At 42.2% G+C, this 53,253-nt stretch overlaps 2 protein-coding genes across 3 annotated transcripts; both read left to right on the top strand.

The window, feature by feature from the left end:
- The first annotated feature begins 6,325 nt into the window (after positions 1–6,325).
- LOC114041212 (zinc finger protein 184-like) lies at positions 6,326–21,839 on the top strand. Its single transcript, XM_027859565.1, has 5 exons — positions 6,326–6,413; positions 9,971–10,093; positions 13,589–13,715; positions 14,265–14,360; positions 19,116–21,839. Exons 2-5 carry the CDS (start codon positions 10,025–10,027, stop codon positions 21,359–21,361), a joined length of 2,538 nt encoding a protein of 845 aa, XP_027715366.1. The 5' UTR covers positions 6,326–6,413; positions 9,971–10,024; the 3' UTR covers positions 21,362–21,839.
- An 11,251-nt stretch (positions 21,840–33,090) lies between these two features.
- LOC114041210 (zinc finger protein 420-like) lies at positions 33,091–51,528 on the top strand. Of its 2 annotated transcripts, none has more exons than XM_027859555.1 (5): positions 33,091–33,197; positions 39,494–39,564; positions 44,162–44,288; positions 44,888–44,983; positions 47,571–51,528. In XM_027859555.1, the coding sequence occupies exons 2-5, from the start codon at positions 39,532–39,534 to the stop codon at positions 49,946–49,948; spliced, it is 2,634 nt and encodes an 877-aa protein (XP_027715356.1). In that variant the 5' UTR covers positions 33,091–33,197; positions 39,494–39,531; the 3' UTR covers positions 49,949–51,528. The 2 variants fall into 2 exon arrangements, with proteins under 2 accessions (XP_027715356.1, XP_027715357.1); XM_027859556.1 differs by having other exon boundaries at positions 33,114–33,156.
- The last annotated feature ends 1,725 nt before the right edge of the window (positions 51,529–53,253 follow it).

Genomic DNA, 53,253 nt, shown 5'->3' with positions numbered 1-53,253 from the left:
TCAATGACATTGGGAAGGGGATGTCTTGAGTTGCAAATGAATTGGATTTTAAGCGAGGCAGGGCTGTGCAAAGTGAGGCACCAGCCTCAGTCTCTCCTTCACAACTATTTGGGTCCAATGGCAAGACATAGATCAGGACGACTGGAGACAGGGATAGGGAGGGGAATCTGAAAAGACTGACACACCTTTTCCAGTAACAATAGCAGTTTTTATTTGATTGTGGTTTCAGAGCTGGAAAGAGAAAAAGAGGGTGTTTGAGGGTGCTTCTAGAGGCTAGCAGATGGTGAGAAGATGATGGGAGCTAGCTGTAGCGGCGTGCTACGCTGAAGTTTTCATAAAGATGGGGGCTATTGCACATCGTAGGCTCCTTTGATGATTGATGTGCAGGCTACTTTTGTTGAACCAATCTCTCTCTCTCTCTCTCTTTCTCTCCACCCTCCCCTACGAGGAATGATTCTCTGGGGAAGAATCTGTCAGGAAAGAAAGGTTATATAAATTTAAAAGATATTAATAAATATGAGGGGGAAAAAAAGAAAGATCAGCAGGGTTAGTTTATTTTGTTTTGTGTGCTCCTATACCTCTCAGTCAATCCCAATGCCTGGACTGTTTTTGCCCACAGTCATAGCATGGCATTCATTTTGTGCTCTTTTGGTGACCCTTGCCTGTAGCCTCTGTAGGGCTTTATTAGAACCAGAGGGCTGATCACTGTTCACCTCCAGAAAGAAACATCAAAAGAAAAAAAAATCCCCAAAATATCATGTCCAAAATCCAGAGTTCCCACATCAAATAAAAAATTCTGATAATAAGGTAGCTCTTCTTGCAAAAATCAACTCCCCTTTATGTGACCCTCTCTTCCAGTGTTCTACAGCAGGACTGTCCACCTCTAATCTTGAATCTCTCCTTATCTAATGGCTTCTTTCTTGCTGGCTTCAAATATGCCCAATGCTCTCCCATTCTTAACAATAAAAACAAAAACAAAAACTTTCCCTTTCACAGAAAAATTCTTGGGGAAAAAACTTTATATACTTTGCCTCCATTTCCTCTCTGCAGACCTTCAGAATCTGACTTCCAACTTCATCACTCAACTTAAAAAGCTCTCTCCAAAGTTACCAATAATATCTTAATCATGTGATAGTCTTTTCTTAATCAGCCTTCTTGACCTCTCTGCAGCATGTGACACTGTTGACCACCCTCTTTTTCTGGGAGAAACTAAATAATCAATGCCTTGAGAATTGCTAGAATTGGTTGGTCATTCAAAATTTCTTGATAGAGTGGAGGTAGAGGATAGTGTCTGAAAACTGATCTCTTAACAACCCTCTGAGAAGGAGGAGTTAATTTTTAAAATGAGTAAATTTTATGAGATAAGAAAATTTGTCAGTAGAAAAGCTTAGAGCCATGCTTAAATCAGAGAGAGATACTTCACACATAGGTATCATAGATGTCTTATACCACAAAAATATCATAGACCAACTTCAAGAATCTTCTCCATGCAAGAGCCTTCTCTTCTTGGGGAAGAATCAGTAGAGGTTTGGACTGGGTGTTCTATAGAATGACTAAAATGCTGGCAACCATCTGAGTTAAGCTACACAAAAGGTGTAATTTAGTAGAAGGTTTCAGAGGCCATGCTTTTGAACTTGTGAAATGTCTGAGCGGGGTGGGGTTGGGGAACAAAAAAAAGCAAAACAAAACAAAACAAAACAAAGAAACCCACCAACCAACCAAACCAGCAAAAAAATGAACCCCCCCCCATACACACTATAAACCATATATCAAGAATGCTTGAAAAAGCTAAAGTGGAGCTATGGATCTCTCCTCAGTGCTGAAAAAGTATTTCTGTGTTCAACAGTGCTATTACAAGTGGATAGTCTGCTAATAACTTTGGTAGAAAAAGGAAAGGTACAACCCAAAAAAGGAAACATAGTCAGAATGACCCAAATGGGTCAGGATGACAAGAATGGTCTGAGTTAAAGATGCATTTTGCAAATACTACATTACAGAATAAACATTTGACTTGTATACAGTTTACTGGAATACGTATACGTTGTTCTTTTTTTTTTGTTTTTTTTTTGTTGTTTTTTGAGCTGTTGGCTGAATTTACCAGCTAGCTCCATCCAGGAAAACTCAATTTTGATTAACTCTTTTTTTCCATGTCAGTTTTCTTTTTTAAAAGAAATTTATTTTTAGTTGTGAATTCTCTCCCTCTGACCTCCCTCTCTTCCACATTGATAAAGGAAGAAAAAACAAAACCCATTACAAACTGCCACACAAAACAAATGACCACATTCTATTTCTCTCTCTCTCTCTTTTTATAATATATAATATATATAATATACATATATACATATAGTGTGTATGTACACACATATATATACATGCATACACATACACACTATATGTGTATATATATATACATATACACACGTTTTGAATAAATCGAAAAGATCTTACTTAGAACCTCCATTTTAAAGGAGGGCACCCAGATCAATCATGTCTTCATTCTTCTCCAGGGTGCTCTTCTGAGTCTCCAGATTTTCTCTACCATGCCAGAGAAACCTCTTTACTCTGAAAGTTCAATTCACCTCTGGACTTCTCACACTGAAAGTACCCTCCATCCTTCCACCCCTGCAGTCTATGATTGTTTGGTTATTCCTAGAACCTCCATTTTTCCCAGGCTAGAGATGTCTTCATTCCTCTCCAGACTGCATTTCTGACTCTCTGGACTCTCTCTTCCATCCCTTCCCTCTCCCACATGGAAACCCTCCTCTCCTGCTACAACTTTGTAAAAGGAAATAGAGCAGAAAATTACCATTTAGTTCCAAGATTGCAGATGCCCAGTATTGCAAAACAAAAACACCATAAGACCTACATTTGTTATCAAGAGTTGAAGCAATAACAATTTTACCGAAAACTTTGGTGTTCAGAACATTTTGGAGGTACGTGAAACAGAAACTAAATAAAAACTTGATAATTAGAAAAATGTGAATTTGAGATATTTCAGTGGAAGAAGTCAGAAAGTGAGAGCAGCAGTTCTCAAACTTTTTGGCTTCAGGGCTCTTTACACTTAAAAATTGTGGGTCTCAAAGAGCTTTTGTGTATGTGGATTATATCCAGCAATGTTTGCTGTATTAGAAATTAAAACTGATCAATTTTAAAAGCAATCATCAATTCATTAAAAATGACAATAAACATATTACATGTTGACACAAAGAGTATTTTGATGGAAAAATTACTATATTTTCCGAAACAAAAATTTACTGAGAATAGTGATATTGTTTTACTTTTTTTTTTTTGCAAATCTCTTTAATGTATTACTTAATGAATGGAAAGAAGGAAACAAGCATTTATTAAGTGACTACTATGTCCCAAGCATTGTGTTAACCACATTACAAATATTATCTCATTGATCCTCACAACAGCTGTGGGAGGTAGATGCTGTTGTGATCTTCATTATCTTCATTTTATAATTGAGGCAGCTAAGGCAGATAGAGGTTAAGTGATTTGCTTAGGGTCACATAGATAGTAAGTGTCTTGAGGCCAAATTTGAACTCAAGACTTTCTGATGCCAGGCTTAGCTCTTTATCTACTGTGCCATGTAGATTCTCATGTCAGCTTTTGTATTTAATTTGTTGTTACGTGTTGTTTCGGTTGAAGTACGTGAAGAAAATCTGGCCTCACACAGATATGTAGTTGGAAAAGGGGGCAGTATTTTAATAGACAAATGATGTCTTAGTATTATTATGAAAATAGTTTTGATTTTGTGGACCTGCTGAAAGGGTCTCAGGGATTCCATTAATATTGTCTTTCCATGAGTCACATTTTAGTCAAGTGAAGTTAATATTAACAAGAGACAGGCTTAAGTCAGCCAAATGCTCCCAGAGGAGAACTGAGCCTAAAGGAAGTACTTTCCTGCCTAGACACTCATTTGTGGAATTCTCTAGAGGAAAGCTATAGAGTTTAAAAATACTGGTAATAAGCCTATAGCATCAACCAACCTAGATACAGACTTGGAAAATCCAAAAAGAAATAGTCCAATCTATAATTAGGCTAAATTATGATGTCACAGGAAAAGAGGTTATTTATGCTGCCAGTTGAAGCTCACTGTAGAATTATATATGTTGCTTTGTACTTTATTATTATTATTAGTGTTATGTTGGTTTTTTCTTTTTACTCAAAGCAGTCTGTCAGGTGATGCTTTGCATTGATATGTGTATTGTATATCATATTTGTTTGTTTTTGACATACCACAAATGGTTTTTCAGGGGACTGAAAGTTTTTTTGCCAACAGGGAGAGATGCATCATCAGATTCAATGCTTCTTCCACAGAGATTATGGATACTGTTTATTGAATCTTTAAGAAGAGAAGGGGAAGGTAGGTAGATATGTAACAAACATTTACTAAGCGAGTACTATGTGACAGGCTAAGTGCTTTACAAACATGATCTCATTTAATTCTCACAACAGTCTTATGAAGTGTGTTATTATTACCCCCACTTTCAAAGTTGAGAAAACTGAGGCAGACAGAGGTTAAGTGATTTGCCCAGGATCACACAGCTGAGAAGTTTCTGAGCCCTCAGGTTTTCCTAACTCTAGACTGGGCACTCTAACCACTGCATCACTTAGCTCAAAGTCTAGACAATAGACTCTTAAGAGACTGGTACTGTTAACTGTGATAGCTGGAGAGAGATTGAATGAAGTACAGAAAGGAAGGACTGAGAGAACTTTCCTGCAAGACTGAATTTAACTCTTATATAGTGAAGAAACATGAAGGGAATTCTTGAGAAACTTCATTGGCTATTTTGAAAGAGCTGAATAGTTGAATTGTTTACAGAATTGAGTCAGCAGGAGTAGTGATGGTTGGAAGTTATTGGATATGATCTTTCTCATAACTGATACATTGTAAATAATTACTCATGCCTTTATTTTATTGTTATATTGTTAATAAATTATATATCCATTAACCTTGGTTTTAAGACTAGGAGATTAGAGGTTTCAATACAGTTAAGCTTGGGGCAGCTAGGTGGTACAGCGGATAGAGCACCGGCCCTGAAGTCAGGAAGACCTGAGTTCAAATCCAGCCTCAGACAAAACACTTGACACTTATTAGCTGTGTGACCCTGGGCAAGTCACTTACCCCCAATTACCTAAAAATAAAAACATAATAAAAAAACACAGCTAAGCTTATGGGGAAAAGTTTTTCCAGTTTAATTAACACTAAATAAATAAATAGATACTAAACTGCAGTTGGAGCTCAGAGTTAATTGATAAATGAGCAAGATATTGCAGTTTTAGTCATTAATGAAGCATTATCAGAACATATCCCATGAGAACCTAGGATAAGAAATAAGGTAATGAGTCAAGTAGCAGGTAGGGAGAGATGAGGTTTGGTGTAATTGACTAAGGATGGTCAGAAGGAATTGCTGACAAACCGGATGGTTTTGAAAGCTTGCATTAATCACATTGGATTGTGAGCTGCTTGTGAGCAGGAACTGACTTTTTTTTTTGTTTATTTGTTTGTTTTGTTTTGTTTGTGTGTGTGTGTTTGGTTTGCATTTCTTTGCATCTCCAGTACTTACTTCACAACTAAGTGGCACATAGTTGTCACTTAAATGCTTCTTGACAGAAAGTTACTAGTTGAATTGAAAAGGAAACAGTAGACATGTGCAGTTTCTCCACAAGCACCAACCCTCTTCTGTTTCACAGTGCATGCACTATGTATGGAAATGCTCATTTAATTTGATGTTTGTCAAATTCAGAATAAAAGAAACTCTTAAAAATAAATGGCCTGGAGTCAGGAAGACTCATCTTCCTCAGTTCCAATCTGGCCTCAGACAACCTATTAGCTGTGTGATCCTGGGTAAGTCGCTTAACCCTATTTACCTCAGTTTCCTCATCTGTAAAATGAGCTGGAGAAGGAAATGGCAAACCACTCCGGTATCTCTGCCAAAAAAACCCCAAATGGGGTCACAGAGAGTCAGACTGAAAAACGACTCAACATTAAAAATAAGTAACAGCATGTTGATGGATTGAGTCCAAATTAATGGTGCCAGACTAACCCAGGGATTTACAGACTGCGGGTTTACAGGCTTCGGGGGGTTTGGGGTCTGGATTCTGAGCTTGGACAGATGGACCGTGAACGCTCCCGGCCTAAAGCCAATAAACCACGCCCGGAGGCAGCAGTAAACCTCTGGACACTTCCAGGAATCTCCCCTAGGGTAATCAGACTCCATTTCCCAGAGGCCCTCGCGAGGCTCCCAGCCTTTAGGCGTCCCCGGGCCCTGTTCAATCTGACTACAGGGATTCTGGGAGTTGTAGTTCTGCGCATCGATGTAGCCCGGCGGGGCTCCATGTGGGACCGGACGTTGAGGCCTTTTGTCCGCTAAGCGGCCGGGTCGGGTCGGGTCGGGCCGGGTCGGGTGAGTGCGAGCATGCGGCTCCGGCCCGGGCGCAAAGCAGGGAGCTGAGCTGGGGTGAAGTGAGGGGCTGGACAAGGCATTGGGGTTCCTGCCCCCGCCCGCGTCCGCGGGGAGCCGTAGGTCCGTTCCTTGCATGTCCTGAACCCCATAGGAGTCGTTGTCAGAGGTCTGGGGGCGCAGCCCCCAACCCTCCTCCCCGAAGAGCTTCCGAGGGGGCCCCGCGCCCCGCCCCGGCCTTGCTGAGGTGTGGGGAGGGGAGAGGACGGGGCCGCTCACCCCGGGAGCCCCGGGAGCCCCGGGGAGGTGCCCTTCTCTCCCTTCGGGACCCCTGGTCAGCTCCCAGGGTCTGGAGTCCCGTGCCTGAGTTCTGGCCAGACTCCGCTACTTGCTTATGAATCTGTGTGCCCCTGGGTAAGTGGTCTTACGCTCTGGGCCTCAGTTTCCTCATTGATGAATAAAGGGCCTTCCCAGCTCTCCGGAGCTTGGGTCCTTTCTGTCCGAGCTCTACTTTCCGCCATCTGTGCCAGCTCTTTTTTCTGTTTTGTTTCTTGGTTGTGTCTGGTGTGTGTATTTATTGTATGTGCACACATACATATACATGCATACATATGGATATATATATATACATATACATACATGCACGCACAGCTAGGCATGTTGTCCCCAAAGCCTTTAACATCTTAAAACTGGACTAAGACTTTTGGAACACCCTGTATATATGTTCCAGACCTGTGATTGATCAATGCAGGAAACTCCGGAGGAGGAGACCCTCACAGATACATGTGTACAACTTACTGGGCTCAGACACTTTCCAGTAGTCAGTCCCACAGCTCTTTTGTATTGGAGGTAGGACTCAAACCAGGTCTTTGTGATTCCAAGGCCAGCCCTCTGTCTTTCACACCACCTCTCATGTAGCCATGTAATGTCGACACCACCCCAGCGCTCTCCTCTGATGCGCCATCTTTGCATACGGCTGACTGGGCTCTTTCAAGTGCAGTCTTTAGCTAGTCCTACCAAGCTGGAAAGGTTTTTAGGAAAGGCCTGGTGGCTAGATGGTGTGAAGGCACTTCTGGGACCAACCTAGCTAAACTCAGTGAAGTTGGCTACCAGGAGAATGGGTAATGACTATTTCTGGCCACAGCATCTCTTGAAGACCCAAGTCATAGAAGGGTTGTGATCTATGTCCTTGGAAGGAGAAGCCACACTCAAAGTCACAGATCCTCAAAGTAGTAAGGGGTATATACATACACATGTATCTACCTAGGCAGCCAAGTGTAGTGGAAGGAGCACCATACTTTGAATCTGGAGACCTGGACTTGAGTCTTGTTGTTAACACTTAGAAGCTGTGATGTCAGTGATGGAGGGGACCCTCTCTACCAATGCACTTCAGCAATAGTTCTTCATAGAAGAATCTGAGAGGGTTGCCTGGGACACAGAGGGGTCAGGCAGCCATGTTGTATCAAAGGCAGGTCTTGAACTCAGGGCTTTTTGCTTCTGAGTTCTGTTCATTATTCTATGCTGCATATTATTGGTCACAAGACAGATGGTCCTCTTCCCCTTCTAAAGCCCTCTCCAGTGTCTCATTGGGGTGGAGGTGACCTTCTCATCTCTAGTTGGAAAGGCCTCCACAAAAGGCCTGGTATATCTGTTGTCTGAGAATTAGCCTACCCAGAAAGTGTGGACAAATTCATGAGCAGAAGCTTGGGCAGCAGGTGCATGAGATAACAATATATAACACACTTTTGCTAACCCTAAGGCACTGCTGTTATTAGCTATAATTATTTACTTTTCTGCCAAACCAAGCCACAACTCTCATCTCCTGATAGACTGTGAGGAGGTCTTTTTTGCTTCTCTGTATTCTTAGTGTTTAAGACAGTGCGTGGCACATAGTAGGTGCTTAATACATGCATGTTGACTGTACAGTCTCATCCGTGTGTATGCAGGTATCTCTTGATGTCACCTTGATGCATCTGGAGCCGCTGACACTTGTATTAGATCCTAATGTGTCTATACCCAGAGAGTTTCATTAAGTAGTACTTGGTGGATTGATGAAACATCAGGTGCCCATTAGTGTGGGCAGGGCTCCTTGACCTGTTCTCCCCATCATTTAGATGTAGCCTTGGGTTGAAATGTTGATGGAGGCCATTACCTTTCTACCCTCCCTACCCTCCGTGCTCCCTGCCCCAGCTCTGATCTTAGCTGCCCTGGAGGTAGAGATTACAAGAACCTGGCCTTTGGCACTCAATGCACCATTGATGTCAACCTTTGCATGGAGGGCCCATCATGGAGGACCTTGCTTTTAGACTCCAGAGTACCTGGAAAGGATCTAGCAAGGTGATCTTCCTGCCCTCCTGCCTTTCCTTGGGATGTCAGGCCCAAGCTGAAGGGAAGGAGCAGATCTGGGAGCTGGTGGTGCCAGAGCAGTTTCTGACTCTAGCCTCATGGGTAAACATGAGAACATTAGAACACTGAGGGAACAGTAGAAAACCAAGTGGCTTGTAGCTTCTTAATAGCTGAGCCTAGACTAGACTCTAAAGGTTGTTACCCCTAATTGTTCAGAAGATTGATTCCTCACACGCCCGTGAGATTGAGCAAGGAGAGGATGTGTGTATGTGTGTGTGTGTGTGTGTGTGTGTGTGTGTGTGTTCATTCACCTTGATCACTTTATTATGTGAAAATAGTATCATTCAGTCACATATCTAGAGATGAAAGGGACCTCAGAGGTAGAATAGTCCTACTCCTCTGTGTGTGTGTGTGTGTGTGTGTGTGTGTGTTTCTACCTCTGCTTGTGTTTTTCTCTCTGACCCTCTCTCTTTCTCTTCTCTGCCTTTCTGCCACCTCCTCTCCCTATTCTTCCCCCTCTTTATCTCTGTCTGTTTCTATCAGTCTTCTTCTCTTTCTCCTTCTCTCCCCATTCTCTGTGTCTCTTTCCCTTCTCCCTCTTTATCTCTCTGTCTTATTCTCTCCTCTCTCCCTCCTCCTCTCCCCATTCTCTCCCTCTGTTTCTTTCTCTCTCATCTCTCTCCGTCTCTGTCTTTCTGTCTCTGTCTCTCTTTCTCTTTCATTAATATCAGTTTCTCTGACTCCTGGTGGTGATGAGGACGTTTCTGATTATCAAATGAAATAATATGCACAGAACCATATACATAGTAGGCACTTAATAAATGCTTGTTCCCTCCCCATCCCCCTATCCCCTTTAACCTCTTGTTCTATGCCAGAGATTCTTAACTTGGGGTCCACAGAACTCCAAGGGGTCCATGGATAGATTTCAGAGGGGTCTGTGAACTTTCATGGGGGAAAAATGTCTTTATTTTCCTTTGCCTTTAACAGAAATTTAACATCTCCTTCAATTACTGTATGAATTTTTAAAAAATACACATTATTTTAAGAAGGGCTCCATAGGCTTCCTCAGACTTTGTGATACCAAAAAGGTTAAGACTCTCTGTTCCATAGGGAGCATGGGGCTCAGCACCTCACTGCCAGGAGAGGAACTGTACCCTGGCGAGCGAGTGCTGCAAAGCACGGTTGCTCTTGGTGACTTCTTCCTTGTCCTACAGCTCTGCTTTCCCAAGACTCTACCCTTTTCAAGAAGCCAAGAGGAGAAAGAGGCCATGGTTCCTGTGCTCCTGGCGGCCAGCTCCCAGGTCAGTTGGGATGCCAGCTCCTCTCTCAGAGAGCAGGTTTGTTTCTTTTCTTGATTTTTGATCTTCGATCATCACACGTGTCTTAACCCGAGATTTGAGTCTTAGCTGTCCTCTCTGAGAAAACTCTGCCTGTACTGATGGAACATTTTGAGGTCAGAGAGTATGTAAATGATTCAAGACAGGAGAGAGCTTAAGGGGTCATGGAGCCTAACCCTCTTATGTAGAATATAAAGAAAAAGAGGTCTGGACAGGTAGATCATAATTCCAGAATACCATAGTACTCTATGGAGAACAGATCCTCTCCTTGCCTTGTACCTTCCCAGCATCAGAATTTCAGAAATAAAGGGGATAGCAGAGGCTGTGAAGTTCAACCCACACCTCATTTGCTTGAATCTTAGTAGTGATGACAACCTTACCACCTACTACCTTTCCTCTCCAATCCAATTCCTGCCCCTGTACTAAGACCTCATTGCAATCCCCCAACTCCTTATTGTCCTGAGCCTCCATGGCTTCCTTCCCTGCTCTGCTTGAGCTACACGCAGGGATGATCACACCCTTGGTTATGCCCACCCCCAGGTGATATTCCTTCATGATCAAGAGCTCTAAAGTTCCTTTGTCCCATTATAACCTTGAGGAATCACATGTCTTTCTATCCTTTACTCCTCTTAAACATATCCTTTGACCCCATCATGACCTCCAGTCCCTCCTCCCTTCAGTACTTTACTGGACCTCACCCCTGCTCTAGCCTCATTTTCTTGCCTTCTCATTCTCAACCCAGTTGAACAGTTCAACATTGTATTGTAATTTATTCTCAAACCACTCTCCCCCTTGTTCTCTTCATAGTCGAACCTTGCTGAACCTCAGCTCTGCCTTACCCCACCATCCATGTCCGCTCCTCATACTCTCCTGAGAGAACAGAGGCCATTCCCTGTGGGCTCCCTCTTCTCCCTTCTCTGTATCTCGCTTCCCTCCGACATCACCTCCCATTCTCTTTTCCATTACTCCAGTCTCTTCTCATCACCAGGGCCAACCTCTCTGCCTGCACCATGGACTCTATTTTTTCCCATTTCCTCCAGAAGATTGCCCCCACAGTCATGTCCTGTCTCTCTAATCTTGACTCCCTATCTGCTGGCTCTTTCCTGATGCTTATAAACACACCCAAATTTCCTCCATTCTGAAAAAAAAACTCACTGGACCCTGCCATCCCCTCAAGTGTCATCCCATATTTCTCCTGCTTTTCTCAGCCTAGAATCCTAGAAAAGGCTGTATACGCTCCCTGCTTCCTCTTCCTTTCCTTTCACGGACTTCTCAGTCCCTTTAATATCACCCCTGTGTGCCTTTTCTTAGAACAGTGCTTTTCAGTGCATAAATTCAAATATATAGGATTACAAAGGACCAATTATTTTGAAAAACTATTCCAGAAATATTTTTAAAATTAAGTTCATGCGCCCTTACTTAAGAATCCCTGGTTTAGCCCATACATCTCCATTTTTTCTGCTAGGATAGTGTGTGAGACTTTGCCAGATGCTTTTTATAATATCTAGGCAAACTATGTGTTACTCCCTTGATTTATTAATATAATTATAATTAAATGTTTTGTTAAAAATTATGGAAGTCATCCTTCTTTTATTTAGCATTTTAGAATTATGATTATTAAAACTTATTCTTCTTTAATGATTTCCTCGAAAGTAAATATGGAAAGTAAGAAAAATGCTAATTTTCTTATTGAATTGAACTTTTTAAAACACTGTAAACAAGGTTCTTATACTTAATGATCAAATGAGCTAATATTTATAAAGTACTCTAGCATAGTATCTGGCACATAGTAGGTGCTCTATAAATACTTATTACCTTCCTTTTCCCCCTTTCCTTCCCTTACTGTCATTAATTATGTTGATTTCTTTAACTCTGGACTCCCATTAGGGCTGATGGTTTACAGGTGAAAAGAATGATTTACGTGATTGGAAATAAGCATAGGGACACAGAACAGGTTCAGGGGATGATGATGAACAGGAAAGGTGAACATGGAAAGAGGTTATGGTTGGAAGTTGCTTCCACCACATTTGAGATGTGGGCAGTGAAGAAACATCACAGGAAGATGTGGTCCAAGCTGTAGCCATGCTGGAAGATGGCTGTCTGTGGAACAAGGGAGAAGGTCAGGAAAGATAACGGCTTCCTGAGTCACATGGGCTCTAGCATAGGGATATTGTTGTCAACAAGGATGCAAGATGCTTAACCTCTTTGTGCCTCAGTTTCTTCATCTGTAAAATTAGAGGGCTGGATTCATTGGCGTCCAAAGTCTCCTCATGTTGTAGATCTGTGATCCCATGATGTACTGGTCTGGTTGCATTCCTCTAGAGCAGAGGTGGGGAACCTAAGGCCTCGAGGCCATATGTGGCCCTCTAGGTCCTCAAGTGCGGCCCTTTAACTCAGTCATAATTTATTGAGCCCTTCTCCAGTTGATGACCATTGTCTTACTTTCCAGTTCTTTGCCTCTATAAAGAGTTGCTATAAGTATTTTCATGCAGTTCCTTTTGAAATATGCCACGACCCAGCCAAACTAGGGTACCCAAAGACGTCCTAACTCTCCTGCCTATTTGTGCTCTGTCTCCAGCTTTCCTGCATTTCCATCCCCATTTCTGCCTCCTTGGAGTGAGGCACTGTGGTGTTGGGATAAAGAGAGTTGACCCTAGAGTAAGGAAGCCCTGGGGTCAGCTCCTGCCTCTGACCCAGCCTGGCTGGGTGACCTTGGGCAAGTCACTAAAACCTCTCACTGCTCTCTTCTCCCGTGGCCTGCGTCTATAGAGGGCATTTCCTGAGCTAGTAAAGTCCCCAGGACTTCGTTTCCTCTCTCTGTCACCTCTCATGCCTCTGTGGCCCAGCACAGGTCCTGGTTCCTCCATGCAGCCTCTCCTGACTTTCTTTACCTTCGATGGCAATGCTTCTGGCTGGAGGGATGAGCGCTCTCCCTCTTTGCCTTTTCCGAAGGTTTTGTTACTTTACTGCTCATGGGGTTAGAATGATATTGAAGTCAGCTACTCCCTTCCTTCTGATGAGATGGAAGACCATCAGAGTTTACCATCTGCCCCAGACTGCCTCCTAAAGTCCTCCAGGCCTTACCATATGTCCTGCCTCTATGGCCTGGAGTCTCTCAGCACCACTATCTTAACTACTTGTGTGACCTGAGGGCCTCTGGATCTTGGGACCCTCCCCACTGCTACTCCCCCAGCACTTCCAGGCCTTCCAGTTGTTGTCTCCCCCCATTACTGTGTAAGCTTCTTGAGAGCGGGGCCCATCTAGCCTTTTCTGTTTATATCCCCTTTACTTAGCATGGTGCTTGGCACATGGCAAGCACTTAATAAATCCTTGTTCATTCATTCATTCATACCAATAACTATTTGATATAGACTTTTTCAAAACCTTCAAAATCTTGAAGAGGAGTCATTTTTGATCCTACCCAACTGTACTTCTCCCCCATAATGAATGGGAGAGATATCCGCTAAGTAAGTAGGCCCATATTTACTCTTTCAGGAATCGGTGACATTCAAAGATGTTGCAGTAGATTTCACCCAAGATGAGTGGAGGCAGTTGAACCAGGCTCAGAGGGACCTGTATCGGGACGTGATGCTGGAGAACTATCAGAACCTGGTCTCTCTGGGTAAGGACAACTTTCCCCTATAACTTATGGCCTGCTCTTTGGAATTATTTGTACATTCTCCCTTGCCAGAGGCAGCTGGGTCTCTGATTGACTCATCTGAGGTTTGGCTGAACATGTACAATAGAGACAGATTCCTAACTCATATAAGATGAAGAGATTTGATGTTTCTACTCTCTTTTCCCAAGTGAAATCTCTGCTTCTCAGCCTGGAAAGTTGTAGCTTTACTGGGTTGTCCCTGAATCCCCACCTTCCCCAATCTCCATTTCTCCCTGGTCAAAGCTTTTCCCCAAAAGCCCCAGTACAGATACCTGAAGATATGAAAGTTTCTTGTCTTCTTAGCAGAGTGGGTCAAGTGAACTGATTTTTTTTCAGAGCCCAAATCAGCTCCAACCTGTGTCCCCCTTCCTTTTGGGAATACAATTGAGAACATGCCTCAGATGTTCTTTGTACCCTATGCTTTCCTGGGATAATCTCTTCTCTCTGAAGAGCAAATGTCCTAGGATTGAATTACAAGATGTTTCTCTTTGCCCTTTCTTTCTCTTTGAGCAGGACTGCTGGTTTTTCAACCAGATGTGTTCTCCCAGTTGCAGAGGGGTAAAGTCCTTTGGATACCAGAGGGAGACATTCCAAGAGGCCCTTGCGCAGGTGAGTGAGTAACACCCAGGCAGATAAGGATCATTGTAACCCTGTAGTGCATCTGTCCAGTGAAGGCCTGGTACCTTTGACGTTGGCCATGGAACTGTCTTGCCAAGGTCTCCCAGGCCTGTGGAAAAGGGTTGAGATTGTTTCCATGATTTGCCCTCACCTTTCACTTCAATGAATCACTTTCCTTCTATTTCTCTTTTTATTTTTCACTTTTGTCTTAATGAAATATGCCCGGGGTGGGGAACCTGCAGCCTCAAGGCCACATGTGGCCCTCTGGGTCCTCAGTGAATCCAGACTTCACAGAACAAATCCCCTTGATAAAAGAATTTGATCTGTAAAACTTGAACTCAGTTAAAAGGCTGAACCCAAGGACCTAGAAGGCTACATGTGGCCTCAAGGCCGCAGGTTCCCCACTGCTGGAATATACCTTTATGAGGAATCCTGAGCTCATGCTTTACTAGGATTTATTGACAGAAGTAGGCATATTTTGCCAGAAGAAGGCTCAGGGAACATAATTGTCTTCAGTTATTTGAAAAGATGGGCAGCTAGGTGGTGCAGTAGATAAAGCACCAGCCCTGAAGTCAGGAGAACCTGAGTTCAAATCCGGCCTCAGACCAAACACTTGACACTTACTAGCTGTGTGACCCTCAGCAAGTCACTTAACCCCAATTGCCTACAAAAAAAAAAAGAAAGAAAAGAAAAGATGCCATGTTCAAGGGGCAGTGATGGATCTTTTTTCTTGGAATTGGTGGCAGTGTGAGTGAAAGGTGAAAAGAGGCAAGTTTAGGCTTGCTGTCAAGGACAATTTCCTGACAATTAGAGCTGGCCAGGACAATTTCCTGACAATTAGAGCTGGCCAGGAGCTACATGTTCTGCCTCAGGAGAATCTTCAGACAAAGGCCAGACAACCACTTCTAGAGCAAGAGGGAAAGGGATCTGGAATTTGGGGATTCTGGGGTTAGCCCTTAGCTTGTATTCTAAATCCCATCCTTTTGTGCCCCCGGCATGATGACGTGCCTCTTGTCTTGAATCCTTAATGCAGCAGCTGTTTGTTAAGGGAAGTATTCATCTCTTCCTCTTCATGTTACCTTCCTTCTGCTTTCAAATACACGAGTCCAACCTATATTTTTAAGACAACAAAGAAAAGTCTTTGCCCGACTCTGCTGTTTCTTGGCCCATTAGTGGCAGAAATGAAAGTCAAACACATGTTTCCTTGTTCCGTGTCCTGGGACTTTCCCACCTCACCGTATTTTCTCTTTTCTTCAATTCAGGGGTTTGTTTTTTTTCTCAGATCTTTACATTCATCAATATTTGCCAAAGGTTCGGTAGATTTGAGCAACCCTTCGTGAAACCAGCCCCTCCCTTGACTGAGATTGATCTATCAAACTTTCTTCAGTTATTTTAGTTGACTCCTCTGGGTCGAGAATCCTTATCCACCAACCCATGATTGTCCTTTCTGATGATTCTAAATCTTTCTGTATCTCTTTTAGACATGTTTCCCATACTCAAGCCTTCAATTATGTCTTCAGTGTGGATGCCTCTTCCTTACACATCCCACATTTACACGTGCCTGTAATTCATGTCTGCGTGGTAAATCGTTTCCCGCCCAAACTCAGTATTTCCCAAACTTAAGTTGCCATTTTCCTGAAACCCCCACAAATTTCCCTTTCCAACTTCTTCATTTCTGGCAGTGGTGCTTATATCTGTTCAACTCATGAATGTCTTTTATCCCCTTTATTCCAGTAGTTACTGAATCCTTTTGATTCTGCGATAATTTATCTTGGGTTCATTTAGTCTCCATTTCTGATGCGTCATTCCAGTCCTGCTCTTATTTTTTCGTGCTCAGGTGACTTGAAAGGCCTCTTAGCGTCTCTAGTCCACCACTTCTTTACCTAATATTGCGTTTCATTCCGGCCCCTGAAGATGTGCTGGAGCCAGCTTGTAGTGGCTTATAAGAGCTGATTATTACATTTTCATTGTGAACATTTTCACCCTGGAGATCACCAAATGCTGCAAATCAGGCCTTGGTGATATTGTTTTATTAATTGAAACCTACAGCAACTCTTTAATCCCTTCCCTGAACACTAGTCTAAACTACTTTGCTTTGCTTAATGTTTTTTTTTTTACTTCCTCTCCAAAAATTCTTCTCAATGTTGCTTTTGTTCTTAACATCCACCCATAACACTACATTCTTTCCTTTCCATTCTGTGCCTCCTGCCTGCCCGTCCCCACCCTCCACATATACCCCTTGAGTACATTTTGCTCATTCCCTGGGCTTACATTTTCTGTTCTCTCCTTAGATAGTAAAACTTTGCTCATTTGCTCTCAAAATCCTCCAGCTCTGCTCTCAAAGCAGCAATGTCGGCTTTTTCTCCTCCTAGAAGTCAGGGAGAACCCCAGGATCACAGAATTCCAGAATTAGAAGAGACCTCAGAGGCAATCTAATCCAGCAACCTGCCCAGCCAGTGGTAACTTGGTCTTTGCTTGAAGACTACCACCGAGGGGCAGCCCATCGCCTGCTGAGGCGCTTGTACGTCACTCTGATGGTTTAACATGTTTTCACTACATCAAGCCTAAATTTGTCTCTGCAACCTTCGCCAGCTGTTCCCGGTTCTACTCAGCCTTGTCTTTACCACCAAACAGAAGAAGTGATGTGTTGTATCTGGAAGTTCTAAAGGGCCGGAGAGAGGAGAACCTTCTTCCCGTTTGGGAAGGAAAGATGAAGGTCCTTGATGTTGCCCCCAGTACCATCTCGATACTCAAGTGATTCTGCAACCTCATCAGTGAGGTCCAGTGAAGAAAACCGTAATCCGACCACGGATGCCCATGTTGTTACTATTGTTATTATTGTCGTTAATGATAATGATAATAATAACAACATTATTTAAAATTTGCAAGACATTTTCCTGACAACAAGTCTGTGAAGACTGTAATACAAGTTTCATTATCCTTATTTTTAAGCGGAAAGAAACCCAGTCTGATTCAAAGGCTGTCATGGTTGCGTGTCTGTTCACAGAGCTCCCAAGTGTCAGAGTTGAGGCTTAAGTCCAGAAACTTGACATCAAATCCATTTCCTTCTCCAGCTCATTTTATGGGTGAGGAAGCTGATGCAAACAGCCGTAGGTGACTTTCCCAGGGTCACATAGCTAGTGAGTGTCAAAGGCCAGATTTGAACTCCAGTGCCCATGCTCTGTATGCCAGCTATCTGCCCTGTGTCCTCTGGAGTCAGTAAACGTCTAGTGTCCATGACAACTTTCGCTGAGGACGGCTACCAAGCTAAGCACTCTCAGTTATTTTAACCTTTGTCCACATGATGTCACTTCTAGGCCTTTTAACTATTCTGAACACACTAGGGTTGGGAAATTCCTTTCTTAATTTGTGCCGTTAGGATATAAGCTCTTTAAGGGCAGGGACTGTTTTTCCTTTTCTTTGGATCCTAGCTCTTAGCAGAGTACCTGGCATTTCAAAAGTGCTTAGTGAATATTTATTTGTTGACTGACTGGTGTCATTCTTCTTTGTAGAGGTGAGAGACTATGGATATGGAATGCTGCAGATAATACCAGTCTCTTTTAATGTGGTTTTTTTTTTTTTAATTCTGAGGAACTAGAATTTTTTTCCAGTTTTTATTCTTAATAGAGGTGGTTATTAGCATGGGCAGGGGAGAATGTAAAGAGATACATTGGGAAATGTAGGTGATAAATGTAAAATATATCAATAACCTTTATTTTTTAAAAAATACTAAAATAAAATGTACTTGTAACTGAACACAATCCTTCAAGTACGGTCTGACTGGCACCAAATGGAGTGAAATTACTTTCTATGACCCTAGATGATGTAGTCTTCAATTGTTTCAGTTGGGTCTGATTCTTTGTGACCCCATTTAGGATTTTTCTTGGCAAAGATACTGTAATGGTTTGCCATTTCCTTCTCTAGCTCATTTTATAGATGAGGAAACTGAGGCAAATAGGATTGAGTGACTTGTCCAGAATCACACAGCTAGTAAGTGTCTGAGGCTGGATTTGAACTCAGGTCTTCCTGACTCCACAACTAACACTCTATCCACTACAACACCTAGTTGAACTAGATAGTTTTCATCATTTACTGTGGCTTAAGATAGTTAAGATGCCTTGTCCTATAACAGACATTTCTACATCTTGTCCATGAAGACATGTTGAGAGGTTTCAACAAATATATTGCTAAAAATCTAAATTTTAGATATGCAATATTTCTTACCTATTCTCATCAACAAATCAAGAAAATTTACCTATAAAGAGATATAAGGTTGAGTTTGCACTGACCCCGTACCAGGTCTTAGCATTACTTTTTTTTTTCTCAGTGCTTCCAGGTCATCTGTTAGGTAATAGATTCTAGAAGTTTGTCAGGAATTGGCATCAGGCATCAGTCTTTATTTTGAAAAATTGTCCTGTTTCCCCTTCCTGAAAATTTAAATAATTTGTCAGTTACCAATAATAAGTCTACAGTGGCAGAAGACAGGGAATGTGGTTTCAGAGATAGAAAGATAACCAAGAAGAAAAGTCTAGGTCTAGGCAAGTAACAATCAGCTATTTTGTCCTGAAGACTTAATTTCATTTAAATCAGGGACATTTTATGTTAGTATCTTCTCAATTAACTTGAGCTTCTGCTCCCTTTTAATAATGTTTGTTATAAACTCTCCTAATCAATGTTCCTTCTTCATGGAGAAGAGTTTCCTTAATTTTGGAGACCAGCAAATATTGACACTTTTATTTCTTCCAGATTTCCTTACTCAAGAAACAAGTCAGGATACCACGGAGCCAGTTGCAAAGCAAGGCATTTTTATGGGAAAGTCATCTAAGGAAATACACATGATGAATGGTCCTTGGAGTTACAAATTGAGAGAAGACTGGGAATATGATGTCAGGCTACAGAGGCAAAAGAACAACAAAGATAGAAAATCCAAACAAATGACAATCACTAATAAATATAATACGTTTGAGAAGAATTTCAGTCTGGGTTTAATCCATGTTCCACAGCAGAAAACAGCAGAGGGGGAAAGTCTCTACAAATGTGGTATATGGGGAAAGAGCTCCCAGCAGTATTCAAACATTCTTAAATGTGATCAAATTTCTGGTAAGCAGCTGTGGAAATCCACTATATCTAGGAAGTCCTTTAGTTATCATACAGACCTTATTCAGTATCACAAAAAACTTAGTGAAGAAAAACCATATGAATGTAACAAATGTGGGAAGAACTTCAGCAACAGGTCATCCCTCAGAGGACATCAGAGAATTCATACTGGGAAGGAACCCTTTATATGCTATGAATGTGGAAAAGCCTTTGTAGAGAGAGGAAAACTTACCACACATGAAAGAATTCATTCTGGAGAGAAACCTTTTAAATGTAACAAGTGTGGAAAAGCCTTTAGCTACCTAGGACGTCTTACTAAACATAAGAGAATTCATACTGAAGATAAATCTTTCGTGTGCAATGAGTGTGGGAAATCCTTTTTGGAGAGAGGAAAACTTACTGAACACAAGAGAATTCATTCTGGAGAGAAACCCTTTGAATGTGATCAATGTGGGAAGGCCTTCAGCAATAGCTCATCCCTCAGGGTTCACTGGAAACTTCATACAGGAGAGAAATATAAGTGTAATGAATGTGGGAAGGCTTTCAGTAGAAGCTCATCATTTAGGAAACATCGGAGAATTCATACTGGAGAGAAACCCTTTGTGTGCAATGAGTGTGGAAAAGCCTTCCTAGACAAGTGGAATCTTACTGCGCATCAGAGAATCCATACTGGCGAAAAGCCCTTTGAATGTAATGAATGTGGAAAGGCATTTAGCTATACTGCAAGCCTTCTTGAACATATGAGAATTCATACTGGAGAGAAACCATTTGATTGTGATGAATGTGGGAAAACCTTTCGCCACAGAAAAAGTCTTACTGCTCATAAGAGAGCCCATACAAAAGAAAAACCTTTTGCATGTGATAAATGTGGGAAAACCTTCAGTAACAGATCAAACCTTACATTGCATTGGAGACATCATACAGGAGAAAAACCTTTTGAATGTAATGAATGTGGAAAAGCCTTTTTAGAGAGAGGAAAGCTTACCACACATGAAAGAATTCATTCTGGAGAGAAACCCTTTGAATGCAATGAGTGTGGAAAAGCATTTAGGACCCCAGTAAGTCTTACTAAACATAAAAGAATTCATACTGGAGAGAAACCTTTTAAATGTAATGAGTGTGAAAAAGCCTTTAGCTACCTAGGAAGACTTACTGAACATAAGAGAATTCATACTGGAGAGAAACCCTTTGTGTGCAATGAGTGTGGGAAATCCTTTTTGGAGAGAGGGAAACTTACCGAACACAAGAGAATTCATTCTGGAGAGAAACCCTTTGAATGTGATCAATGTGGGAAGGCCTTCAGCAATAGCTCATCCCTCAGGGTTCACTGGAAACTTCATACAGGAGAGAAATATAAGTGTAATGAATGTGGGAAGGCTTTCAGTAGAAGCTCATCATTTAGGAAACATCGGAGAATTCATACTGGAGAGAAACCTTTTGTGTGCAATGAGTGTGGAAAAGCCTTCCTAGACAGGTGGAATCTTACTGCACATCAGAGAATCCATACTGGTGAAAAACCCTTTGATTGTAATGAATGTGGAAAGGCATTTAGCTATACTGCAAGCCTTCTTGAACATATGAGAATTCATACTGGAGAGAAACCATTTGATTGTGATGAATGTGGGAAAACCTTTCGCCACAGAAAAAGTCTTACTGCTCATAAGAGAGCTCATACAAAAGAAAAACCTTTTGCATGTGATAAATGTGGGAAAACCTTCAGTAACAGATCAAACCTTACATTGCATTGGAGACATCATACAGGAGAAAAACCTTTTGAATGTAATGAATGTGGAAAGGCCTTCAGCAATAGCTCAAACCTTAGGAAACATGGAAGACTTCATGCTGTTGAAAAACCCTTTGCAATGACTGTGGGAAAGTCTTCAGAGAGAAGATAAAGATTGCATAAGAAAACTCATACTGGTGAGAAAACTTTTCAGTTAAATGAGTATGGAAGAGCCTTTGCCTATCCAATAGGTCTTGACTGAACATAAGATAATTCGTATTGGATTAAAGCCCATACCAGGTAATAAACATGGAAAACCTTTGATCACAACTCATCCCTCAGGAATCATAAGAAGCACACTGCATAAAAACAATATCAGTAAAATGATTATGGGAAAGCCTTTAACAATTCCTGCCTTATGAATCAATAGCAAATTCAGGTTGGAGAAATACCACGTGTGTAATGAATATGGGAATGTCTTCAGAAACATCTCATCCTTTAGAGAATTTTATAGAATTTCAGAACTGAAGGCCCCTCAAGGGCCCTCTGGACCAACCCAAACCCATATAAGACTTGTGCCGGCCGTGCCATGCACTCTCCTCCTATGAGGATCAGGCTGCTAGGGTCATACTTACCAGTCTTTGGTGCCCACCCGGATAAACACAGAGAAGAGCTGATCAGGAGGTGCAAACACTCGAGCTTTATTCAGAGGCCATCACAGCAAGGCCAAGCAGGAAAGCCAGAGCAAGAAAGCAGGAGCAAGAGAGAGCGAGCTCCGACCCCTACAGCTCCTATATACCTTCCTAGCCCCTCCTCCTCAGCCCGCCTACTAGTCATTGATTGTAGGATCAGATACCGGAAGGGGATGTCTGGGTTTAGCGCTGCACCAAGGGAGAGGACGTGACACAGGAGGCTAGGCCCGGATACAGGAAGGAGACGTCTGGGGTTAGCGCTGCACCTAGGGAGAGGACGTGATAAAGGAAGCTCTTTCTCTGCCGTCCCACTCCCACGTGGCACAGCCCCCTGCCTCAGGAGCACATGCTCCGGCTACTTCCCCGTATCCTGTTCCTACCCCAGTTCACCACAACCCCCACGTGGCATGTAGCCAACATCAGACAATCCCTCACAAGACTGCCCCTACATTATACCTGAAAAATGGCCATTCAGTCTTATTTTGAAAATCTCATGTGAGTGACTTATGATTTAGGAAGAAGAATCCTGATGGAGAGTTAGGGGCAAGAGACTGGAAAATTATGGCATTTTATGCAACAAAATCATGTATTTACATGTAAATAGTTGCAAAGTAAATCTCGCTGGTTTTTATTTATTTTAATATTGAATTTATAATAAAGTAATGATTTTTTTCAATCAAGAAGCAAATTTATTAAGGACATTAGGCCAAACAGTGAGATACGTAGCCTCCACAGATTTACCCACCAAAATAGTTCATAGGCTACGTGCAACAAATCTTCACCTATTAGTAGCCACCCCCTTTACAGAGATAAATGTAGATATACAAGATAGTTATTACCCACATTTTGAAAAACCGTGTAGAGAAATGGAAACAAGGACAGATTATGAAGGATGAAAATCACATGCATGGTCCTATTAAAGAGAGTTTCATAAATGCTGCTAATGGTCAGGATGATCTGAACTTGATGTTTTGAAAGCATTTTTGTGGGAATTTAAAGCCTGTATTTTCATCCACTAGGGATTTACCAGTGTGGCTATTTTTTCCTCCAATATATATCATCAGCTTGTCTATAATTTAGAGCCAATAACAGATGATCAAAGAAGAGAAAGGACTATTATTCAAGACAAATGGATGGTCATAATTGATGGGGAAAAAGCAAATTTGCTTACTTCTTTATTTTGCATTTTTTCTCTGCCAAGGAAAATAATGTTGCAATTAGAAAGAACCGAACAAAATGACAGTGAATTGAAACCCAAAGTTCGTTTGGAACATTTTGCTGCCCTTGAGGAATTCAAGACCTCATGCTGAGACAAACTATTCCAGGATGCTGAAAGAACTCATATATATTGCAGAATCATACAGGCTCAGAGTTATTCCTGTTTAGGTTTGTTTATATTTTTGTTTCTGTGACATTTGCAATGGTCCAGTCCTGTGGCAACTTTTCTATTTTCCACCCTCTCAGAGCTCACTGATGGTGACTCAGCAGTCACATCTGACAGGCCCTTTATTACTCTGAGGTATATTTCATTTGGGACTGGTGACTTGAACTCACCAAGGTCTTGGTGCTTTCTGACTAGTTCTTTTCTTATTTACCTTGAGCTTTAATTTCATATTAAGCAGTATTATTTCTCTCTTTTTGACTTGGAAAGAATTGAGCAGCATTTCTAGATCCTTAGGAATTTGGGTAGCTGTTTCCCTTGACTTTTTTTTATTGCTCCACTGTCTAACAAAAAGTGTCCCATATTAGTCTCTTCTCGACAACCTTTCCCTTGTCATCATTATCAGTATTAGTCTCATGTCTTTAGAATTTCATTCTTGGGTGCTTCCTGGCTCCTGAGCTGACTTCCTCTTTAGAATTTTAGTCTTTGGGATTCTACCTGTCCTTTCTCTGAACCATTTGAAATTCACTCTTTGAAAATCTAAGCTACATGGCAGACTATGTCTTGCTTTCCTATCCTCTCTCAGGATTCTAAGATGGAGGGATTGTTTCCCCTTATTGATTTCTCCATTTTTTTGAAAGATGAAATCATAAAGACAAATAAAAGATTATATTTTTGTTGTATTTTTGGTGGAGGGCTCCTTCAGATGTGCAGATGATAGAAATCTCCTGTCAGTACAGTATCATGTCTTCCGGGTTTGCAATCTATTTTCCAAACTATTCATCTATTTCCTTGGGGGGAGCAGGGGAGTGAGATGAAAAAAAAAAGCACAAAGGTGCCAGAGACAAAATCTGGGTAATTTCAAAATTTCTGGAGAGCCAACTATAGGCATTCCCTTCTTCCCAGAGCTGGAAAACCCAATGTAAGAGGTAGAGGAGGATCATTGTCCTATCCATCCTATCTCTCTGGCCCATAGATAGAATATTGAAGGGCACAAATATTGAAGAACTGACTCTACACTTTGCATTTTTGTTTTAAACAAAGCAGTTTTTATCACTTATGGACACAAGAGAAGAGTCAGACAATGGGCACACAAACAGGTGTCATGGTCATATTTTTTTCCCAAGTTGAGTATAGTTAACTAGTTTGCCAAATTACAACTGGAGGGGCAGCTAGGTGGTACAGTGGATAGAGCACTGGCCCTGAAGTCAGAAGGACCTGAGTTCAGATCCAGCCTCAGACCAAACACTTGCCACTTACTAGCTGTGTGACCCTGGGCAAGTTATTTAACCCCAATTGCCTTAAAAAAAAATTACAACTGATTTAGGAAAACAAATGGTGGATTGAGGATGGCAAAGATGAAAGACAAAAGGGTGATAGTGTTGGGCAATGTGCAAAGTTAGGGGATTTATGAAGTTATTGTTATTGGGCCATAATGACAATGTTGTGATTAGAACATTCTGGGAATGTTTGGCAAGGTGAACATTGTTTTTCCTAGAAAGAACATACTTTCTCATGGGAACATATACATTTTCCCTGCCTATAGTTTCTTTATCTTAGCAAAGCTTCATCTACCAACTGACGTAGCAGTAATGTGAGATTTCTGGAAGCACAACAAAACAAGATAGGCCTACAATACTGATTCTCCATAAGCAAGTCTCTTGTTCTGATCATGTGAGCTCAACTTCAAGACAGAGAAATGACATCAAACCTCTCCTCCTTGGCCCCAGATCTTGCTGACTCCTCTTGAAAGGCTTCCTCTTTCCTTTTTTCTGTCCTTCACCTCCATGACTATGTGGGGAACTACTAAGTAGCCTGGGAAGCCTAGGGAAGGAATGTGATACAGGGAAAGGGGTATATAGTGCAAGTTTGGGTTGTGAGGTCACACATGCAAGTCCTTAAACCAGCACATTCAACTGACCATTTGCTGCCAGAGTTTTGAATGAGCAATATTTGTATTCATTTCCAAGAACTCCCATAATCACCCTAAAACAATATGTTAATGTATGGCAAAAATAATTCTATTCATTGTAACACTTATATATTGGCCATTTCTAACTTGACAAAGAGTTGTCTGAGCTGACACAGTCCCCTGTACTCTCTGAAATGACCGCCCCAAGACGATTTGGGGTTAACACTTGTAGGAATCTTGAGCAAGGAAAAGATCATAGAAGGTTAAAAATACAGTAAGAAAAGATAATAAAAGGCAGAAGGTCACTTAGCTCCTTCTTGGACTGCTGACTGCCCTTAATGACTGAAGAATATCTTCCTGTGATTATTATTTTAACCTGGAATGCAAAAGATGCCATTGCTTTTAGTTGCCAATGGTGGATATGGAGGCAATGAACTTACTAAGGCAAAAATCGTTTGGTTATCTTCTTTACCCCATTTCCCTAAAGCGAAGAATCTACAAAGGGTTTTAGGCTGGATTAATAATGTTTCTTAATATTTCTGGAGAAATCAAAAAGGAAGTTTCTAGATTTTTTTCTTAAATTTGCTTGCACATAAGCATTCTTCAGGGAGTCGGAGCTGAATCAGTGCTACCGTAAAAGTTGTCCAAGAATTTGTGGAGAAGTACTTCTGCCAATCATGCTTATCAACAGACACATGTTAATAACCGTTTCATTATGTGCTTTGCGCAGAGACGCACAGCGTGCAAAAACCAGTAGGTCCCAAGCTGCAGTTTCAACAACCTTTTGTCGGTTTTAGTTCAAAGGCAAGACAGATAAAATTTTATTGTGGGTAGGAGAAGGTAAAGATTTACCTATTGAAGAACAGATAGAAGGGGGAGATCTACAGTAGGTAAAATAATAAACTAGTCAGTAAACATAGGAATAAAGTTGGAATTTGCAGACTATTAACACAGGAGCTATACCTACCTACTTCACCTGTTCAACTTAAGTTAAGTTAAGAGGTAATAAAACTGAGCCAGAAATTCTCTTATCACTGCAGCTAAAATCAGCTGAATTCTGCCATCTCCAGCTGGTTGTGTGACTAGCTGTCTTGAGGAAATGGTGGTCTGAAGTTCAATACAGAAAAGTTCTCTTATTCAAAAGGTGACATTTCTGTAATCCTCCTTCACACTTCATAGCATGAGTTTATTACTGAATTTCTTTAAATAAATGTTGCCAGTCCGAGATAACTCATAATAAAATATTCAGATCAAGAATTATTTTATATTGTGTTTTGATAAAAGCTGAAGAGAAGTCAGTTACTCATTCAGAGGAAAACATGAATTGCCTTGTGGCACAGCACTGTGCTGCTTGCTAGAAGATGCCACAAAAACACTTACATCTTCTACCTTTATAAGCTTTACTATCTAGTAACATGTTCTGATATACAAATAATTGTATTGCAGTATATACTTCAAAATTTTCATAATAAAGTTTAATTTTAAAACATCTAAAAAAAGAGAAAAGTTCTCTTATTACAATGCTTATTAAATTGGATTAAATTGCAAGGGACTCAGGGAGGAGATGGTTAAAAACCCAATAGTGATTATTTTCTTCACAATAAATTTTGCCTTGCAACTCTGAGGAAAAGATGAATATTTTACTTTGTCCTGAAACTTCAGATTGATTATATTAAAATCATTGTGGCTTCTTTTTGCTTTTCTTGAAGCAAGCAAGCTTTATTGACAGGAGGTATAAAACAAAGGAGTGATCAGTGAGGATGGATACACGGTGGTCCGCTGGGGTTCTGCATGAAGTTAGGGGACAAATATGTGTGAAGTGGGTGCGGTGGCGAATTTAGTCTTAAAGTGAGGAAAAGCTGAACAGTTAGCACTGTCCAAAACCAGAATGGGTTGACTCAGAAGGTGATGCTTCACCTCATTGGAGGTTTTTAAGCAAAGGCCAGATGACCACTTGGTGAGTATGTTACAGTGGGAATTCCTTTCAGGAATGGGTTGGACCAGATGACTGCTGAGATTCTTTCCAGCAAGCTCCCTTCCACACCCACCACACCAAGTGATTTAGCTCTGAGATTCTACAAAAAAAAAGACCCTGGGATTCTTGTAGCTAGAAGCTTAATGTTGGGGGACAGCCCCTAAGCTGTGTGGGGATAAAAATGATTGAAACTGTAATAAGAGAAACTGAGGCAGAGCTCTGAGCCAATGGCACTTTATTAAAGGGTCCAAAGTCCATTTTAATGAAGTGGCCCTCAGATCTTCCTCATGATCTGAGATGCCCCCTCCTTCCAGGGCCCTATTTTTATAGGGTTAGATATGTAAACGTCTAAGAAGAGTTATACCAGATACAGAATAATTTCATTGGTTGACATGATGCGTAGACTAAAATAGGCACAACAATATATCAATATATCAGTAGAATCATGAGATGAGCAAGCAAGGAATATTTCCACTGATGAGATGGTCATAAGGCGGGCATCTCCTCATGTCAGGCAAGAGGGAATGGTCTGGAGGTACAAAAATAATTTGGGGGGACTTTCCACCTCTGCCACACTGGGCTTGGTCACCATAACAAGGAAAAACGAGGGTGGAGGGCCTCTGGCCAGTTTCCAATGATTACGTAAGTGAGCTTACCATCTGCAGTTCCCAGCTCTGGGGCCAAATACATAGAACTTGCAATCATATCTAATTGATTGATACTGGCTAGAATAGAGTAGGGGGTCTTCGATGAATCAACTTCCTCAGCTGTCCCCATCCATTTCTATGTTTTCAGGCATCAGAGTTCCCATTTGGGATGAGTGGAGTGGGCTAGGTACAAAGGGTAGATGTAATGCCACTCCCATAGCTACACTCACCTGCCCTGTGCCATTTTCTGCAGTCTACAGACAGTAACAGGCTGTTCTGGAACGACTTAACCAGCCAGGAGGTACGTTGCAGTGTTTTATACACTTGATCACCCTCTAATTTTGAATGTTCATGACGTTACTCTCTCTTGGTTCTCGCCCTACCTTTTGGACTGCTCCTTTTCACTCTCCTTTGCTAGGTCAGCCTCCATGTCCTACCCCCTAACTGGGTGTCCCCAAAGCTGTGACCGAGGCCCTCTTCTCTTCTCTCTCCTTTCTCATTTGGTCATCATCTCCCAGGGGTTTAATTAGCATCTCTGTGTGTATTGACTCCCACATCTACAGATCCAGCCCCAAGCTTCTGAGCTCTAGTCCCTTTTGGACATTTTGAACTGGATGACCTGGAGGTCTTTCAAACTCAACACGTCCATAATAGAACTCATTATCTTTCTCCCTAAGCCCACTCCTTTTCCCAACTTCCTATTTCTGTTGAGGGTACCACCATCCTGCCAGTCATCCAGATTTGCAACCTTGGGGTCATCCTTCTTCGCCTCACATTCCCATCGCTTCCCCCGTCTACTCATTTCTATCGCCACATCTCCTTTATCTGTCCCCTACTCTTTCCTCACACAGCCACCATGCTTGGTCAGGCCCTCATCACTTCTTCAGTTATTTCAAGAGTTTCTTTGTTGGTCTCGCTGCTTCAAGGTTTAGCCCTTTCCACCCCATCTTCCACATTGCTGCCAAAGTACTTTTGTAAAGCATAGGTCTGACCATGTCACACCCCCATTCGGTAAATTCCAGTGACTTCCTATTGCCTTTAGTATCAAATGCCAACTCCTCTGGCATTTACAACTTGACTTCAAATAGATTGATGAATTGAAGTGAGGAAGACTTGAGGCAGGGATGCAATTAGAAGACTATGTATTGCAGGCCTGCATGACATACTGCCCACCAAAAGATTTTGGGCAGCCTGGACTGCACATTCTCTCCTGTTTGTCACGTGACCTACAGCAAACAACCATTATCAGTCTGTCTTTACTTGGAAAGTGAGCTGTAAAAAACCTATCCGCCGAAGAAGTTTAGCCTATTTTAATTTTGGTCCCTACCTACTGCCAAGTTGTGCAGGTCTGATGTATTGTATAGCCCAGGCAAGAGGTGATAAGGAATTGAACATACAATTTACTTATTAATCGCCCTGTGATTTATTTAAACAGTAAGGTGACTTAAAAAGTGATAGCTTAGCAAAGCAAAAACAAAAATCAAAAACAACAGAACTATAAAGATTCGTTGGAATTGGAAGTTAGTAATAATAATAATTGAGGCAGCTAGGTGGCATAATGGCTAGAGTGCCAGGCATGTAGTCAGGAAGACTCAGCTTCCTGAGTTCAAATCTGGCCTCAGACACGTACTAGTTGTGTGACCCCAGGGAGGTCACTTCACCCTGTTTGCCTCAGTTTCCTCATCTGTAAAATGAGGTGGAGAAGGAAACAGCAAACCACTGCAGTATCTTTGCCAAGAAAACCCCAAATGGGGTCATGAAGAGTCAGACATGACTTAACAACAATAATAATAATGAATAATAACTAACATTTACATAGCACTGACTATGTGCCAGGCACTGTGCTAAGCACTTTTACAATTATCTTATTTAATCCTCATAATAAATTTACACTGAATCTACTGGGCAGGATCAATTCCCTTGGCCCCCTATTTCCACCCAGCCAACAAAATGGGGGAAAGACGACATTTTCTGAATGGGACTGTCTTGCTTTTCTTATTTGCATCCCCAACCTTTAGCACTTAATCTGCTTAATAAATGCTTTTTCACTGATTTATTCATTCAACCATTCCCCTAAAAATGGGCACTCATTTTGTTTCTAGTTCTTTGCTATGACAAAAGTGCTACGATGTAGAGAGCTTTCCTGTCTGAGTTCTTTGGGTTCTGGGGCTCTTAGTGGCAGCTTGGGGACAAAGGATCATCCCATCTGAGGGACGTATATAGTCCAAATTGCTTTCCAGGATGGCAAGACCAATTCACAGCTCACCAGCAATTCACTATTGCGCCTTTCCCACCCAACCTTTCCAATTATCCTCTCCTTCCTTTTGGATTATCATTGTTACTATGGCAGGTGTGAGGCAGAATCTTAGAGCTGCCTTATTTCTATTTCTTTTCTGTTAGTGATTTGAACCATTTTTTCAGATGATGATAGATAGGTTGGATTCCTTCCTTTGAGAACTGCTTGTTTACCATTTCTATATTGGGGATCCTTAGGTTATTTTTAAACATTTTTTGTTTACCTGTGGTTTATCAGTTCAGTGCTGCATTTTACTAAGGGTAAGTCCTTCATGTTTACTGCTAGGTGGCAGTTTGGGGGCTAAAGGGCAACATAGATAATTAGTGATGTGTTACAGTGGAAAAGAGCACTCGGAGGACGTTGGTTCAAATCTTACCACTGATAGTCAAATTACTTCACCTCCTTAGGTCTCAGTTCCCTTATCTGTAAAATGAAGGGGTTAAAACTACATGACCTTTGAGGTCTCTTTCAGCTCTAGAGCTGTGATCTATGAAAAAATATTCTCTTTCCTTCCATTTGACAGTTGAATTCCAACCCTTCTTTTGTGATGGAAATCTTTCATTTTCCTTTTATTACATTTTATTATACCATTTCTCATAGATATTCAGTTGTTTCCTGTTAATGTTAACCTCACTTAGCTAAAACCTGAATCATGGGATGATAGAATTAAGGGAAGACTTTTTGACATGCTTCAAATAAGGAGAGTTTGAGCTTACCCAAAGTGATTTAGCTATTTGTGGAAGAATTCTGACTCTGAAGGCATGGAAAGGGCATTAGGGCAACTAGGTGGTGCAGTGGATAGAGGGCTGGGCATCTTCTTGAGTTCAAATATGGTCTCAGACACAAGCTGTGTGACCCTGGGCAAGTCACTTAAATCTGTTTGCCTCAGTTTCCTCATCTGTAAAATGAGCTGGAAGGGAAATGGCAAATCATTCCAGCATCTTTGCCAAGAAAACCCCAAATGGGTTCATAAAGAGTCAGACATGACCGAACAACAACTCATTATGTCCGTATCTGCCCTGTCAATCAGCCCACTGTGAACCCTCTAGGTGTAGTTTAATCTGTAACCTGACTTAGTTTACCTATAGAATTTGTTTAACTAGGTTTGTTTCCTTAGGGAATGTATGCAATTATGATTCTGCTTAATTAAGTTTGTTCAGTTTTTATGACATTGAAGGAAGCTTGGGATAATGACTGTCTTTTTAATTTTTATAGTCTAAAAAGAATGTATCAGATTATAATATGTAAAATAATTTATTTCTCTGATTTTCTCTATGAAAACTTGTTGGAAATTCCACTTTGGGTTCAGGGTTATTTTTCTGAATCCTGAACATGTGCTTAAGCATAATTAAACCTCTGTTTCTATCGCTATAATTTCTGCTGTCAGCAGAGAATAAAATGCAGAACTGAAAAAATAGACAAAGAAGTTTATTAAGTTGTCTGGCAGTGGGAAGAGCTGAAAAGGGCGCCGACTCTCCCCACTCTCTGTTGAGTTATACAAACAAAGGAATGAAGAAACAAAAGCCGATTTGCCAGCAGAGTGGAAGTTTTTAGACAGGACAGATGGGTTGCTTGAGATGTGCATAAGGAGAAAACTCATTACATCAGTCTTTGGATCTGGTTCCCCTGGGAGGTTTCTGGGGTCAGTATCATCTGGAGTCCTGAGTTCAGTAAGCATTAAACAAATCTGATCCCTAAGCAACAGGTCTGGTCTCTCAATCATGCCAGGCTAGGCTCAAACAGTACAGTAAAATGTTCCCACGTTGCGTTGTGGTGGTAGATTTATTTGGCAGTCTTGCCTTAGCACGTGAACTAGATGTTTCTCCTGCAGTACTTTTAAGGGCCAACCCAGGCGCCATTTCCTTCAGGAGGCCTTGAAGGTTGCCTCCGTCAGGAATAGCTGTACGCCTCATGTGTGCGTCTATGGACACGCCTCTTTCCCTGTTAGTCTATAGACTTCTGTAAAATATGCAGTCAAAAGAGTACAGACATTTTAAATATTGGGGTCTCCTAACCCATTGGGGAATGTAAGCCCCATGAAGATGGGCCACTTTCTTATCTAGATCTCTTGTCTTTCCTAGTGCCTAGTGTAGTGATCTGCACACAGAAGTCACTTAATAAATGCTTATCAAATTTAACTGAACCTTTTGGGGGCTGCCCTCCTCTCCTGGGGAGCTTCCCTGGGCTCTGGGCTTGGGGAGGGAGGGGATGACCTTTGTCCCCCACAAAAGACACATCTTTCAAGCTGAAATGTTTACCCTTGGGCTCATCTTTGACACATCCAAAGAGAGCCAATATCAGAAGGATTCCCCCTCAGAGACGGGCCCTAGGTCCCTGTAGAGTCCCCAGCAGGAGTCCCCCAATAACCACGGGGTGGGCCCAGGGCAATCCTGTGGTTAACATGGACACTAGGGCCAAGGGACCCAAGGTTAAGAAGTCCAGGGGGCTGTGCCCAAGCAATCCTGTGCACGCCTGCACATCAGATCCTCGGCTTTGCCTCAGATACCCACGGAGCCTTATTCCAGCTTATTCCAGTACAGGGCCTGGTGTATAGTAGGCGCTTAATAAATGCTTGTTGCTTCCCTGGATTGACTGGCTTATTTGCACAGATTCACAGAATGCCCGGTCACACTCTGGGTGAGGACCTTCACCCTGAGACCATGAGGGGCCAGGAAAAGTGACTCATTGACAGGTCGGTTTGCACCAGGGTTGCAAACTGCCCAGGTGGGTTTTCTTTTGTTTTTTTGGTTGGGGCTTGGGTTGGTTTTGGAAAGGAGGACCGCCGAGACCTCTGGGAAATGAAGACTGGCAATCCCACACCAGGGCAAGATCGATGATAGGGAACTCGGGCTCCCCTGTCCTTGGTCTGCGCCTGCGCGGAGGTAGGCTGAGGACTACATTTCCCAGAATCCGCCGCAGTCACCAGACTCCGTTTCCCAGAATCCCTCGGAACGTGCCGGCGCTGCTCACCGCCCCTCGGCGCCAACCAGCCCAGTGCGGACCGAGCGTTTCGGAGCCCGGAGGCGTTGGAGGCTCAGTGAAATCGAGGCTAGGTCGGGCCTTGGTGCGTGGGGCGGCTCGGAGGGACGAGCGAGGAGCGAGGGGGTCAGTGCGCAGGCGCGGACACGCAGGCTCCGCTCGGGCTGGGACGGGGTGTTTTGCGTGTGCGTAGACGTGTGAATTGGGGGCCGAGGGGGCTCCGTGGGGCCCAGGCCAGTGTCCCAGGGGGAGCAGGAGGGGGTAACCCCCAGACGCGGCCGCGCCTGAGCCCGGAGCCGTACATCATAGCTCCAGCCCCGCCGCCACTGCCGTGGAACGCCGGCTCTACGTGCGCGCTCCCACCCCACCCCGCCTCCTGCGTGCGCGCCCCCCATCCCCCCGCCTCTTGCGTGCGCGAGCCCGCGGGCGTTAGAGGGACGGCGCTGGGAAGCGCCCTGGGTGCGCTCATCTCCCACCTCCAGACCTTTGCCCCGGCTGCCCCCTCCCCCATGCCTGCAGTTCCTGCCTTCTTGGCCCTGGCTGGCGCCACCTCCGCCCCTCGCCTTTCCTGACCCCTCCCCTTACCTGTATTTACTGGGGAGCGTTGTGGTAGTGGCTGGGGGAGGGAGTCCGGCCTGCATGCCCTCCGGAGCAAAGGGAGCTGGAGAGACCCCATCCCCAGAGGCCTTGAGTGCCTCTCCCAGAAGGGGTCCGCGGGGTGCCTGGGGTCTCCCTCTTTGGCCCGGGAGGGGTTCTGGGGTGGGGGTGGGGGCTGTGCTGGGCCCCGGCCCCCTTCTTCCTTCCCTGGGTTCAGCTTTGGACTGCGCCTTTGTTTGTCGAGGGCGGCCGGGTGGTGCAGGGGGTAGTGCCCGGCCTGGAGCCACCCCCCTGAGCTCAGAGCTGGCCCAGGGACTAGCGGTGAGGCTTTGCCTCAGTTCCCTCCTTTGTCAAGTGAGCTGGAGCAGGAAACGGCCGTGGCTGCCCGGCCCACCGGGCCAGCCAGGACTGATCAACAAGAACGTGTGACCTTGGACAAGTCCCTCTAGCTGGCTCCACAGCGCTTCCTCAGTTAACACGAAGAGGGGCAGCCGTTCCCCCTTCCACCCGCTTCTGCCCCTGCGTTTCTTCTTCAGGTGCTTCGTGCGGAGCCCTCCCGGCACTGGCTTGGGTTTGCATCTGGACTGTCTAGGCCCATGAGGGCCAAAGCTGTGCCCTTGGAGCGTGGCTGTTCCCCTAACCCAGGGGGCCTTGAGTCCAGGCCTCGGCCAGACTGCGGGTCTGGGAGCAGCCCGACAAGCTTGCACAGGCCCTTCCGCAGGAAGGCCCCGGGAGGACGGGCATCTACCGACAGGGGATACCGAGGCAGAAGTGATGTAGGCTGTGCCCCAGAGGGACTTGAATCCTTATGGGGGAGATAACGTGCGCGTGGATGTAAAATACATGGAAACCAATAATCATCATCATCATCATCATCATCATGACAGTTGACATTGATAGAGCGTCTCCTATGTGCCAGGCACTGGGGAAGCACTTTACAAATATTATTTCATCTGATCCTCACAACCCTGGGAGGGAGGTGCCATTCAGTTCAGTTCAAGCACTTTTCAGTCTTGCAGGACTCTTTGTGACCCCATTTGTGGTTTTCTTGGCAAAGATGCTGGAGTGTTTGCCATTTCCTTTTCCAGCTCATTTTACAGATGAGAAAACTGAGGCCAGCAGGGTTAAGTGGTGTGCCCAAGGTCACATGGGGGTAAGTGTCTGGGGCCAGATTTGAACTCATGTCTTACTGACTCTGGGCCCAGTCCTCTAACGAGCTAGCTGTCCAAAGCAGGTATGAGGTAATGGGGGAGGGAGCAGTAGCAGCTGGGAGGGACCAGGGGCTCTTGAGCTTCATCTTGAAGAAAACGAGTGATTCCTTGAGAAGGGAGCATCCTGAGTGTCAGGGAAAGGCATGGAGGCTGGAGATGGGGTCCTGTGCAAGGCCAGTACAAGCTGTGTGCAGGGGGTAGTCAGGTTGGAAAGGGAGAGTGGGACCAGACTGTGGAGAGCTTTCAATGCCCAACAGAGGAGGTTAAATTTAATCCTGGAGGTACTAGGGAGCCACTGGAGTTTGGGGGGGGTGGTGACATGGTCCAATCTGCTTTGCTGCATGGAGAAAGTCCGGGTAATGAATTAGGAGAGAGGCTGAAGGCAGGGAGGCCAGCTGGGAGGCCCCCTAGAAGGCTATTGGTTGTTTGAGCTCAGGAGTATCCACCTAGATGAAATCACAAATACTTTTGAAATATGTAGGCCCAGCTATATAGGCATCCCCCATTTTATTGCATGTCGAAGCTATTACATTTTTTTTTTAAACAAATTGAAGGTTTGTGGCAACCCTGAGTCAAGCAAGCACCATTTTTCCAACAGCATGTACTCACATTGTGTCTCTGTCACATTGGTAATTCTTGTAATATTTCAGACTATTATTATTATTATTATCGTATCTGTTCCAGTGTCTGTGATGAGTGATCTTTGAGGTTACTGTTGTTACTGTTTTGGGGCACCATGAACTGTGCCCATATAAAGCGTCGAGGTTAATCGATAAATGCTGTGGGTTTTGGTTGCCCTACTGACTGGGCCTTTCCCCCATCTATCTCCCTGTTCCCTGAACCACAGCAGCATTGAAATTAGGCCAATTAATAACCCTACAATGTTTTCTAAGAGTCAATCCATATAGCAGCTTCACTGTTGTCTTATTTTAAGAAATCGCTGCAGCCACCCCAACCTTCAGCAGCCACCACCTCGATCAGTAAGTAGCCATGGACATTGAGGCAAGACCCTCCACCAGCAAAATGATTAGTTCTCTCTGAAGACTCAGGTGAGGGTTAGCATTTTTTAGCAATAAAGCATTTTAAAATTAATTGTTTTTTTAGATATAATACTATTGCATACTTAGTAGACTACAGTGTAGTGTAAACATAATTTTTGTATACACTGAGAAACCAAAAAAAAGAGTTACTCTATTGAAATATTTGTATTATTGTGGTGTTCTGGAACTGAACCCTCAGTATCTCCAAGGTATGCCTGTACACTTGTATACTGTGATTAGTTGGAAAGAATGCTATACTTCATGTCAGGAGACATCTGGCTTTAAAAGTCCTTTCTCCAGCACTTGTAAGTATGCCCTTGGACAAGTCCTGACAGCCTCAGACATTTGTTATTTGCGTAACCCTGGGCAGGTCACTTAACTTCTGTCTGTCTCAGTTTCCTCAATAAATGAAAAATGGGGATAAAAGTAGTACTTGCTTCCCAGGGTTGCTGCTGTGAGGATCAAAGGAAATGATATTTGTAAAGTGAACGCGCTATGTCAATACTGCCACCACCAGCAAGTTAAAAGGCTTCCAGTTCCATCTGGGGGATGAACTATACGTGCCTGGTTTCTGAGAACTCGCCATCCTTAGCATGGAGAAGAGATTCTCCACGGAAGGTTGGCCAGTCAGTTAATTAACTGACTAATAATTAAGTGCCCCAAGCACTGTGCTGAGCAGTTGGGATACAGAGACAGTCCTCCCCCTTGAGGCACACACAAGCCGTGAAGACAGCGATGTACAAGCAGGCTCTAAACAGGATAACCTGAATAAACAGGACGTGCTGGCATGCCTGGGGCTCAGGAAGGACTTTCAGCAAAAGGGACTTGGAAAGAGATGAGGAGGAGGGAGGGAGACCATTCTAGGCATGGGGCACAGATGGTGAAAATGTCCAGAGCCAGGAGAAAGGATGGAATGAGCACCTGTCATCTTCCTGCCACCGCTAGAAGCACTTCCACAAATAGCTCATTTGATCCTCGCCACAACCCGAGTCTCCGAGGTCCTTCCTGAAGGGCATCCTGGCCCGTTCTCTGGCCTCGGTCTTCCTTGTGGGGCCTGGGCTCTGGACATCAGAGACATAGTCGATCGAAGCCGCCAGCTAAAAAATCCTGGCTTTTGAATCCCCGTATTGCAGCTTTCTGGGACTGTGAAGTTAGCAGAGCTAACTCATCCAACCCCTCATAGAGGACCTTCCTGCCCTAAGGCCTTCCTCGGGATTTCAGGGCCTAAGCTGATGGGGAGGAATGGATCATTGAGCCGATAATGCTGGCTATTTCTGACCTTCCAGCCTGGGGGACATCAAGGAAACGGTGAAAGGGGAGAATTATACCACTGTGGTTGTGGGGAGGGGAAAGAGGTCATGTGTACAGTTCATTGTGGGAGAAAAAGAGATCTCTAAAGGGAGAGGGTGGGAACCTCCCCACCCTACCTTCCCCCTCCCTGTGGGACATATAAGCTGTGTTGCCAACCTTCCTGCCATCTCTGTGCCAGCCTAATGTTGCCTCTTCAGTTCACCTGCCTTAGCTCCCCGCCCATCCCAAAGCCCTTCCCTCCACAGTTTTGTGCCCTGACTTTGGGGGTCTCTGCCATCCATCACTTCATTTCTCGACTCTTTTCGATCCATTTCCTTGTGGTGCCTTCATGAGAGCCAGTAGGTGGGTCAGTCAGGCATTGCCGTAGTCCCTGTTTGGCAAGGTGGAATTCAAGTATCAGAATTTCAGCGTCTGGCTGGTCATTAGTAGCAAAGCTGGAACCAGAATCCAGGGCAATTTATACCTCCTTCTGTCCCATTTCCACCAGTCTGTTCTGACTAGACAAAGAAGCAATAGTGTATACAGGCATACCTTGGAGATATGGAGGGTTCAGTTCCAGACCACCACAGTAAAACAAATATTTCAATAAACAGAGGCACACAGACTTTTTGGTTTCTCAGTGTATATAAAAGTTATGTTTACACACTATACTATAGTCTATTTAAAGTCTGCAATATCATGTCATAAAGGACAACTTACATATCTTAATTTAAAAATGCTTTATTGCTTAAAAGTACTAATCTTCACCTGAGCTTTCAGACAGTCCTCAGCTTTTTGCTGGTGGAGGGTGTCGCCTCAATGTCGACGGCTGCTGGCTGATCAAGGGGGTGGCTGCTGAAGGTTAGGGTGGCTGTGGCAATTTCTTAAAATAAGACGACAGTGAGGTTTGCCACCTGGATTGACTGTTCCTTTCACTTGAACACTTAGAGGCCATTGTAGGGTTATTAATTGGCCTGATTTCAATATTGCTGTGGTTCAGGGAACAGAGAGAGATGGGGGAACGACCCAGTTGCTGGAGCAACCGGAACACACAACATTTATCAATTAAGCTCCTTGCCTTATATGGACACAGTCCGTGGTGCCCCAAAATGATTACAATAGTAACGTCAAAGCTCACTGACCACAGATCACCATAACAGGTAATAATAATAAAGTTTGAAATATTGCAAGAATTAACCAGAATGTGACCCAGAGACATGATGTGAACACGTGCTGCTGGAAAAATGGTGCCAGTAGATTTACTCAGGGTTGAGACGGACCTTTAATTTGTAAAAAATGCAATGTCTGCAACGCACAGTAAAGTGAAGTGCCATGAAACGAGGTATGCCTGAATGTAGTAGATGGGGTCCTGGCCTTGGAAAGCCAGGAAGAGCTGGGTTCACTAGTAATGATGATAATAATAGCTAGCATTTATATAGCACTTTGATGTTTTCAGAAGCACTTTACAAAAATTATTTTACTTGATTCTCACAACAGCTCTGGGAGGTTGGAGCTGTTATCCTCTTTTTACAGATGAGGAAACTGAGGCAGGCAGGTGAAGAGACTGGCCTAGGGCCTCTCTCACACACACCCCCTACTAAATGTGTTTGACGCTGGATTTGAACCCAGGCCTTCCTGACTCCAGGCCCAGGACTCTCCATTGCGCCATGTAGTAGCCTGATCAAGTCACGGGTCTGATGCACACTGGCTTTGTTCCCCTGGACAAGTCACTTAGCTGCTCTTTTCTCAGGGCAGCTCTCTAAAATGGTAGAAGTTGCTGAGAGGGTGCTGCATTGCTAGGGGGAGTTCCTGTGTCCATGAAGTCAGAGATTCAGGCCCTCTCCTCCTCACACTGACTGCAGTAGGAATTTGGGGCGGCTCCTGTGAAGGAGTTTTCTCTGAAGAACCAGCAGATGGATTCTTCACACGTGCTGTGAGAAGGGGAAGGTCTCAGAGGGATGAAGACGTGATGCAGGCAAGGTGACCTTCAGCTGTAACACTGAGGGTCATAGAGCCCATGGGGTGAGCCTGTGAGATAGAACCAGTGTTTCCTAGTTCCCAGATTTGAGCTCGGTCCCTTCTCAGCTGTTTTGACCCCAGGGGTAGCGTACTCTGCTCTGATTTTGGGGGAAGTATGGGGAGGGGTCTCTCTCGAGTCCATCAAGAGCTTTCACATCCCACTAGTGTGTAGGGAGCTCTATCCTAGAGAATGTGGGAACTGTGACACAGAATTGCTTTTTATGACTTCTTTTTTGTCTCATAGCTCTGCTTTCTCAAAATTCAGGCCTTCCTCAAGAAAAGAGCTGAGAGGAGGAAGAAAGGATGGCGTCTGTGCTCCTGGCAGCTAGGTCCAAGGTGAGTTAGGCTTTCTTCTCTGAAATGCTGTCTCATCTTCTAGACCTTGGGGATGTTTCTTTCTCTTGCCTTCGATTCCATCATGGCTCAGCCGGGAATCTGAGCCACAGAAAGCCGTGGCTATTCTGATGAATGACTTGACATTAATAGAGTTTTCACGTGCGTGTTCCTCAGAGGGAATCCAACCTCCCTGATTTAACAGCAGGGAACGCGCCGAGGCAGGTTGGCAAACACCGCGTTGTTCGCTTGCCTGGTGTTCTCTGAATCCCAGAGTTGGAAAGGCCGTGAGGCTGTGTGGATCGTCCTGCTGGTGAATGAGAATCCCATTTATAAAATAAAAGACAAAAGGAAATACAGGTGTGACTGCTGTCGAGGCCACCAGGCTGGATTTTGGTCGTCACCATTTCCACTGCTGTCGTCCCTTTAATGGTATGCTCAGGAATCTTGCCAGGTAGCAAAGCGATTGAATGAAAATAAGCAAGCCGACTTCACACCCGAGAGCAGAAGGTGATTATTGTCCAGGTGCCGTGAAAGGCTTTAAAACTGGAGCTGTGACTTCTCAGGGGTGAAGTCCGCTTGGCTCATTTCATTCCTTCTTTTTCTTTTTTGACTTGCCCCCTTCTAAGGGATTTCCTAGCACCCTTCCAAAGTGATCTTCTAGTCTCATGCCACCTTATGCATAAAAGTCTCAAAACTTTAAATCCATTATATTCTTAATCTTAGTATAAGGGAAAAAAATGCCTGCTTGGAGTCTGCAGCGTTCCTTGAATGGCCAGGTCATCCTGACCTCCAGTCCTTCTGACAGCATTCTTTTAGGGCCGTGTTCCACTTTTGTATTAATTGTCCATTACTTGCATCTTTTTAGATGCTTTTCTGTGCCTATGTTGGTGTCACTTTCAAACTTTGACAATGAAGAGATATTTGGAAGGAATGAGCAGGGTCATGTGAGCACACACGTGTTTTTTGAAAACTGGTAACTACTGATTGAAACTGAAAATAAAGGCATAAGAAACAAAACTTAAAGCCAGAAAAAAGAAAAATAATTCAGGGTCATTGGACATCTTGGTTCCATCTACATAATAATAGTAAGTGCTTATTAAGAGCCTGCTATTTGCCAGGCACTGAGCTGAAGCGCTGGGGGTACAGAAAGAGGCAGAAGACAGCCCTTGCTCTTAAGCAGCCGACAGTCAAATCACTTATGGAGTGTATTACAGATTGCAAATTGATTTTCTCAAAACAGAGTTAGAAACTAACAGAAGGAAACAGACTTAGTGAGGCGTGCATTACACAGTATAAGTTGTAGGTCCATGATTATCTGCCAAATTGCTTTTCATTTTTGCTAGCTGTTCTGTTTTTTAATTTTAAATTAACTTTTTTTTTCAATTTATCCCAAATCCGCTTTATTTTCCCTCCCTCTTCCTTGAGGGGAAGAAATCTATCCATTTGAAAAAGAGATAAAAATGAATTCCTATACATGACCAGAGAGAGAGAGAGAGTCAGAGAGATCTATATATATCTATATCTGTATCTACGTATGTCTCAATCTGTGCCCTGAGTCTGCCACCTCTCTGTCAGGATGTGGGCAGCATGTTTCATCATGAATCTTTGGAATCATGGTGAGTCGTTGTGTTGATCAGAGGTCTTGTCTTTCAAAGTTTTTTTATTTTTACAAGAGTTATGTAAATTGATCTTATAGTTCTATTTACTTCATTCTGCATCCTTTCATGCAAGTTTTCCCAGGTGTCTCTACATCCACCACAGCACAATAATATTCCATCACATTCATATATTGTAACTTGTTTAGCCATTCCCTAGTTGATGGACATCTCTCCTCAGTTTTTAGTTCTTTGCTATCACAGAAAGAGCTGCAATAAATATTTTTGTTTCCTTTTACCTCTTTGAGGTATAGACCTTGTAGTGGGATTGTTGATTCAAAGGGCATGGACAGTTTAGTAAATTTTGAGGCATAGTTCCAAATTGCTTTCCTGAATGGCCAGACCATTAATATACTGTTTTCCCATAGCTCCTTTAGCATTTGTTATTTTTCCTTTTTTGTCAACGTTACCAATCTGATGGGTATGAGGTAGTACCTTGGGGTTGTTTTGATTTTCATTTCTCTAATTAGTAGTGATTTAGAGCATTATTTCACATGCCTATTGATAGCTTGGATTTCTTCCCCTGAAAACTGCCTTTGACCGTTTATCAATTGGGGAATGGCTCTTATAAATTTGAATTAAGTCTTTATATATCTTGGAAATGAGACCCTTATCAGAGAAACTTAATACTAAGGATTTTTCCCCACTTACCTGCTTCTCTTCTAATTTAATTGTATTGGTTTTGTTTGTACAAAACCTTTTAAATTTTATGTAATCAAAATTATCCCGTTTAACCTTTCTGTGACCATCTCTAATCTTTGGGTACGAACTCTTCCCTTGTCCAGAGATCAGACAGGTAATTTTTTTTCCTTGGTCCTCTATCTAATTAGTTTATGATGTCGCCCTTTCCATCTAAATTATGTACCCATGTGGAGCTCATCTTGGTATTTCACTTCTGTTTGCCTCAGTTACCTCATCTATAAAGTGGGGATAATAACAGCACCTGCATCCCAGGGTTGTTGTGAGGAGCAAATAAGACCTTAATTGTAAAGCATTCGGCGCAGCACCTGGCACGCAGCAAACACTGTAAATGTTAGTTGTTGATATTATTATGTAGCGTACAATGTTGGTTTACGCCTAGTTTCTGTCAGACTGCTTTCCAGTTTTTCCGATATTTTTTTTTAAACGGCGAGTTCTCACTCTTCTAGCTGAATTTCCTCGCCTGTCTGCCTGGGATAAAGTGCCCTTCTTGCAGTCATTGCGGATCTTTTGGTTTGTTATCCATGAGCCTTCTTCTCCTGAAGTCTTTAGAACTGATTTGCTTTTCTACGTTTCGTCCATACCAGATAGTTTTTGGTAATTACTGCTTTGTATCATAGTTTAAAGCTCCATGAGGGCCAAGCCCTCATTCTTCTATTACTTTCAGTATATTTGTCCAAATGTTACTTTGTCTAACTGTAAAGGTCTCCTTTGCAATTTGACTGGCATAGCTCTAAGTGTGCCTGAGAACCATCAGGTAGTGAAAGGCCTTGAGTCCGTGTTGTGTGGCAGTAGGCTAAAGGAGCTGTGGGTGGTTAGGCAGTAGAAAAGGAGGTGTGTGTGTGCGTGTGCATGCGTGTATGTGCACGCACACAAGTGCCCTTATGTGGGGGGGAGGCAGGGTTGGAAGGAGAGGGTGGTGGGCTTCAGATAGCGATTCAGCTTGCTCTGTTTGGGCCCAGAGAGAGGGTGGTACTAGGATCAGTGGGTGGAAGTTGGAAAAAGGAAGATTTAACTTGATGTCTTAAATATTTTCCTAACAATTTATGCTATTCAGTCATTCAGTCGTGTCCGACTCTCCGTGTCCCCGTTGGGGGTTTTCTTGGCAGAGATACTGCAGTGGTTTGCCATTTCCTTCTCCAGCTCATTTGATAGATGAGGAAGCTGAGGCAAACAGAGTTAAGTGACTTGACCAGGGTCACACAGCTAGTGAGTGTCTGAGGCCAGATTTGAACTCAGGAAGAAGAGTCTTCCTGCCTCCAGGCCTGGCGCTCTATCCGCTGCACCACCCAGCTGTCCAAAAGTGGAATGGAACCCTTCAGGAGGTGAGGGGTGTTTCCTCACTGTCTGTCTTCACACAGGCTGGAGGGCCACCTGTCGCAGGTGTTATAGTTGGGAGCTTCTTTTCAGGTGGGAGATGAGCTAGATTTAGGCCTTGGGGTCCTCCTCTGTTCTGTGCTTATCTGAAATGTGTTAATTTGGAAGTAGTATTCTTTAAAAAAAAAAAAATCGAGGTAGCCCAGCCACGAACATTGTATCTTTCTTGTTACTGCTGTCTGTGTCCTCCTCCTATAGTGTGTCATGTGGCACGCTTTGTGTCTCCCTGAGCACCCCCTCACTGTTCTGTGCATTGTAGGGTCATCAAAGGAAGACATTCTGCGCTTTGGCTGGGGGGCCTTGAATAAGAAAAGCCGTGGTTTGGGTGAGAGAGCAGGGCCACATTGCTGGTTAAATAGAGGGAGAATGCCCTCCGTTCCCACCCCCAGCCCTTAAATGCAGCTTATTCTCTGTTTTCTGATTTTACCCAAAACTTGGGGATCAGTGATGGAGAGTGATTATTATGATGTAGCTCCTTAGAAATTAGTTATGTGTGGTGTGACAATTGATGTCAGTGTTGTCTACCTGATTCTACAGATAGATGGGTTTGGGGGTGTCAATTTGAGGCTTTTGGGGTATTCAGGAATGAAGCAAGAGATTGGCTTGGGGCTCTCTTTGTAAGCCAGTTTTCAGGGATGAATTGGGGCAGTTACATACAACAGTCTACATGATGGAGAGTGTGGTCTGAAGTGAGACACCATCTCTGGTGTGGAGAATAAAGGGGCTTGAGGAAATATTTGACACACAATATGTAAAAGGCTTAGCGCCCTCTCCACCTCTCGTGCTCCCTTTGCCAGCTTCATGTCTCTTCTGTGGTCTGTAGGAGGTGGTTGGGCCCTGGATGAGCAGAAATGTTTGTGTTTCAGAAATCGTTGACATTCAAGGATGTGGCTGTGGACTTCACCAAAGAGGAGTGGAGACAACTGAACCCCTCGCAGAGAGATATGTACAGAGATGTGATGCTGGAGAACTATGAGAACCTCGTCTTTCTGGGTAAGGAGGTGTTCCTCTGGGAATCAGTCCCTGGGGCTGTGTGGGCATTCTCATCTGAATTTAGGTTGTGGAACATCTGAATCACTCAGCTGAGTTTTAGTTTGGTTTTCAGGGCGGTTCAAGAACCCTCATCATAGTGGGAGCTGCCTGAATTCTGTATGGCAAACAAAACATTTCTATTCTCTCTTTCCTAGTGAAGACTTTTAAATAAGAAAACTGGAAAGCTTGTGTCTCCACTGTGCATCCCATAAGGCAACATCTTTGGTTTTCCCCAGGTCTTAGCTTGTCCTGTAAAGTCCCACGGTAGATACCTTAAGATGTGAAAGGTTCCCATTAACTTAACAATCGAGTGAGTCAAATGAACCAGTTTTCTTTATGAGCTTAAATCAAATCTTAACCCCAGCCCCTGCGGCCCCTTCCATCCCCCCATTATTTCCTAAGACTACGATACATAGCATCCTGTAGAGGTCTTTAGTCTAGCCCACTCTTGCCCTTCCTACTGTGTTCTTTTTTCCTTAAGGAGAGGAGAGTTGTAGGATTGAAATGTGAGCTATCTTTCTATTCTCAGCAGTTTTCCCCATTTATTTCTCTGTGAGTAGGGCTTTTAGGTTCTCAACCAGATGTGATCTCCCAGCTGGAGAAAGGTGAAGTGCCGTGGGTGCCTGAGGGAGAAGTACCCAGAAGCCCTTGTCTAGGTGAGTGAATATAGGCTCCTCCCTCTCCCTAACCAGGAAGTACATGAGATCTCTGACATGTCTTAATTTTTTGTTTCAATAAATTGTTTTCTTGATGTCTCTGTCTTTTCATGTTTCATACAAAGTCTCACAAAATGAAGTCATCAGATTTTATCTCTTTTACTTCTGTCCTTCATTGTCCTTCCTATGTGATGGTCTTCTCTTTTTGAATGCTCAGTTCAGTTCAATTCAGGCTGGAGATTGACTCTTGGTCTTATGTTCTTGTATTTTCTCTGATATATCTTTCAGTGCTATTTTGTTTTTTACATTTTTGTCATCATTTTGTAGTTTGTTCTTCTGATTCTACTCATGTCTCAATTCCTTGAAATCCTCTCCAAGTTTCCTTAAATTCTTCAAAGGCATTGTTTCTTACTGCAAAATAATTCTTAAGCAAAAAAGGAAAAGAAAGAAAAGGAGGTCATTGTAGTATTTAAGAGAAAAATACCTAAGAGAATCAGAGGTTCAGAAGGAAGCCTAGACAAGCAGGACAGCTTTGAAAGTAGTGTGTTAAATTTATTTTATATATATATTTCTTAAAAAGTAAGAGGTTTGTAATAGAGACTTGCTGTTTCATTTGCAGTCATAGTTTTTCTGTTCTGTTTTTTAGTATATGATGCTTTTTTGGTGTTAAGGACAGTTTTTTTTTTTTTAAATGAGACATATTTAATGTTAAAAAAAAATCCATTTTATTCATGTGACATAACTTGTTCAACTGTTCCCTGATTGATGGGCTCTCTTTGTTTCTATCAGTTTGCTATTACAAAAAAAATTGCTTAAATTATTGAATTCTTTTCCATAGTCACATTGCTCATAATTGGCAGATTAGGGCTTAAATCCAGAACTTCCAACATGAAATTTAGTACTAATTCACTATGCCACAGTTTTTATGTTTCTCTCCTAACCTTCAGACATGCTTCAATGATGGAAAAAAGGGAGGGAAAGGAATAAGCATTTATTAAGTGCCTATTAATGTACCAGGCACTGTGCTAAGTGCTTTATAAATTATATTATCTCATTTGATCCTCACAGCAACCCCAAAGGTAAAAAAAAAAAAAAACAAAGCTATTTTACAGATAAGGAAACTGAGGCACATAGATTAAGGGACTTGCTTAGATCACACAGCTAGTAAATGTTTGAAGTCAGATTTGAACTGAGGTCTTCTTGACTCCAGGCCCATCTTTCTATTGCTCTATCTAGCTGCCTCTTCCATAATTGTAAAGCATTTAGATGGAATCTCCAAGTGGGAAGGGGCCTTGGAAATCATCTCCTTCATCCTGTCACCTAATGCAAGGCTTCACTCTACAATACCCCTGCTATGTAGACATCAAGCCTCTGTTTGGATACTTAAAAGAAGTAAGGAGGAGGTCCCAAAATTTTAACACATCAAATTCCATTTTGCACAACTTTTACTATTATGGTAGACTTCCCTCATGTTGGAATAAAAGTCTTCCTTCCTATGACTTTGGTTTTGTTTTGTCCTTTATCAAAACAGATAGTATTTAATGCCTTGAGAGACTTTCACATAGCCATGTTCTTGTCTGAGTCTTCTATTCTCTTGGCTACGCATTCCTAGTTCATTTGCCCTTTCTCCAGTAATATCATGTCTAGTTCTTCACCATTCTGCTAAATTCCTCTTTGCCTATTCCAGCTGTTTAACGTTCCCTTCCATGGGTGGTACCCAAAACTGGATTCAGAACTTCCAAAGTAATGTGAACAGTACAGTATATAGTGAGGTTGTTACTCTCTGTGAGTTGGACACCACGTCTTTTAATGAACTTTTAACATTGTGCTCATTAATCTTGCCGGATTATAACTTGACAGACAAATCTTCATTTTGTCCACATTACCACAGTGATATCTTGAAAGATTTTGATGAAAATGTTGCCAAAATCTAAAAGCCCAAAGTATCTGCTATGTCTTAATCAATTAGTTATAAAATTTTGTTATTAAAGGGAAATAAGAAATTTGGGGGTTTTGGCACATCTTGTTTTTGTTGAACTCTTGCTAGTTTCTAGTGGGCACTGCTTTATTTTCTCAGTATTTACAAAACCATTCATCTGTTTAAGACTAGAATTTTATGAGAAATTGGCATCAGGTTTACCAGTCCCTAATTTATAGAATCAAATCTGTTTCCTCTTTATGCAAATTTAAATTTTTTTGTTATTGGTGCCAACAGTGATTCTAAGGGAATAGAAGACTATGAATGTAACATATGTTTTAGATAAAAGGACAAGCCGAGAGAAAAAATATAGGCAAATGATGTTGATTTAGCTTTGTAGAATTTACCTTTGTTTAAATCAGTCAGCTAGTTGAGCTTCATTTATCTCAAACGATATTTGTTCTGTAGTTTGCAAATCTATGTTCTTTTTCCTTCCCGGAAAGCAATTTCTGTTTTGCCTTTCATGGAGCAGTGAAGCCCTTGAGTGTAATGTGAGTGGAAGAATAGGTCTTATGTGTCATAAGAGAATTCATACAAAAGAAAAGTTGTTTGAATGTAAAGAATGTGGGAAAGACTTTAGTAACTTTTTTTTGTTGTTGTTTTCTTTAGATTCTCTTATTCAGAATACTAGGCGTAAAATCACAGAATCAATTCCGAAGCAAGCTGTTTCTCTGGGAGAAGCATCCAAAGAAATACTCACAAAGGATAGATCTTGTAATGCCATATTGGGAGATGACTGGGAATGTGATGTCAAGTTACAGAGGCAGAAGGGTAACCAGCCAAGAAAGTCCAAGAAAATGACAGTCACCCATGAAAGCGGCATATTTGGGAAAAGTCTCAGTTCAGCATCATTACCTGTTCCACAGCAGAGAGCTGCCTCAGGAAAAAGTCTCCACGGATATGGGGGAAGTTCAAAGACCTCTAAGCAGTATTCAGGCATTCTCAAGTGTCATAAGATCTCTAGCAAGAAACTTTCTAAATCCAATAAATACAGGAAATCCTTCAGTTACCATTCAGATCTTATTCAATATCATAGAAAAGTTACTGGGAAAAAAACATGTGAATGTAGTGAGTGTGGGAAAGCCTTTAGCACCAGGTCATCTCTTAAAGGACATCTGAGACTTCATACTGGAGAGAGACCCTTTGTATGCAGTGAGTGTGGGAAAGCCTTCATTCAGAGGGCAAAACTGAATGTACATAAGAGAATTCATACTGGAGAGAAACCCTTTGTTTGTCATGAGTGTGGAAAAGCTTTCAGATACTCAATAAGTCTTACTGAACATAAGAGAATTCACACAGGAGAGAAACCTTTTGAATGTAAAGAATGTGGGAAAGCCTTCAGGCAAAGCTCAGCACTTAGGAGGCATCAGATAATTCATACTGGGGAGAAACCCTTTGTTTGTAATCTGTGTGGGAAAGCCTTCATAGAGAGTGGAAAACTTACTGCACATAAAAGAATTCACACAGGTGAGAAGCCCTTTCAGTGTAAAGAATGTGGGAAGACCTTTAGCTACATCTCATCCCTTAGAGATCATTGTAGGTTTCATACTGGAGAAAATAGACATGAATGTAATGAATGTGGGAAATCTTTCAGTAGAAGCACTTCACTTAAAGGCCACCAAAAAATTCATACAGGTGAGAAACCCTATGTGTGCAGTGAGTGTGGGAAAGCTTTCATAGAGAAAGTAAGACTTACTGAACATAAAAGAATTCATACTGGAGAGAAACCCTTTGAATGCAATGAATGTGGAAAAGCCTTCAGCCACAGCTCATCCCTTAGATACCATCGAAGACTTCATACTGGAGAGAAACGATACAAATGCAATGAGTGTGGGAAATGCTTCAGTGCAAGTTCAACACTTAGAAAGCATCAGAGAACTCATACTGGAGAGAAACCCTTTTCCTGTACTGAGTGTGGGAAAGCCTTCATAGAGCGAGGGAGGCTTACAGAACATATGAGAATTCATACTGGAGAGAAACCTTTTGAATGTAACGAATGTGGAAAGGCCTTTAGCTATACCACTAGTCTTACTGAACATCAGAGAATTCATACAGGAGAGAAACCTTTTGAATGTAGTGAATGTGGAAAGGCCTTCAGCCAAAGCTCAACACTTAGGACACATCAGTTAACACATACTGGAGAAAAGTCTTTTGAATGTAATGAATGTAAGAAAGCCTTCAGTAGCCGATCATCCTTGAAACTTCATTGGAGAATTCATACGGGAGAGAAAAAGTTTGAATGTAGTGAATGTGGGAAATCCTTTATCAGAAGCTCATCACTTATGAAGCATCAAAGGATTCACACTGGAGAAAAACCATTTGCATGCAGTGAATGTGGGAAAGCCTTCATAGAGAGAGGAAGACTTAATGAACATATGAGAATTCATACAGGAGAAAAACCCTTTGAATGTCACGAATGTGGAAAAGCCTTTAGCTATATAGCAAGTCTTACTGAACACAAGAGAATCCATACTGGAGAGAAGCCTCTTGAATGTAATGTGTGTGGAAAAGCCTTCCGCCACAGGATAGGTCTTACAGCTCATAAGAGAATTCATACAGAAGAAAAACCTTTTGAATGTAAAGAATGTGGGAAAGCCTTCAGTAACAGCTCAAACCTTATGATGCACTGGAGGCTTCATACAGGAGAGAAACCCTTTAAATGTAATGAATGTGGAAAAGCCTTCAGCAATAGCTCAAACCTTAGGACACATCAAAGACTTCATACTGGAGAGAAACCCTTTGATTGTAATCAGTGTGGGAAAGCCTTCAGAGAGAAAAGACAACTTACTCTACACAAGAGGATTCATACTGGAGAGAAGCCTTTTGAATGTAATGAATGTGGGAAAGCTTTCAGTTATCCCACAAGTCTTACTGAACATAAGAGAATTCATACTGGAGAGAAGCCCTTAGAATGTAATGAATGTGGGAAAACCTTCAGTCACAGTTCATCTTTTAGGAATCATAAGAAATGTCATATTAAAGAATAACAATATCTCTGAAACTAATACAGGAAACCTCTAGTAACAACTCATTCCTTTTGTACTTTTAGAAAATTCATGTTTTAAAGAACGAGAAGGTAACGTGAGAATTTTTTCAACAATTGCACATCGTTTAAGAGAACTGAGAGAATTTACAGAATCACAAAAACTATATAGTTTTGAGGGAACTTGGGGATCACAATCTATCTCATAGCAGTAGAATGTAAGGTACTTGACGGCAAGAATTATTGAATTTTTTTTTTTTTGTCTCTGGTTACCTAGCACCTAGCACAGAGTCTGGCATGTGGTAGGTGCCCAACAAATGCTGCCTAAACAAGAATGTACTATACAATATGCCTGAAAAGTGGGCTGGATGATTTGCTTGAAAATTGGATTCTGGAAGCCAAAATAGGCATTCAAAGCCCTTACTTTCACTCCAGCTATGGAATCCTATAACGAAAGAGTATCTCTCAGGGACTCAATTAAAACCAATGAGATGGTTGGAACAAGTGATATGACAGATATAGCAACATGGGTTTAAGAAAGCTTTTATACTTTTTTTTTTTTTTTTGTATTTGAAAAATAGAAGCCCATGAGATGAGACTTGTAGGGAGTTCAGAGCCATGAACTTTCCCTGGAGAATTGCCTGTTATGAATGTAAGGTGATTTGATTGAAGAGAACATAGAATACCTTTTTAATGGTAACAGAAAGTGATAGCTAAACTTCAGCAATCCAAAGATGTCCTCTGTGGACATATGGATCTTCCCCAAAGAATCTGGTTGACTCTTAATGACTTTCAAGCTTAGTTTCACAGATGCTGGAATTTTGATGTGAACTTGAAAAAAAAAGCTGGAATCATCCTATTAACAAAACAAGTATTGGAGATATTTGTCTAAAGAGACACCTGGGTATCTGCCTCCTGGCAAATGATTGTTGTGGATACTTCCATGATTCTGCATTAAACCTGTTCTGTGTGTGTTGTGTTGTGACACATGCATCTGAGTTTGTAGTTCAAATATATGTATGAATCAGTGTATTAAGAACTAATTTAGCTTAGGATTTATTCTCCCTTTCTTTACCACGCTACTACCAAATGCAAAATACCTAGAAAACTATCAGCCTTTTAACTCTGCATATGAGGAGGGAAGAGGGTTAACTACTTTTGCTGAAAGAAAATTTCCAGAAAGTGAGGACAATTGGAACTGTAGACTCAGAAGTTATAAAGGTTTATTTCCTCATGTATGGCCATGTTTCTGTGAGCTGAGTACAAACACCCCTTTTCCTGTCTAACCAGGAATTTTAAAGCTCTCTTCAGCATAAGACTAGTCCAGTAGAACCTGAGAAAGGTATTTTTATTACTCAGTCTTACCCTCTTTTACATATTTCAAATGGCAGCAACCACTTCTCTTTAATATTCTATCACTGTATTGCTTACTATTGGAAGTTATTATTAAAACTAAGTTTCTCATAAAAAGTAGTTATTCAGTGAGCCAGTTGTCAGTTTGATGAACCATGATTTGCATACTTCATTGTGAATTAAATTGTGTTTAATAAATATGCTTAATATTTTCATATGTTTTCAAAGAACAATGTTAGAATATGCTATTGAGCAAAATCTTCCAAGATGCTCTGTTGTTCAAGAGAAAAGATCCTAAGTTCAAAGGAATTCTGTTTCTAAAGATATGTTTTGGCCTTCCTAACTAAGCAGGCATAGACAAAATAGCTTTACAGCTTTGGAGCTTTGCTTTTAGTGAGTTGTGCGTATACAGGCAAGCTTTGGAATGCAGAAGTAGCAAATAAAGATACCTGACTAGTAGAGCAAAATTAGAAAAGAGCAGAGAAATAGTAAGCAGTACCAAGATCAGAGTAGGTTAAGACCATGATAGATAATATGGATTGAATCTGATTTCGTTGATCTAGAACTTCACGTGAAAAAATTCACTGTATCATTGCAGGTCTACACCTTTGAACATTGCCTAGAGTTCTGAGAAGTGAAATGATTTTCCATGGGGGAAGGGTGGGGTTCACAGCCAATATATTCAGAGGTGAAATTTCAGCTGGGAGCTTCCTGATTCAAAGGCTAGTTCTACCTAATCTGCTATATCCTGTCTGGGTAAGATAAACCATTTTAGAAAACTGGACCAATACAACAGCTTTGTCAATCTGGAGGTTTTACCCAATAGCTTAATTACTTGATGATTGAATCTTTGTAAAGTCTGAAGTTCTATATCAATGACAGATGTTATCCCCCTTGCTTACAGAAGAGCTTTCCTGTAACTACTAAGTGACAAATGTTTAAACTTAATGGATTCAACTTACCTAATTGAATGAATATATAATAAGTATTTTTAAGTTAAGAAGTTTCCCCTCCCCCTGCCTGAAGGGTACCACAGCCAGAGAGAAGGGAAGAATGACTTTGCAGTCAAGGCCTCCTTTGAGGACATCAAGATCAGAGCACACCTTTTGGAAACAGTGCAAATAATAAGATTTGAAGATATGTAAAATATCACCAAAAAACTTAAGTGGTGATTTTGCAGAGTTTAGAGGAAAGTTATTAGTACTAGTACAAAGATTGAACAGTGGCTATTGATTTGCTATTATTAGTGATTTTTCAGTTCAGAAAAACCTGTTGGCCCTATAGTCTGAATTGAAAATGATGAACTTTGATTTGTTTATTAGAAACTGGATTGCAGATTGCATGGACCTTTTGGGAATGTACATGATCTGGGACCATGGAAAAGAATGAGTGGATTGCCCTTACTGTTTTAATAGCTGTGTAAAGTTCTACTTATCCACTACTCTATGTTGACCCATCCTATAATGCTCTTTTTTGACTTCTCCTGCGAATGTTAGGTTTGAAATCTTTTAAGGTGATTATCTGGCTTGTCCTGTATGAATGATATCAGGAGTGAGAAGCCTGCTAGATATAAGAAGTGATGCTGCTGCTAATACCTGGCATTTGTAGAGAGCTTTAAGGTTTACAGAGTGCTTTATGGACATTATCTTGTTTCCACCTCAAAATCCTGTGAGAAGTTAGCCGTATTTTACAGATAATGAAGAAACTGACTAGAGTGTTTGTTAGCCTTTGAGTCAGGGAGACCACCTTGAACAATAACTTGAGATGGTTTTCTTCATGTCAAATGGTGATCATATTGTCTGTGGGAAGATATGTCACAGTGTTGTTGTGAGATTCAAATAAGATAATCATATAAAATGCTTTGTAAAGTACTATATCAATGTCAGCTCTTAGAGGTGTGATAATTAAGTCTATAAAACCGGTGCCAATTGTTTGATCTTTTGCAATGATTGGATT

Source organism: Vombatus ursinus, unplaced genomic scaffold, assembly GCF_900497805.2.
Source record: "Vombatus ursinus unplaced genomic scaffold, bare-nosed wombat genome assembly UNPS02014170.1, whole genome shotgun sequence".
Taxonomy (NCBI): domain Eukaryota; kingdom Metazoa; phylum Chordata; class Mammalia; order Diprotodontia; family Vombatidae; genus Vombatus; species Vombatus ursinus.
The sequence above is the reverse complement of the archived record's forward strand: the minus strand, read 5'-3'. Positions and strand labels throughout refer to the sequence as shown.

Excerpts from the sequence above, each read along its gene's own strand:
- LOC114041210 (XM_027859555.1), top strand. The coding sequence starts at position 39,532 with ATGGCGTCTGTGCTCCTGGCAGCTAGGTCCAAG. Across the intron at positions 39,565-44,161 it reads TCCTGGCAGCTAGGTCCAAG|AAATCGTTGACATTCAAGGA; the intron begins GTGAGTTAGGCT and ends TTTGTGTTTCAG. Across the intron at positions 44,289-44,887 it reads TGAGAACCTCGTCTTTCTGG|GGCTTTTAGGTTCTCAACCA; the intron begins GTAAGGAGGTGT and ends CTCTGTGAGTAG.
- LOC114041212 (XM_027859565.1), top strand. The coding sequence starts at position 10,025 with ATGGTTCCTGTGCTCCTGGCGGCCAGCTCCCAGGTCAGTTGGGATGCC. Across the intron at positions 10,094-13,588 it reads GCTCCTCTCTCAGAGAGCAG|GAATCGGTGACATTCAAAGA; the intron begins GTTTGTTTCTTT and ends TTACTCTTTCAG. Across the intron at positions 13,716-14,264 it reads TCAGAACCTGGTCTCTCTGG|GACTGCTGGTTTTTCAACCA; the intron begins GTAAGGACAACT and ends CTCTTTGAGCAG.